The sequence below is a fragment of the Lactuca saligna genome, chromosome 9 (assembly GCF_052625555.1).
Source record: "Lactuca saligna cultivar CGN05327 chromosome 9, ASM5262555v1, whole genome shotgun sequence".
Taxonomy (NCBI): Eukaryota; Viridiplantae; Streptophyta; class Magnoliopsida; order Asterales; family Asteraceae; genus Lactuca; species Lactuca saligna.
In genome coordinates this window covers 193193321-193265409 of record NC_136425.1, presented here as the reverse complement: position 1 = coordinate 193265409, position 72089 = coordinate 193193321, and the positions used below count along the sequence as shown (strand labels likewise).

The 72089-nt window shown below is 33.8% G+C and overlaps 5 protein-coding genes across 7 annotated transcripts in view; 1 reads left to right on the top strand and 4 right to left on the bottom strand.

Annotated features, from left to right (window-relative positions):
- Positions 1-21077: 21077 nt before the first annotated feature.
- On the bottom strand, positions 21078-24655 carry TPR5 (Tetratricopeptide repeat (TPR)-like superfamily protein). 3 transcript variants are annotated; one of them, XM_078976178.1, is made up of 12 exons: positions 24481-24655; positions 23787-23882; positions 23614-23712; positions 23182-23343; positions 22811-22935; positions 22609-22730; positions 22452-22534; positions 22241-22384; positions 21850-22032; positions 21655-21749; positions 21476-21573; positions 21078-21266 (listed from the first exon to the last, which is right to left on the bottom strand). In XM_078976178.1, exons 1-12 carry the CDS (start codon positions 24520-24522, stop codon positions 21169-21171), a joined length of 1347 nt encoding a protein of 448 aa, XP_078832304.1. In that variant the 5' UTR covers positions 24523-24655; the 3' UTR covers positions 21078-21168. The 3 variants fall into 3 exon arrangements, with proteins under 3 accessions (XP_078832304.1, XP_078832305.1, XP_078832303.1); XM_078976179.1 differs by having other exon boundaries at positions 23182-23346; positions 23787-23852; XM_078976177.1 differs by having other exon boundaries at positions 23182-23346; positions 24481-24654.
- A 7383-nt stretch (positions 24656-32038) lies between these two features.
- Positions 32039-35485, bottom strand: LOC145015879 (uncharacterized). The gene is made up of 7 exons (XM_078974351.1): positions 35345-35485; positions 34535-35064; positions 33525-34068; positions 32853-32953; positions 32670-32759; positions 32426-32553; positions 32039-32249 (listed from the first exon to the last, which is right to left on the bottom strand). The coding sequence occupies exons 2-7, from the start codon at positions 35033-35035 to the stop codon at positions 32120-32122; spliced, it is 1494 nt and encodes a 497-aa protein (XP_078830477.1). The 5' UTR covers positions 35036-35064; positions 35345-35485; the 3' UTR covers positions 32039-32119.
- A 17103-nt stretch (positions 35486-52588) lies between these two features.
- Positions 52589-56886, bottom strand: LOC145015322 (Zinc finger C-x8-C-x5-C-x3-H type family protein). Its single transcript, XM_078973777.1, has 9 exons — positions 56440-56886; positions 56120-56275; positions 55901-56035; positions 55668-55826; positions 54299-54391; positions 54073-54189; positions 53827-53901; positions 53531-53733; positions 52589-53389 (listed from the first exon to the last, which is right to left on the bottom strand). Exons 1-9 carry the CDS (start codon positions 56815-56817, stop codon positions 52702-52704), a joined length of 2004 nt encoding a protein of 667 aa, XP_078829903.1. The 5' UTR covers positions 56818-56886; the 3' UTR covers positions 52589-52701.
- Positions 56887-60274: 3388 nt separating this feature from the next.
- LOC145018755 (NAD(P)-binding Rossmann-fold superfamily protein) lies at positions 60275-62064 on the top strand. The gene is made up of 5 exons (XM_078976603.1): positions 60275-60609; positions 60983-61052; positions 61137-61330; positions 61574-61746; positions 61877-62064. The coding sequence occupies exons 1-5, from the start codon at positions 60349-60351 to the stop codon at positions 61944-61946; spliced, it is 768 nt and encodes a 255-aa protein (XP_078832729.1). The 5' UTR covers positions 60275-60348; the 3' UTR covers positions 61947-62064.
- A 3092-nt stretch (positions 62065-65156) lies between these two features.
- The window catches only part of LOC145014244 (dynamin-2B-like), an 11058-nt gene continuing 4125 nt past the window's right edge, over positions 65157-72089 (bottom strand). Inside the window, exons 7-22 of the mRNA XM_078972623.1 lie at positions 71793-72089; positions 70555-70702; positions 69621-69722; positions 69418-69537; positions 69251-69334; positions 69053-69180; positions 68721-68805; positions 68477-68594; positions 68149-68225; positions 67810-67866; positions 66984-67125; positions 66729-66880; positions 66395-66508; positions 66235-66302; positions 65804-65976; positions 65157-65722 (exon numbers count right to left, since the gene is read on the bottom strand). The exon at positions 71793-72089 is cut by the window's right edge and continues 46 nt beyond it. Coding sequence (XP_078828749.1) covers positions 65490-65722; positions 65804-65976; positions 66235-66302; positions 66395-66508; positions 66729-66880; positions 66984-67125; positions 67810-67866; positions 68149-68225; positions 68477-68594; positions 68721-68805; positions 69053-69180; positions 69251-69334; positions 69418-69537; positions 69621-69722; positions 70555-70702; positions 71793-72089 — 2098 coding nt within the window. The 3' untranslated portion in view covers positions 65157-65489. The remainder of the gene's footprint in view (positions 65723-65803; positions 65977-66234; positions 66303-66394; positions 66509-66728; positions 66881-66983; positions 67126-67809; positions 67867-68148; positions 68226-68476; positions 68595-68720; positions 68806-69052; positions 69181-69250; positions 69335-69417; positions 69538-69620; positions 69723-70554; positions 70703-71792) is intronic.

Genomic DNA, 72089 nt, shown 5'->3' with positions numbered 1-72089 from the left:
CATTTGAGGGGAGGCAAATGCTAGGCTCAACTGCTAACTTTATGCATCTCAAGGCCAAAAGGAGTCCAGATCTGAAGTTACAACTTCAGATCTTGGCTTAAACACAAAATCCCTTTCTTAGAATCCATGCACAAGAGGGTTTTGAGTGGAAATGAGCCAAGGAATAGCTTAATACCTTCAGGGAATGCTCCACAGAAGTAGATCTTGAATCCCCACGAGTCCTTTGCTTCCTCTAGCTTGTTTCCACAAGTATTACCTTCACCAAATCCCTTCTGCAAGCTAAAAATCACCAAGAAACACACTCACACTCGAATCAGGGTTTTTGGGAGGTAAATAGATGTAAAGGGGAGGCTAGGGGAGGCTAATGACCCTTTAAATAGGGTGCAAGGCCCCGAAATCTAGGGTTTCATCTGCCAACATCTACTCATCGAGTCCTATAATGAAATCAGCGAGTAGGTCATTAAACTTCGCGGACAAACCCGCTACTACTCAACGAGTAGAGAGACCAACTCGCCGAGTAGGTTCCTAAAAATCCAAACCAAAATATCCTTATTAATACCTGAGGATCAGGGTGTTACAACTCTCCCACACTTGAATTAGGCTTCATCCTCAAAGCCTGCTGGTCCAAACAACTCTGGATAGAAACCTCGCATTTAATCTTCTGATTCCCAGGTCCATTTGGAACCCTTTCGGTGCTGCCATTGCACCTTTACCAACTTCACTTCTTTATTACGGAGCTTCTTCGTCTTCCTATCTAGGATCGTAACTGGTCTCTCGACATAATTCAGGCTCCCATCCAACTGAATATCGTCCAAGGATATAACTGAAGACTCGTCGGCAACACACTTCCGGAGCTGAGACACATGGAAGGTGTTGTGAATCCTAAGCTCCTTTGGGAGCTCTAAACGATATTTCATCTTGCCCACCCGGGATATGATCCTGAATGGACCTATGAACCGAGGCCCTAATTTTCCCCTCTTGCGAAACCAAATAATCCCTTTCCAGGGTGACACCTTCAGTAAGACAAAGTCTCCTTCCTGAAATTCGAGGTCTGATCATCGTCGGTCCGCATAACTCTTCTGACGACTCTGTGCGACTCGCAATCGGTCACGCACCTACTGAATCAGTTTGATGGTCTCGGGTACCACCTCCGTGCTCCCCAAAACTCAATGCCCAACCTCATCCTAGCACATTGGGGTCTTGCACCTCCGTCCATATAACATCGCAAATGGTGCTCGGTCGATACTGGCATGATAACTGTTATTGTACGAAAACTCTTCCAGTGGGAGGTACGTATCCCAACTCCCTACGAAATCTAGCACACAAGCCCGCAGCATATCCTCCAGTGTATGGATCGTCCTCTCACTTTGGTCGTCGGTCTGGGGGTCATATGTCGTACTAAATTACAGCTGGGTACCCAATTCCTCGTGGAACTTCTTCCAAAACCTGGATGTAAACTGAACATCCCTATCTGAAACCACTGATACCGGCACTCTGTGCCTAACCACCACCTTTCGAACATAAATGTCTGCCAACTTCTTTGCAGATATACTCTCGGAGATCGGAATGAAGTGAGCACTCTTCATTAGTCAATCCACGATCACCCATATGGCATCTACTCCCCTCGCTATTCGTGGTAGCTTCGTGATGAAGTCCATAGTGATTTCTTCCCACTTCCATATAGGAATGGGTAATGGCTAAACCTTACCATGAGGTCGTTGGTGCTCGGCCTTGACCTTCCTGCAGGTCAAGCATCGCTCCAAATACCCGGCGATCTCCCGCTTCATACATGGTCACCAATAGCTCAGCCATAAATCCCTATACATTTTTGTCGCACCTGGGTGTATAGAAAATTTGGACTTATGTGCCTTCTCTAACAATCTCTGCCTTACTCCCCCTGACATCGACACCCATACTCGGCCACACTGAGTCAACAAGCCACGACTATCCTTAACAAACAAAGGATATTGCCCTCGAATTCTTACCAATTTCGAGTTCTCTTTCTTCACCCACTCGACCTGAGCCTCTCGAATCATGTCAATCAAAGGTGAACTTACCGTCACCCTCATACAAATACCCCTAATCGGCGACCCCATCGCCTTGCGACTAAATGCATCGGCCACCACATTAGCCTTCCCTTGATGGTATAGGATCTCACAGTGTCCAACCATCTCCTCTATCGCATATTCAGGTTCTGTTGGTCCATCAAATACTTCAGACTCTTGTGATCGTTATACACAACGAATTTCGCCCGATACAAATAGTGCCTCCAAATCTTGATGGCAAACACCACTGTCCCCAACTCCAGGTCATGCATGGGGTGATTTGCCTCGTGAGGCTTCAACTGCCTCGAGGCATATGCGATCACGTGCCCCCTCTGCATCAGTACTGCACCCAACCCTGAAATCGATGCATCACAATATACCAGGAAATCGTCCAATCCCTCGGGCAGTACTAGGATCGGAGCTTGTAACATACATGTTTTGAAATCGTGTTTTGTAATGAATAAAATTGTGAAATACTATGTGAAATTGAGTGTTGAGTTCGAACAGATGGTTTTTACTAGAAATGAAGTAAAACTATGTTTAGAATCGCTCAGAAAATATTGGAAGTCTTATGAGATTCCAATTAAAAGCCAAATAGTGAAATTTAGTGAAAATATAAAAATTTTAAATAAGTAAAATTTTATTATTTGATGTTTTATAGAATCTCGTTAGAAACTTGGAGGCGAAAACCTCGTCGAAATCCGAGTTATAACGAAGAAGTTATGACCAACCGAAGATCCAAAACAAAACCGGCACGGCGCCGAATGACGTAAAAAGTGAGTTTTTGATAAACTACTTTTTAGCCTTAGTTATCTAAATGAAATTCTTAGTATTCGTTAAACCGAGAAATTCGATAAAAAGAACGCCAAAATCTGACTTCGTATGAGGAAGTAATGATTTTTCGAAGTTTCAACTTAGCAGTAGACAGCTAAAAACTCGAATTTTAGATTGAGAGATATTTGACCGGTACATCCAAAATGAGAATCTTAGGTCTCATAATTTGTAGTACAACGGTAAAAATTCTGACGAAAACGGATGTCGGATGAAGAAGTTATGAATTTTTAACGGATTTTCCTGTCCCGGTCTGTTAAAAATAATAATATTAAAATTCAAGTCAAAATTAGCCGACTAAGTCTAAACGAAAGTTGTAGAGCGTAATTTTAGCTACACGTGCATATAAAGAACGTCAAAAACGGAGCTCGTATGCGAAAGTTATGGATTTTAGAAGTTTGGGGCACATTTTCCGAGAAATTCGCATGAATAGTACCAGCCACCGGAGACCTACATCGCAGCCACGTTACCTTCGCACAAAGCAGCAACTTCACCGGAGACGTGGCCAAATCCGAAGTCGGCAAGTGTCACACGCTGATTCGCCGAGGCCGAGGTCCAGCAGGAAGGAGACACATCTCACATCGGTGGCCAGTCCGACGCGAGACACGTCTCGCCTACCCGCCTCGCATCCGAGCCACCAAGCTGCTTCGTCATCGCAGCGTGTCCGAGCCTTGCACCGCCTCTCACTTCATGGCCTTCGCTCCAGTAGCAACGTGGACGCCTCTCAGCCCTCGGATCCGAACCTCTCGCCCTATAAATATAAATAGAGGAGGGTGTGAACCCTCCCGGCTAAAATTAGAAAATTTCCATTTTTCACCCCTAAATCCATATATTCACTATTTTGATTTTTCCCAAAGCCCCGGTATCAATTTTAGCACCCAAAACACGTCCCGAGACCCCCAAGAAGCCCGGAAATTTTATCTTTTCGGTTTTGAAGCCCTACCTTCGTAGAGCCCAGTTTTCAATTAAGCTCCCGGTTTTCAACATAGAAAGAAATATTTAAAGCCGAAGTGTTGTCCAAATTACTATTTTAACCCCCGGTTAACTTAAGGTGAGTTCAATATATAGGAATAATTGTATGTTATGTGTTATATGTGCTATGTGCTTTTCAGTGTTATTATTCTGAGTTATTTTCTCGTGTTATTCGCTATGTTTATAGCAATTGTGATACCTTTGACCATGTGATCAGTGAAAGGACTTAGATTCACATTGGTACTGGTACGTAGCCTCTGGCCATGTAGAGCATGTCTCCATAAGAGAATGACTTCTATGCCATTTGTGCCAAAGCTATATTGATGTATATCAAGAATTGAAAAGTATATCTTTGAATAAAGTCTTTGATTGATATGAACGCTTGTCACATGATCTCACATACATCTTGTTGTTCCTCTTTTCTTTTGCCACATTGAAGTATATATATGGCATAACGTTATATTGTATCTATTTTTGAACTCACTAAGCGTCACCGCTTACCCTATCGATGTTTAACAATTGCAGGTGATAAGTAACTAGTATGTTCACATAGTATTGAAAGATTTAGAATAGTTTGTAATAGTACTTTTGTACTACAGTTTATGTTTGTATAAATTACAATATCCTGGGTAGTTATGTAATATATATAACACTTTGTAATAGAAGGTTTGTATCCAATATTTTGTAATTCCCTTTTATCAATGTAAAATATTGCTTTTATGAATATGCAAATAGCATGTTTTGGAGTAATGATATTGTGAAGTATGAAAGTTTGGGTCTTTCAAAAATACGAAAGTTGGGGTCTTTCAGAGCCTCACATAACCTCTGCCTCAGGGTCTAACTTTTATTAATTGAACAAGACACACAGTGAGCATGAAAATCCAACATAGACTTTGAGGTGAGACCTAGGTGTTTTATAATAGACACAAAGGTTTTTATTGATGGGTGGCCAAGTTTGTGATGCCAGTCTAGAAACGAAGTTTTGATGGTGTGGTTGATTTGAGGAGCGGACGACATGGTAGCATGGTAAACGTCATCAGTGTTGTCCCCCCGCAAGAAATGCGCCCCCGTGCGAAGATCCTTCACAAAAAAAAGTGAGTTGGAAAAATTTACATGAAACTTGGTTAGTCTTACATAATTTAGCAACTGATATAAGGTTCCTTTTTAAATAAGGAACACAAAGAACATTAGGCAAATTTAAGGTTTTGTATGCAGTTTGAATTTGTTTTTGGCCTGTATGAGAGATTTTAAGGCTCTTCCATCACCAAGAACAATCTCATCAGGGCCTCCATATTCAGAAAGATTATGAAGTGTTGCATGATTTGAGGTGACATGGTTGGAAGCACCACTATCAAAGAGCCAAATTGGTGTAGCATTTGTGGAGCCAGATGTAGTAACAATTGCAACAGGACTTGTACCTTGGGAGTTCACCACTGAAATATTATTTTCTTTGAGGAATTTAGAGAGATTTCTGCAGTCCTTTGTGTGGTGACCAGAAATATTGTAGTAATGGCAAAAGGATGTCCGATTTGAACGTGTTCCGCCTTGCTGTGGAGTAGACCATGGAGGACGAGAGTTGCGTTGCTGATTATTTGGTGAGTACCTGTTGGTGCATGGGGCAGTAGCCAGACTAGCAGAAATGTAGGACTGAGATCGATTTTGATTTTTGTAGTTGACTATGGTAAGCACTGGTTCAGGTGTCACTGAGGTATCTTTTAAGGACCGTTCAAAGTCAAGGAGTTTATCAAACAACTTCGGATATGAGATTGGAGTTTCATGAACTTTAAGTGCAGCAACAATTGTTGTGTAATCATCACCGAGTTGCAAGAGGATGTGAACCATCAGATCTTCTTCGGTCACCGGGTTTTGGGCAAGGGCTAGTTCGTCTGCAATTGCTCTCATATCATGTAGATAGTCGGTGATGGATCGATTACCATGTGGGTTTTTAGCGAACTTGGATTTAAGGGAGATAATACGAGATCGTGAGGCACTCACGTAACTTGAGTTGAGTCTTTCCCAGGCTTCTTGGGCTGTGTTAGCAGAAGAGATGATTGGTTGGATGGAGTCAGAGCAACTCCCTAATAGTGCACTGATTATCATCTAGTCTTGTCTGAACCATGGAAGATAATCAGGATTACGGCTTGTTTTCTCTTTGTCGGTTGTGACTTTTGATGGTGGTTGAAGAGTTCCATCAAGATATTTGTAGAGATCAAGTCCAATTAAGGTTGATTGAACTTGCTTCCTCCATACAATGAAGTTGGAGGCAGTAAGTTTAATGGGAAAATGAGCAAGGGTTGTAAGCTGAACAATGGTAGAATTAGGGTTAGACATGGTTGCTGAGGAAGATTATATGGCTGACGATCAGATCTCGTTTGAGAAATTTAGGCTCTGATACCATGTAAAGTTATGTGTTTGCAAATCTTCGTTGATGAAAAATACATACATAAGAGGGCTATTTGTAGCCATTTACAACAGATGGAAAGGAGAAGATTATGGACCTAAACTAGGCAAGATACAACAATAATATATTAACCAAGAATAAATCAATTTCATTAAATTCAAATTATGAATTTGAATATTTTGATTGATCCGTAATAAAGCATACTTATATTTTTTATTTTTCTTAGGAGTGACGATAAGTATTATGAGAAGTTTACTCTAAAATCAATTTTGAAAGTATTGCTCTGAAAGTTAAAAAAACACAGATACGTGAGTAAATTACAAAAATATTGTATACGCTATAAACATAGTAGCACTACGTAATGATAGAGTTTGACTAATTTTTTGCAACCATGGTGGTGCAACTAACCCCTCCTGTAGAAGAAAAAGAAAAGTTTCAAGTAGAGGGCCGACGCGAAATTCCATATAGTATGTGTTGTAAGAGACACATGGGGTTGTCGGTGCCATTATAGCACCATAGCGGAACCGCCCCTGTTCAAGTAAGGAATTTAAGGGGTGTTAATTACACTTACAGAACTGAACTCTTTTTTGAATGACAAATAAATTAATTAAAGACTTGCTAAAGGCTAAAAAAATTATTCTAAACAAGAGGACTACAAAAGCCAATTATACTAGTCGATAACCATTGGCATCTATTTGAAATCCATACAGACGAAAGAAGCTTGACATCATCAAGAAGAGATGCGCTTCGAAGTTTTTTAGTGATCCATCATGATAAACCAAAACATAGTTTGCACCTAATACAACAAAATATTGTTTACAAAAATGACTAAGATTTCACCGGGACTACCATCCTCGAAAACGATCGAATATCGGATAAAGAAGTACAAATGATGTTCCACCAAACATTAATTCATAGTGATCTAGTGAAGGAACAATACATGAAAACATGCTTGATTGCTTGTTGATTTCAGCATATACATTGTTGGTGATTTAAGTGTTATGAAGTCATTTAGTATGATCGAGATTGACTTGAGATAAGCAGATTTCAACTTTAGCTATAATGTGAGCATGAAGATACAGAGTGCACGTTCTGATAAACTAAAATGACTTCGGGAACATAGGGTCCAGGGTAGCACATCTGGTTTGGTCCAAAGAGCAGAGCCTCTTTGTGGCAACATTGCCAAAACCCGAAACAAGATGCATATATATATATATATATATATATATATATATATATATATATATATATATATGTATGTATGTATGTATGTATGTATGTATATATATATATATGTAACATCATGAAATTCAGGTAAAGCTATCTAACCCTTCCATTTTGTAAAGTTGTCCAGATTAGTCCCTTGAGTGAGTTCTTGTAGCAAATGAGTACGCTGGGCGTACTGGGGAGTACGTTGCGCGTACTCATGCGCTTAATTTGGATGCGAACTCGCCTGGGTACGTTGGGCGTACCCAGGGTTACGTTGGGCGTTACGGGTCCAGATGCAAACCCTAAATTTTGGCTTGTGCACTATTTAAAGGATGCTAAGGCTCATTTCTCAGTTTCCATATCATAGAGTGAAACCCTAAGAGAGCCTTCCATCGTCCTTAGCTTGAGTGTGTGTGTTTTGGAGCTAAAAGTGTCTTGGTGTGTTAGTGAAGAAGAAGGAGAGGAGCTTGTGGAGGCTAGGGCGTGAAGTGCAAGTTTGGATCTGAGATCTTCAGAGAAAGGAGCTTCATGTAGAGGTATAAAGTTCAAAACTTTCCTCTTTATTTGGTTTGATGTTGCATGGACCATTTCTAGGGTTCAAAGTCCCAAAGGTGGAGACTTTATGAGTGTACTGTACTCCATGGACCTAGATCTATCCCATTTCAGTGATACTTGTGTTGTAGATCCATAAAAATTCCATCTTGGTCGTTGTTATGAGGTCATGCTTGAGTTATGAGCTTTCTAGAGTTGGGAAATGGAATGTTATGGGTGTTAGTGACTTGTCCAGCCATGCAAAGGCTTAAAGTCACCAACTTTATGGATTAAGAGGCTTAGAAATGGTTAGATCTAGAAGTTGGACGTGGGTCTTAACTGTTTAAGACTTCAAGAGCTTAGAGTCTGAAACTGAGAGTTACGTGGGGCATAATCCCAATACGTGCGTCGTAAGGGGTCACGTACCTCGTTTCTGTGAGGACGTCGGGTACGCCCATCATACATGTTTGGTACGCGCAGCGTAACCCGGAAAGTTGAATTTTGTTGACTTTTAGGGTTTGGTCAACGTTAGGGTCTTTGAGCCATGAGAGGGGTAAAATGGTCTTTTACCCTTCTGTGAGTACTGAGAGAGGGAATAGTCTAGCCTTGAGAGATGTATTGATTTAGAGTGTTTATTTCATATGATTAGGCGGAGGCTAGACCAGATTTTTACAGAGTTCGAGATTACCGAGTTACCTGAGGTGAGTCTTCTCACTATACTTTACCTAGAGTGGTAATTAGAGTTATGTGACAGAGTATTTTGTATGCTTTTGCATGTTGTGATTTCTATGTGATTTATGTTGTGTATGTTATAGAGTTAGGACCAGAAGGTCCACAGGGTTAGGGCTAGAGGGCCCACAGAGTTATGGGACTGGAGGGTCAAACAGAGTTATAGCCTCGAGTGGCTAATATGTGTTGTGTGTGGTATTTTGGGGAACTCGATAAGCATTTATGCTTACAGTGTTGTGTTATGTGTTTCAGGTAGCAGTGAGGATCGCGGGAAGGCGTCGGCTTGATCAGTACACACACGAGGAGTTTTTACATATTATGATCTTGGGATGTGATGTTATAGATTGTTGTGATATAATGATATTTTTATAACAATTATGAATGAAAGTGTGTTTTTAAATTGTGAAAAATTATTTGAAAATTTTGGGTGTTACAAGTTGGTATCAGAACCTTGATTTGAGGGATTTGGGTGCACCTTCGGGCATATCTGAACTCAAACTGGGGATTTGAGAGATTTTCAAAATAAGATTCACAAAATTTTTCTCAAGAGTAAAGAGTTTTTTAAAGAGCAGAGCAGAGCAGTGTGTACGATCAGCCAGCGCCCGAACGGTGATTTCCCAAAATACCCTTACATTATGAGTTATGAGATATGTTATGATATGATATGCATGCTAGAGTAGGCTAGGTATTCTTATTAGGAGATGCTTGAGAGTGAATACATAGCAGCGAGGAGCTTATGAGAGATTTGCTAGAGAGTAGACTATGTATACAGAGAATAGAATACTTGGGACATGGGATCTTAGGAGGAGGACCTGGGGTGAATATTGATGCGGTGTGGATGGTACTTTTAGGCCCGTACTTGTGACATCCCCATTTTCACGGCCAGAAAAGATCGATTTTGTTTATGCTTTATAAAAATCAGAGTTCTTTTAATAAAAATGTTGCGGAATTTGTTCCCAGAAAAACATGATAAATACGTTATTAAAACATTTCCGAAGAAACGTACTTTATTCATTTTAAAACGTTTGGGATGTCATCGTCAATACAGGAACATAAGCATAAACAGAACTTACATTTATTTACACTAGTGATCTACATCTCTTTAAATCTCTCAGTGTAAAGTGACTTCGTATCAACACCTGTAATATAAATAAACTGAGTGGGTCAGGTTGGGAAACCTGGTGAGTACATAGAGTTTTCAACCCACAATAATATAATTATTATATTTAAACAATCAAACAATCAACCCAATTACTCATCCCCATTATCTTCTTTAGTCTTAAGGATCTACCCTAAGAGTCAGCTATTCCTCGTTTATTTATTCCTAAGGATCATCCTAAAGAATCGACACGAAGTCCATCATTACCAAGGCTTATAGAATATATCTGGTGAACACGTAGTCCGAAACATCTTGTAAACACTTAGTTCAAAAATAACTAGTGAACACACTTAGTTAAAAATACCTAGTGAACACACTTAGTTCAAAGATACGTAGTGAACACACTCAGTTCAAAAATACCTAATGAGCACCTAGTTCAAAAATACCTACATGTTACGAACCTGCTATCGTTCCACTGGACCGTCTAGTATCGTCCATAGTCGTCATCTATACTCCACTAGATGACTGGATCACTGACAACACTGATGTCTCCCATCGTGTTATCACAAAACAACTATTTCATCTACCCATGTTTTACCCAACACATTTTGTAGATATAAAATACATATACAGTTTAAATCATTTAAAACATGTATAAAAATCTTTTACCCAGCATAGACAGCAAGTATTCAGACAATATGCACACACAGCACGTAATTTATATTAAAATACTTCATATCTATGTGTAAGATGAAAGGGACCATGCACTCACAACACGTAAATTATATAATAAATACTTCATATCTATGTGTAAGATGAAAGGGACCATGCACTCACAACACGTAAATTATATAATAAATACTTCATATCTATATGTAAGATGAAAGGGACCATGCACTCACCTGAGAAGTTGGTGACTCGGTACTCGGACAACGCTTCGTTTACTTTAAAATAATTTCCTTCGACGAAACCTAGTATTATCACCAATAGATTTTAGTCTATTATTCGCCGAGACTAATTAATAGTCTAGCTATTATTACTATTATATAAGCGTTAAAAAAATACTTATATAACCCATAATAATATCCCAAGTATTTATTATATGTTCTTAATAACGTTAATATAATTAAATAAAAACTATATTAAAAATAGCGTAGGCGTCGCTCACTTACAGCGGGTTTTATAGAAAACCAAGATTTGCTTGGAGCAGCGTTTCCGAGCCGAAAATCTCTTCTTCTCGGAGCCATCGAGCACTCCGGGGCTTCCGCCTCGTGCTAGGGAGGTTCCCTAGGCTTTTCGGGGGATTTCGGGGCTAGAGAGAGGTTCTAGAGAGAGAGTAAAGAGAAGAAAGAATGGGAAATGTGTGAAGAAAATGAGGGTGGGAGAGGTGGTATTTATAGGGTGAAAATGGTTGAACTTGGTGCCACATGTCACCATCTAGTGGCAAGACTTGGGGAAAAAGCAATGGCCAAGATTGTGCCACATCACCCATTTTCGCACAGCACACTTCCGACTTCTAAAATCCATAACTTTCACATACAACCTCCATTTTTGACGTTCTTTATATCCACACGTAGGTAAAAATAATATCTACAACTTTCATTTTGACTCCATCGGCTAATTCTCGACCGATCTTAAATTTAACAGTACGAGGCGTTTAGACTGTTAAATAACCGCGAACAATTCGTAACTCCTTCATACGGACTCCATTTTCGTCTATCTTTTTACCGTTGAGTTCCTATTAATGAGATATTCAACTCTCATTTAGGTCGCATAAGCCAAAAACCGCTCGAACTAAAATTCGAGTTTCGGGCTGTACACTGCTAAGCCGAATCTTAGAAAAATCATAACTTCTTAATACGAAGTCAGATTTGGGCGTTCTTTTTATGGATTTTCTTGGTTTAACATATTCTACAACTTACGTTTAGATCACTAATGCTAAATCTTGCTCTATCGTAAATTCACTTTTTACGCTTCCCGGTGTCGTGCCGGTTCCGTCGCGAAACTTCGACGAGTCATAACTTCTTCGTTATAACTCGGATTTCGGCGTTCTTTATATGTACGGACACCTTGTGACATATAATACAACTTGGTTCAAATTATTTATTCTAAATAATATTTTGTCGAAAAGTCATTTTCGACCCCTATTATCTCTAAATTGACTAGCCCGGATTTACGGGAGTTACAGTACTACCGAAGACACCGGATCAATGCACAGCCCAAGTAAGAATCCTTAGGGTACCAGGGATCAAGTACGAAGGGGATATCGAGTGTGCGTACACTCGATCGAGTCTCTAATATCTTGTGTTGTATTTCAGAGAGACATCATGGTTGGGACACGCCACAAGCCACGGACTAGCGAGGAGGTGTGAGCGATGAGGAGCTCCGCCAGATGATTCATGATGAGGTGGTTGCTGCCATCCGCACTGAGATTCCAGAGATGTTCGGGTCTATCAAGACCACACTGATTGAGACTATTGATGAGCGGTATGCTACTCTTACTGATGTTGTTGTTGCAGCAGCCACTACAGTCGTTGTTGCTGCCAGGGAGTAGGGGTGACGTTGTTGCTGTACCAGGAGTTCAGCAACACGAAGCCACCAGATTTTGATGGGACTTAGGATCCGATAGCCGCGGTGAGATGGATCTCTGACATTAAGGGGTGCTTCTGCACATGTTCATGTCCGGAGCATCTGAGGGGACGGTTTTCTTTGAACCAGCTTCGCTTGGGAGCGAAGGACTGGTGAAAGTTTGTGACAGCACACTTCACTTCTGCAGAGCTCGCTGCGGTGACCTAGGAGAGGTTCACCACTATGTTTCGAGATTAGTACGTTCCCCCGGTGGAAAGGGAACATTTGGCCCAGGAGTTTCTGACCCTCAAGCAAGGTACCGAGTCTGTTACGGTGATCACCAGGATGTTTCATGAGAAGGCGATGTTCTGCCCTGAGCACGTGTCTTCCGAGTAGGCACACATGAGCAGATATTTCAGTATTTTGACGAGAGACATCCTCGAGTCCGTGGGGAACTCGATGTACCAGACCTTTGAAAAGCTTCAAGCAAATGCCCGGAAGAGGAAGATTGAGCTAGAGACTCAGTCCAGGGAGGAGGCGGAGTCTCAGGGGAGGGATCGGCGACTGGCACAGTCCCAGCCGGCTGCCAAGCGGGCTAAGCCCGCCAATTCGAGATCAGGGAACCAGAAGGTCCGCACTTATGGCAAGTGCGGCAAGGGTCATGATGGGGTTTGTAGAGCAGGGTCTTTCTGCAAGTGTGGTAAGGAGGGGCACATGGCCAAGGATTTGTTGGATTAGTGTCTAAGTCCATAACTATTTTGGTATGTACTTGACCCGATGGTGCATGGTTCTTTTAGGTTGCCTTCACCAAAGCAACTTGATAGGATGAATTAAGGAGAGAGATGATTAATAATGATTTATTAATATATTATGGGAATAATATATTAAAGGGGAAATCACATTGTTTAATTAATATTAGTCAAGAATTAATAAGAATTAATTTTGTGGCTAAAAGACATTAATTAAATAAAAGGGATTAGAACTGTCAATTGTGTGATAGTTGAATATTGGGCTAATGGACTCCATAGAGGATGAAGTCGACGAATTCTATGGGGAAACCCATTAGAAATCGTCCAAGGCCTCTAAGGAGGGAGTCCATGGGATGCTTAGGGCCTAAGTAGTCAAATTAGGGTTTCCTTGTTAGATAACCCTAATAGCCTCACTATTTAAGGATCCCTAGGGAACAAAAAACGTTTCAAACTAATTCCTTAGGGTTTCTACATGTTTTTGGGTGCCTCCTCTCTTATCATTCTTCATCCTCTTGCTCTTGGTGTTTGTGAGCCATTAGAGGAGTGACACTTGTGACTCTAAGCTTTCTAAAGCCATTACAAAGGAGGATTTGAGATTTTTATTGCTACATAACAATCAAGGTAAGATCTAAACCCCAATCTTATGTTAATATGATTAATTGTATGCTAGATCAAGGGTTTATAGCTTTGGATATTCAATTGCATGTTCATTAAACAAACTAGATCCAAAAGCTATTAGGGTTTGCATTTACACCATAGGAATGATGTTTTGCTCATAACCCATCAGTGGTATCAGAGCCATGGCAGTTTGTTTGATGTATTTGATGCTATTATGGATTATCCTTGCTTAAAATTCAAAATTTAGGGTTTCTGGATTACCCTTGATTAAAATTCACAATTTAAAAACACACTTTCATTCATAATTGTTATAAAACTATTAGTGTATCACAACAATCCATAACATCACATCCCAAGATCATAATATGTAAAAACTCCTCGTGTGTGTACTGATCAAGCCGACACCTTGCCGCGATCCTCACTAGTACCTGAAACACATAACACAACAATGTAAGCATAAATGCTTAGTGAGTTCCCCAAAATACCACACACAACACATATTAGCCACTCAAGACTATAACTCTTTTTGACCCTCTGGTCAATGTGTCTCAGTGGGACCCTCCAGTCCCATAACTTTGTGGGCCTTCTGGCCCTAACTCTGTGGACCTTCCGGTCCTAACTCTGTAACATACATAGCATAAATCACATAGAAATCACATCATGCAAAAGCATACAAAATACTCTAGCACATAACTCTAATTACCACTCTAGGTAAAGTATAGTGAGAAGACTCACCTCAGGTAACTCGGTAATCTCGAACTCTGTAAAAATCTGGTCTAGCCTCCACCTAATCATATGAAATAAACACTCTAAATCAATACATCTCTCAAGGCTAGACTATTCCCTCTCTCAGTACTCACAAAAGGGTAAAAGACCATTTTACCCCTCTCATGACTCAAAGACCCTAAAGTTGACCAAACCCTAAAAGTCAACAATTCAACTCTCCGGGTTACGCTGCGCGTACCAAACATGTATGATGGGCGTACCCGGCGTCCTCATAGAAACAGGGTACGCAACCCCTTACGACACACGTATTGGGATTATGCCCCACGTAACTCCCAGTTTCAGACTCTAAGCTCTTGAAGTCTTAAACAGTTAAGACCCACGTCTAACTTCTAGATCTGACCATTTCTAAGCCTCTTAATCCATAAAGTTGGTGACTTTAAGCCTTTGCATGGCTGGACAAGTCACTAACACCCATAACATTCCATTTCCCAACTCTAGAAAGCTCATAACTCAAGCATGACCTCATAACAACGACCAAGATGGAATTTTTATGGATCTACAACACAAGTATCACTGAAATGGGATAGATCTAGGTCCATGGAGTACATTACACTCATAAAGTCTCCACCTTTGGGACTTTGAACCCTAGAAATGGTCCACGCAACATCAAACCAAATAAAGAGGAAAGTTTTGAACTTTATACCTCTACATGAAGCTCCTTTCTCTAAAGATCTCAGATCCAAACTTGCACTTCACGCCCTAGCCTCCACAAGCTCCTCTTCTTCTTCTTCACTAACACACCAAGACACTTTTAGCTCCAAAACACACACACTCAAGCTAAGGATGATGGAAGGCTCTCTTAGCGTTTCACTCTCTGATATGGAGACTGAGAAATGAGCCTTAGCATCCTTTAAATAGTGCACAAGCCAAAATTTAGGGTTTGCATCTGGACCCGTAACGCCCAGCGTAACCCTGGGTACACCCAACGTACCCAGGCGAGTCTGCATCCAAACTAAGCGCATGAGTACGCGCAGTGTACTCCCCAGTACGCCCAGCGTACTCATTTGCTACAAGAACTCACTCAAGGGACTAAACTTGACAACTTGACAAATGGAAGGGTTAAATAGCTTTACCTGAATTTCAGGATGTTACATATATATATATATATATATATATATATATATATATATATATATATATATATGTGTGTGTGTGTGTGTGTGTGTGTGTGTCTATATATATATATATATATATATATATATATATATATATATATATATATATATATATATATATATATATATATAGAGAGAGAGAGAGAGAGAGAGAGAGTCAAGATCAAATAAGAAGGAAAATTTTGGTAGGAAGGCAAGAAGTTTTTTTTCTACATATTTTTTTAGCGAACATACAAAATCAATCATTAGATGATTCAAATGTAAGATGATTCACAAGAAAAAAATTCTCAAAAAAACATCTTTATGATTCATTTTTAAGTAAATTAAGAAAAAATTCACTTTTATGACAATATTAGTGAATAACAACGAAATCATTGTATAAATGAATCATCGGTGTGTTTTTTTAGATTTTTTTTGGTGAATCATGTTATTTTCTATTCATCTATTGATTCATTTCTTTTGTTCATCAAAAAAATATATAGAAAAAAACTTCTTACCTTGCTACCAAAAAAAATTTCTTACCGGATCTATATCCTATATATATATATATATATATATATATATATATATATATATATATATATATATATATATATATATATATATATATATATGCATCTTGTTTCGGGTTTTGGCAATGTTGCCACCAAAGAGGTTCTGCTCTTTGGACCAAACCAGATGTGCTACCCTGGACCTATGTTCCCGAAGTCATTTTAGTTTATCAGAACGTGCACTCCGTATCTCCATGCTCGCATTATAGCTAAAGTTGAAATCTGCTTATCTCAAGTCAATCTCGATCATAATAAATGACTTCATAACACTTAAATCACCAACAATGTATATGCTGAAATCAACAAGCAATCAAGCATGTTTTCATGTATTGTTCCTTCACTAGATCACTTTGAATCAATGTTTGGTGGAACATCATTTGTACTTCTTTATCCGATATTCGATCGTTTTCGAGGATGGTAGTCCCGGTGAAATCTTAGTCATTTTTATAAACAATATTTTGTTGTATTAGGTGCAAACTATGTTTTGGTTTATCATGATGGTTCACTCAAAAACTTCGAAGCGCATCTCTTCTTGATGATGTCAAGCTTCTTTCGTCTGTATGGATTTCAAATAGATGCCAATAGTTATCAACTAGTATAATTGGCTTTTGTAGTCCTCTTGTTTAGAATAATTTTTTTAGCCTTTAGCAAGTCTTTAGTTAATTTATTTGTCATTCAAAAAAGAGTTCAGTTCCGTAAGTGTAATTAACACCCCTTAAATTCCTTACTTGAACAGGGGTGGTTCCGCTATGGTGCTATAATGGCACCGACAACCCCATGTGTCTCTTACAACACATACTATATGAAATTCAGCGTCGGCCCTCTACTTGAAACTTTTCTTTTTCTTCTACAAGAGGGGTTAGTTGCACCACCATGGTTGCAAAAAATTAGTCAAACTCTATCATTACGTAGTGCTGCTATGTTTATAGCGTATACAATATTTTTGTAATTTACTCACGTATCTGTGTTTTTTAACTTTCAGAGCAATACTTTCAAAATTGACTTAAGAGTAAACTTCTCATAATACTTATCGTCACTCCTAAGAAAAATCAAAAATATAAGTATGCTTTATTACGGATCAATCAAAATATTCAAATTCATAATTTGAATTTAATGAAATTGATTTATTCTTGGTCAATATATTATTGTTGTATCTTGCCTAGTTTAGGTCCATAATCTTCTCCTTTCCATCTGTTGTAAATGGCTACAAATAGCCCTATGATGTATGTATTTTTCATGAATGAAGATTTGCAAACACATAACTTTACATGCTTTACCTTTTACATTAATAAAATAAGAAAATATTTTATTACAATGAATCCTTTGTTGCCATCATTCATATAATTAAAAATTAGTTTCTTTTAGTTTTAATAAAGTTACTGGCTGGCTCCATTCCGGACTTGGTTCATAGAGTCCGAGTCCATCATCACAAGTGAATTTGATTTGGGCCTTGTTTCTGTCTTTCCTATCAACTGCTTTCTTGATAAGGAATTACAATGGCAAATTTTGTAAAATTGTAGGACTTGGAGAGAAAGTATTATTATTCTGACTTTCCGGATTAAGTCTTCTTTTCCGTATTAATATAAAGAAAACACTTACAAAGTTAAATAACAGCATGTTAAACTTCCAAAGCTTTTAAATTTACCATTAGCCCGTTGGATGCAAGAAATAGCTACGTACGTACTTGTGTTGGTTGTTTACTATTTGTGTTCTACTTTTATCATGACTTTCTGTGTTAAACATCAAAAGTCTTTAGATTAACAACTAGTGAATGGAATAGTTTTTTCTTGAAAAAATGAGTGAAACGCAAGAAATAGCTACCTACTTTAATTGGTTGGTTATTTTATTGTTCTACTTTCATCATGACTTTCTGTATAAAATAAAGAAAATACAATCATATATAGAACGACAACTTGTTAAACATCAAAAGTCTTTACATTTACAACTAGAAAATCGAATCGCTTTTTCTTGAAAAATATGAGTGAAATAGCTATGTATTCTGGTTGGTTGTTTATCATAGTGTTCTACTTTTTTCACTACTTTCTGTACTAAACAAAGAAGGAAAAATGATTTAAAAGCCCAACGAAGTTTCCAAACCGTTTAAAAAACCCTAATCATGTTTTGTCTGTTCAAAAAAACCCAACAAACTTAACATTTTATCTAAAAAGCCCAACTAAGTTACACTTTCTCAAAAGTAAAATAAGAGAAACAGATGACGTAGCTTATTACCGTATAAGAAAAATGACTTGTTAGACCAACGAAGTTTCCAAAACGTTTAAAAAACTCCAATCATCTTTTGGTTGTTCAAAAAAAACCCAACGAACTTAAATAAAACAAAATTGAAATTTTCTGAACGATTTGAAACTTTGTTGGACTTTTTAAACAAAAGGTTAAGTTCGTTGGGTTTTTTTGAACAGACAAAACATGATTGGGGTTTTTTGAATGGTTTGGAAACTTTGTTGGCCTTTTAGGTCATTTTCCCAACAAAGAAAATACAATCATATAAAGCTTACTAGATTAAACAGAAGCTTGTTGAACATCAAAAGTCTTTAAATTTTCAAGTAGCAAATCAAATCGGTTTGCTGTTAAAATGAGTTGAAACTTAAAAGCAAGAAATACCTATTTACTTTCATTAGTTTGTTTATTATATATAGTGTTCTACTTAAGTACATTATGAGTTTCCGTATTATGTCTTCTTTTTCATTGATTTTTTTGTTATAATGTTTTATCCCTTTTTACTTTAAAAAAATGACAAGAAAAAGAACCAAAGTAGATGATCAGATCTGTCAAGAACTCATCTCATGTAAGCAACCAATACGAAGGCTGTGCTTTTATTATTTACAATTTTCAATTCAGGAAAAGTGTCTAAACGACTCAAACCAACAAAAATATTGCTTATTAGAAGTCAGCATTTAGAATGCTATATGCGGATAGAATAATGGAGTAGTTAGTCTTCTGAAACGACCACTGAGATCTCACCTTTATCAAGCATGTGGTAGAAGGATTTGGTCCTTCTGGTCAGGTCCTTATGGTACGTGTATTTCCATGCAGCACCACAAATGTAACCCAACACCATGCCAATACCTATTTCCTTGATTATCATTTTTGCAGTCCCAGGTGGAGCTCCAGCCATTTTTTATATAACCAACAATATCTGCACACACAACATCAAGATTTTATTTATCACAAATAACTCAACAAAAGCTAATCAATTTGTGATTAGATTAAATGACTTGATGTATCTTGAACAATGTACATCGAAACAAACATTTTGTTACATCATCATCTACAAATATTATATATGCAGATTAATTGTACAAGCACAATCTCAGGTTCTTGGATAACACTATAACTGCTCATCAGATGCGACATAGCAAAAACACAGATATTGATGAGAGAGTTGGTCCGAATATGGATTAATTAATCCTACTTTAGAAGTGATAAAATTGATGTTTGATTTTGAGAGTTTGGGAAGAAAACTCTCATCAGAATTTCAAGTGCTTTTGCATATCTTTTAGACAATGATGTTATCAGTTTCGTGTATTGCTAATTAAATGATTGATACGATACAAATCCAATATTTATCATTAAAGGAAACTATAGATAAATATGGTACGCATATATACTAACAAAAAGATTCAAATAAAATTATAGGAAATAAGAAATCTTACCTGTTAGAACAAGAGGCGGGAGGAATGCAAAGGTAGATTAAGGAAGCGTAGGTTAATTGAACGAAAAAACAGAAATACAATACGATCAAAATAGATAGAACAAAAAGCAAATGATCGAAATTAACAAGTTGATATGGGGCAAGGGAGCACCTTTGATGATGACCTGGTAGGGTAACAGAGAGTGTATGTAGGATTAGATTGAGGAAGACGGTTGGTTTAGTTGGCGGGTCTTATGCAAAAACAAAAAAGCAGTTGGGAGAATTACTTAAATGCTCCCTTCAACTTTATCAAAACTTCACTTATTATATACTTTCATTATGTATTTTTTGGTGTAAAAACAACGAATATTTAATTATTGTATTTTCACAATATATATATATATATATATATATATATATATATATATATATATATATATATATATATATATATATATATATATACTAATTTTCAAATTAATGATCAAGTACATATATAATTTTCAAATTAATGAACTTATTAACTAACCAATTAATTACGTGGTTACCCTTTGTAGATTCCAATAAGATTATAAGTTTATATAACTACATAAGTGTTTGTTACTCAAAATATGAAAATGATCATTTTTAAATAAAACAAAGTTAAGGCGTAGTTATAAAATCGACTTATTAATTGACAAAATGGTAAACACGGTGAGGCTTAAAACAAAGTAGAACACGTAAGCACATTGTTTGTCATGCTAGAAAATTCACATGAGGCTTAATTTTATGAAAGCGTAGACTCAAAATAACAAACTTTACAAAACAATAATGAAGTTGTAGTTACGTATGATTTTAAAATCAATGTTTAAGTAGGAATAATATTCTAGATTTATATGCATGGTGGAACTAATTCAAAAGGTGCAGAAACGCAATTTTGAAGATAATGTTTTGAACACATGATATTCAAAATCAATCGTCTAGTATTTCTCCAATAACAGTATAACTGGATTACGACTTGGATTTGTTTTTCTCAAACATCCAAATATACAATTTATATGTCCAATGAAATTAAACATTTTTTTATTACTGGGCCACAAATTAATAATTCATCAAATTGTCGTAGCTTGTACTTGTAGGCTTGTTAATGGTATCATATTTGGACTTGATGTTGATTATTGTCCTTGATAGAAAGGTTTAAATGAAAGCATTCTATATTAACTAAAAACAAAGAAATCTTCAAAGTAAAATAGAAGAATTAACTTACTAAACATGATATCAAAAAATAAAAACCATCAATGTACATTAGAATTCAACATTAATTAACTTATAGCAATTATTGTTTAATAAGACAGTATCTCGGGCGTAGCTGTTGAAGGATCTCAAGTACAACTTCCTTGTTACAAAATACTTCATCCCAAATTCTTTCAAGATCTATCCACCACAAACAAAGTCATTATTACTAGAATATATCAAAATGACCAAAAAGGGCACAGGACACCCTGGCCTTATATATATAATGCTAAAATATTAAAATATTCGATTGATGGGTAGTATAATAAAAAACTTGTATATATTTGTTTTCTTAATTCCATCAATTGTAAATTTATATAAAGATACTGATTGTGCAAAAAAAAGCATACCAGATTTGTCTGCCGGTGAAAGACACATGATGATCATATTAAATCTCGGGACCTTTGGCAGATTTTCTAAATATTTGATAGCTAGATCAACTTCATCACTGTCACAAAGTATAAATTAAATAAATAAATAAAATATAAATTTATCTTTTATTAGTAACACAAATAAATCAGTTACTTGCCTGAAAAAGGTGGCAATGCACCGAATGATATCAATTAAGAGTGGCGCTGACATGGCATTTTTAAATATCATCGGTAATGCAACAGGATCTGTGGCCTACATGGACAAATAAAAAATAAAAAAAGAGTTTTTTCTATTATGACATTATACTTTTGATTTTTTTTTTTTTTTTTTTTTTGAAAAATAGATTTTATACCTGTAAGAGGCGAAACTGATGGGCACGATCACCAGAGAATCCCCGCCATGAAACCTCAAACTGATAGGCGGAAGTCGGGGGCAAAATGGTCTTTGCAGCTTCAGTCGTGGCAAGAGAAGCTGCTCTAGCAGCAAGCTGTTGCACTGATTCTTTTATAATTTTCTTCCCAATATTATGGTTTATCTGACAATGACATGGTTTATAAAACAACATCACAATTTGGATTTTTTTGCCATTTGAAAATTATAAATATTTCATGAAAGCCACTTAAGAATTGTAAATATTTCACCTTTTAATGGGCTTTTTCTTTAAAAATATCTAAAATATAAGGGCTTTTCCAACATTTCTCTAAAAAAAAACTCAGAATAATATGCATCTTATTCCACATTACCTCAATGTTCTCTGTTTTAGTTGAAGATACTCTTGTTGTTTCAGAAATTTTCGGGGTATATTGTTGACCATTGTTTGACTTTTCGTCTTTTTGCAACCCTTCTGTTGATGCTTTCACTGTTGCAGATACCTTCTTAAGAAGCTCCTAAAAATTTAAACAAAACATATTTAGGGTTTAGGGTTTAAGGAGGGGATTTAATATTATTACATACCTTATCATACAAAGATTTTGCATCTGCATACTGCTTTTTAATCTCTTGATTATTTGGCTCCAATCTCAAAGCAAAATCTGCATCTGTAGTTAGCAAAAATCAATATAACTGGACATTTGAAAGGTTATATATGTAAAATTTTTGAAAATATATATACCTTCTTTTGAATCTTTATATTTACCAAGTTCTTTTCTAGCAGTTGAACGCCTTGAATAAGCTTTAATATACCGATCATCTAGATTTAAGGCTTCTGTACAATCCACCTCAGCTTCCTGGAATCTAATGAAATTGAAAATTAAAGAGACAAAAATAAAAATAGTATATTAAAAAAAAAGTGAACAAAAAAAAAAAAAAGTTGCCTTTTGAGTTTAATGTAAGCCATTGCTCTGTTTGCATAAGCTACTGCAGTTGGTGATAATGCAAGACTTCTAGAATAGCAGTCTATTGCTTCTTTATATTTTCTTTGCTTGAAATACTCATTACCCTGTAAAAAGGAATAAGAATAAATTAAATTTTACAAAAACCACCCCTAGACTATTCTGCTAGTTGCGGTTTCAGTCCTTTGATTATCATTTTGTAACGGGTCCAAAAACAAGTAGTCTCACTCTCACATATATGTTTGTGAGAGTGATAATTGCTACATTTTCCACTCAAGATAAAAGGACTGGAACTGAAGTTGTCAAATAGTTCAGGGACTAATAATGTAAATTTCTAAAACCACAATCCATACCAATTCTTTCTCTGAATTAGCATCTATGGAACTGTCATCTTTTATAAAGCCACTTGATATACTGCTAACATCTTTATATTTTTTAAGGTAATCTTCTCCTCTTGTAGTACTTGGATTATTCACAGATGTTGATTTACCCGTTTGTCTTTTGTCCACTCCAATCTTCTGAGATGTAAATCAAGTCAGTATGAGATGATCAAATAGAGCTTAATAGCAATATACTTTCAGTTATTTGTTTATTAAACGCAATAACTGGGTAGAATTTTCAAAGTACAATGTTCTAATAGGAAGAAAATGAAAAGCACATGCTATAAATAAAAATTTGTTGCTATTGCTTGCATTTAATTTAACCCTGTTCAAATACATCATTTAATCCTAAAACATGTAAACTAGTTGCATACATGTTTTACAATGATTATTTAATCCACTTACCTTTAAACTTCCACTTCCAGGCTCTTTTGATTCACGTGATCTTCCATTAGTTCCAAGATTGGATGAATTACCAAAAGCATTTTTCAGATTTAAAGGTTCCTAGTAATAGATCAAAAAACAAGGTGAATGAAAAATCAACAAAGAGATGCAATTATGAAAGTGTGCTAAGTTACCATCTTTTCCACATCAGATTGTGATTTCAGCTTCTTGTCTTTATCCTTGAGTGAAAGTTCCCAATCCTGCAAGTTATTCAAAAATCCCTCGAAATCCTGATAGAACAACCAAGCTATTCAAATTACAAACATTATAGATGTTGAAGAACTGTGTGACTGCGGGATTCTAAACAACCTGACAACAGTATACAAGTAACTAAGATTCAAAGCTTGTGGAGACTTCAAATAGCCAAACTAAACAAGAAGCATTGGGAAGTGTACAAAAAGTATCAAATGTAAGTCCTCCGTGTGTGTATGCGTGTGTTCTATTAGGTATAAAGCTCAGTGGAAGTTTTAGACTATCTGTCTATGAAATATGAGCCTAATATATCCCGCATTCTAACGCGTCATATCTTATCGTTTGAACTGAAGGAAAGTTACCATCAATCCGACAGAATAAGGATCAAAATGGACTAAAGAAAAACAAGAAAAGTTGAGCATTGTTTCAACTCAAAGCTGACTTTTTCCAGTTAACCGCTCCATAGCCACGTAAGAGTGTCACAAAAACGCAATAAAATCCTCTCTTACAGGTGAATCGCACGGAAGTTCGAAGTTTACGAATAATCGATAACATAAAGCTGAAAATTTTCAATTCAGTGCACACTGCAAGTAGAGCGGACGAAGAAGAAAGAAAATGGAAACAGAAACTGATTACCAGGGGATTATCTCGATCGTGCTTGCTTGGAACCCTAGCCATGGCTTGGCGAGAGAGAGAAAGAGAGTCTGATCAGTATAGCTGGGTGCTTTCTTCTCGATGTTTCTGGCGTCAAGTTGTCTTCGGGTGTCAAAGAAAGGGGTTTAAGTTTACAGGAGAAGAATGTGTATTTTCATCCCTCTTCTTTCATTGTACACACTTTCATCCCTTTTATTTGGTTTCTTACACATCCATTTTCACATCCCTTTTATGTAGGGCTTGCGTTTTTTTGCAATCAGAACCCGAAAAGAAACTTGGTGGAACCGATCAGTTGTATTCCATATTTTTTGGTTTTTGGTTATTTCGATTATGGTTTGGTTTCATACACATTTTTAGATAGCACGCTTTCTAATAGAACTAAACCGGAACCGATTAGTGGTATTCGGTTTGATTCTTGGTTCTCATTTCACTTCTTACTCGATCTTCGGTTATTTTGGTTTTGGTCTGCCGGTTACATCCCTATTTTAGAGCATCTAGCTTTTCTGATATGTTTTTTGGTGTTAAGCATATCGCCATATATATAAACCAAAAGGTTTAACAAAAATTCAACTAATGAGTCGTTTGATAGTTTCTAACTAGGTTAGAACTGACTGGGTTAGAGAAATTGACTGAGTAAACTTGAAACTTGTTGTTAGATTTTGCATCGGACTAATAGTACAAAATAACTATATTACCCTCTGACAACATTTTTCTATGATTGTTATTAAAAATTGTCCTATAAATATTATACCAAGTCACACACATTTATCTTGTAATGCAATCAAATAGTAAACCGAATGAGAGGCAAATGGCTTTAAAACAAATTGAACCTTTAAGCAGTATTTCGATTTTTTAATCTTCCGCTCTAATAAATGAATGTTTTTTACCACATGTCACATCTCATTCAATTTTTCAAATGTTATTTTGTGGTTATTTTGAATTACTTTCTTTTCCACATTTCATTTTATGGGTTTTTCTATTTTAATAAATTTTACATAATATTTTAATGTAATAATTACAACAAATATAGTAATAAATGAATATTAATTTTATTAATAGACTTACCTTCTTATTTCAAAATTCTCAAATTAAAGCTAATTAGTTTATTTTTGTTTATTTATTTAAATTTAAAAGATAAAAAAAATCAATTTTAATAATTCATTGTTTTTCTTATTTTCTTATAAATTTAAAGTTCTTAAATATTTAGATATTTATATATAATTTTTTTTTTAATTAACTCATATAATACATGTGTCTTACACCTAATCAAACTAACAAATGCAAATTTTGATACCAAAAATTCCCACAACGCAAGTATGTAATTTCTAAATCAGAGTTTTGAGCTTAAAACATTTACATTCTTTGATATGAGGTCAAAGTTATGAATATCTCTCATCTTTCAGCCAAACTACAATGTGAGTTCAACTCCATCTCTTTCTCTATATCATAACTTTGTTCTTGAAACAATAACTACATTCTCATTTTAGTATTGTGACAACCCAATTTTTCAGGTTTAAAATTTTCATTTTTTGATTAAGTGATTCACAAAACATTTGTAACAAAATATCATCCGATCATATCATTTAATAAAACATGTCTCGTATCTGAAAATCGAATCGTAAAAACATAAAAAGGTCAGAGTACAAATCCCAAAATAACTCCTAGTGCGGAAAACAAAGAGTGTGTGTATGATGTGCCGCTACCGCGCCAGCTCCTTCCCCTTCGCCAAAGAGGTACTTGAAACCAAAACTGAAAACTGTAAGCACAAAGCTTAGTGAGTTCCCCCATCGTACCACATATCATGCAATACTGCCGGGAAATTCTCGGGTGCCCGACCTACCTGGGACGGCAACCTATGCGGCCATTCTGGGGTGTCGTCCTACCCATGTCAAGCCATTATGGGGTGCTGACCTACCCGTCGGTCCTAACAACCGAACTTGAAGACTGTTCCCCTCCTACTACCGCTATCACATATATCATATTTTGCCAGCATATAAACATATCAGCACATATTATCAGACATGTATGGGTTGTCTGACCTACCCTTCGGTCCTAACAACCAAACTCTACTACTATCACATATAACATATCGTGCCAGTATATAACATATCAAGTAGTAGCAAACCTAGATGATATGACAAAGACAATTATCTAATCATACAACTCCTACTGGTGGGACGGCATTGTGGTCGTAGACCCACCGCTACTGGAAGGTAACTCACCTCGTAGTAGCTACTGATCTGCGAGGGAATCCTCTGACTGCTGTCGCTGCTGCTCAGAAAATCCTCCGGCTATAGTTCCCAAAAAAAACTTAGTTAAACACTACTAACTGTTCTTAGGGTAAAATGACCATTTTACCCCTGACCAAGTCAAAGTCAAAGTTAACTTCTAGTTGACCTGACTCGCCGAGTTGGCTCGCCAACTCGCCGAGTCCCTATCCTTCCATTTGTCCTTTTACTCGTCTCTACTCGTCGAGTTAGGCGATGACTCGACGAGTTTTCCTTCTAAATGAACATCGACTGGATCCTCATCCGACTCGCCGAGTTGTATGAACAACTCGTCGGGTTCATCTTCAACTGATACATAGGTCCTGTCCTTGACTCACCGAGTTGTATGAACAACTCGTCGAGTTCATCTTCATCCTTAAGAAGATTGCCTTGGACTCGCTGAGTCTGCTCATGCACTCACCGAGTCCTATGAACTTCTAGAACAATGGCTTAGTCCAGAACAGTGGGTCACTCCCCGGGACTCCCTAGAACCTTTCCACACTCAACTGGGTCCTTATGACCCTCAACTGATATGGGACAAAAACCTTGGACTCGTCGAGTTGGTCACATCCACTCATTAAATCTTCAATTTCTGACGTACAACCCTTGATCAAAAGGTAGATCTATGCTTATACAATCGATCTAGCACGTAAAGTTACAAACTTTACGTGCATGCATGGGACTTTGAGCTCAAAAGGTCCTAAGCCAATCTCTTACAATGCATGGGGCCTTCTTTGAGTGCAAAAGCCACTCCTTTCTGTCTTGTAACCCCTCTAAGGACCTAGATCTGAAACATCAACTCCTAACCATGCTTGCAATCATGGTTGGTGACCAAAATGGCTTAGAAAAGCCCTAAAACTCCACAAAATGGGATCTATCAAAAGAACAAACAATGTATAGACTTTATACCTTCTGAAGACTGCAAATAATGCTCAAAATCGGATCCTTCTAGCCTCCTCTTGATCCTTCAAGCTTTTCCTTCCTTCCTTGGGACGTAAAAACACCAAAATCACACCAAATGCCTTAGATTGCTTCAATAACAGCTAGGGTTTGCTATGGGGGTCTTCTGGGAGCAAATGGGATGAAGGAGGTCGAGTTAAGGTGTTTAAATAGGGTGCAAACCCTCGGGTTAGGGTTTTTGTCCAGACAGGGCCTACTCGTCGAGTCCACAGCTTAAACCCCGCATCTCATCCTGCTTATACTCGGCGAGTTGGTACTTTAACTCGCCGAGTCCAAGGCCAAAATGCAAAAATATAAATAAAAGAATACATACCAAGAACCAGGTGCTACAAGTATGATCCCTCATTTCACACGCCGACTTTACATTCAATTTCAACCATCAAATTATAACTGGAACAAAATGCTATACCCTAAGCACTTCCATCTAAAATGGGGCAAAACCAGCTTTAATCTTTAAAAAAATAATTTGTTCCCTGTTCAAGATCATTAAAAAACACAAGCATAATAGGCTAGTCACTAAACAAAATCATGAAGAAAAATCAGAAATAAGAAATCAAAATCAAATAAACTGATAAATCAAATATAGGATATTTACAATTTTAACGGGGATGGCTTGATGCACTACATTCGATATTTCAAGGCATCAAAGATGGGGTATTTTTCAGACTAAGGCGATGGCAACTCCGGCGAAGACAAAACCTGAAGAGGGGGAAACAGGGGAGGAGTGGCGGAGCAAGCCGATCGAGAGGAAAGCGTCAAAGCCTCAAAGGGCACGAAGGGAAAAATAAAGAAAATGACCCGGTCAGCTATGTTTTTTCCTTGGACCCAACCAGGGATAAACGAACCGAGTAAGGGCCTCAATGCTTTTATCAAACATTCTGATTGTGGACCGAGTCAGTAAAACCTTCTCACTGGACCAGTTAGAACAAATCAAGCAGCCCTTAAGATAAAATAAAATAATGACAGCAAGAATTGTTTCATTTGTCTAGATGGCCACATCTAAATATCACAAAGCTTATCTATGGTCGTATTGGTATCGGTTTTGTAGAGTAAATGAATAAAGTAATATTAAAAGCAGTGGTGAGTCTAGAATGTATATCCACATAGTTCACTATTTAAGTGAAATCGATAAAAATTGGAAATTATTCAAAAAATACTAGTTGTGGGTATGGATCGGGTTGTATAATCAATTTTTTTAAGTTATTACAACTGTATCCAACAAAAAGGCTGAGGGGGAAAAAGTGGGGAGTGGGTGACTACTAGATGTTGTGGCGGAGGGGCTAACAAGGGGAAGCTGTCAGTGGTGGCAAGTGGCAAATGACAACCGACACACATGATCGGTTGATCGTCAATTGTGATGTAGTGCATCCGATAGTAATCGATGATTGTGTAGCGGGAATTGAGGTTTTATGAAGGAAACAACATTGAGACTGAATACTGATTAAAGATTATTGTTCCTTTTTACTTTTTTTTTTTTAATTTAACTTGTAGTGGGCTATTCATATTGTATTATACCTTAAACAATTTGACTTATTAAAATATAGAATATGAGTTGCATTTTGTTTTTTTCTTATCAAAGATATTAGGTGGTTCATTACATTTATCGAAAATAGGTCACAAATGTAACGATACATAACTTGTTATATATATGAAAAAAAAAATAGGTGGGTCGTATATGTAAATTCGCCTCTGATTAAAAGTAAAAAGAATAGAACTATCTATTAAATTTGTAAATTTACAAGCAATATGGAAAGCTTAATCGATGTAAATTTATGTAAATAAATAAGGATTCTTTATTTTGAGATTAGTTTTAATGAAAAATGAAAAATATCTAATTATTGAAAATAAATTAGAATTTACATTCTCATCCAAAAAGAATGATAAAAAGAATGATAAACGGTGGAGCAATGACTTCCTTGATACGTTCATATATATCTATATTTTTAATAAATATATCTTCTTAAGCTAAAAAGAGTGATAGCATTCCTAGCATCTTTGCTACGGTTTTATTCCATAAATAATCTCCACATCACCTTCACCATAATTGAATACCTAACCTCTCATACCTCGACCTTCAGGTTTTCGTCTTCATTTGATGTTTCTAAAAAATTGCAGTTAATTTTTTTTATTGGTTTTCTTTTGGCTATGAAGATCTCTAATTATGTGCATGTTCTATTACTGGTTTAAGGTAAATCACTTTTCCAAATTCAAGGAAAAGGTATACATGACACTTCTCATATAAGAAACGGTGATCAGCGGTCTCTATCCATTTTTCTATCTTTGATATAATTAAAATTGGAGTTGTGTTTTCCATATGCCTACCAACTGTTTGTTAAAATGTCTTAAATCCAACACTAAAATTTTCATTTTTTATTACATTTGTGATTGGTAGGAATGAATAAGATTTTCAAAAGAGTTGGATCCATGGAGGCGTAGAAGAATAGATGGAAAGAAATGGCTATGTTCGAAGGATCGTAGGGTCTGACCATAAGTACTATAAATGTCCAACCCACAAAACTATATTACATTCAAGAAGGGTTGTAAACATGAATCATAGTAACAATACTAACAATCTCATCGAATCATTGTCATACCAACAACGATGTCATTTTTATCAATAAATCTATCAAATGGGTCTTTGATTTAATTCAAAATCTACCAATTTAATTTTCATTCGTGTAGGTTCTTGCTTTTAATAAACTCGTCATTTTGGATAGGTAATTTCTTTAAATTTCAACTTTTGTTTGTGTTCATGGATGTTGTTTGTTGTTTTAATCTACTTAACGTGTAAGCACGCAAGTTGGATTGCCTGTGCTAGATTACGGTTAAATATAAACTTCCATTTTCTTTTATTCTTCGTTTTCTAATTATGTATTGATTTCAACACTTTTATAATTTACTTCTTTTTCATTAGACTTATTGGTGTTAATAGATTTATTGTTTTTGAACAACTTTGAAGAAACCCTTGACCTTAGTGCGAGTGTCTTCTATGAGACCGCCACATTATCTCTTATTTTGTTTTGATATTAACAAATTGGTCCATAGAATTGAAATTTAAGCACAACCGATTAGAATTATCAACTAGTGAGCTTTAGTTCCTGTTTTAATTTCATGCTCTTAATATTTTTTTTCCATTTATATTAACAACTATGAGTTCTTTGTTCATTATTTGTGTTCTTGTTTTGATCAATTTGTAAAACATTAATTTTGCGCAAAAATGCAAGTTTACTCGCAAAAGGAACATTTAGATAACATTTGTTGATATTAATGTTAAATAACTTTTATATTCTTGAATTTTAGAAGAGTTGCTCATTTGTTCAATAAAGATAACATCTTATTAGTTTGGGTTGTTCAAATAACATTTGTATTAAGAGTTTGATCACTCAACTTTATCTATGAATTACTATGACATTTTTGGTCCATGATACATAATGCGATCCTAGTGTACATGAATTGGACAAGTGATAATCATTATTATTTATATAAACTAAGAACTCGTCACAATATTGCTTTCACAAAGATATACTTAATGTGTCAAATCATCACGAACCTAACTCAATTACTAATTGATTGGTTTGAAATTTTTAACCCGTAGCATGTTTGACGCAGAACGTTTGAGAGCTTCTAGCTACTAACGTTTGACAAAACACTTTGTTTTGAGCAGAAAGTCTCATTTAACACTAGAAGCTTTTAACTTTTAGTTTAAATAAAATACTACAAATTCAAATGCTACTTCACATAATATTTAACAAAAAACTATCTGCTACAAGTTACCCGCTACCAGCTAGTTTTGTCAAAAACACCCTAAATAAGTCAAAGATGTTTAACACATTTAATTAAATCGACTGAATCATAACTGAAATTTTCAATTTTGTTTCAAACATGTTTAAGAATGTTATTCAATTTTATTTAATATTTATGAAATATTAATATCTAATAATTAATATTTAATTATTTTATCTTTATTTGCGGTTGTATTTTTTTTTTTTCAAACTCAGACCATCATTGAATGTTTTTCCTTTTTTTTAATGGGGATGCAACTTCAACCCATTTAATAAATAGATTGGGCTAGGTTGAGAATTCTTAGTTAAACACTTGGGTTAGGTTGAGATTTTCAACCCAGTCAACCTGAAAATAACCCAACCTAACTCATTGCCACAATTGGCCTACTGATCAATGTTGCAAAAATCACTAAACGATACTAGGTCAAGTCCACGGTGGCCTGTAGACTAGTAGGGGTAAACACGAACCCAAATTGTAAAACAGTTGAATTTTTTTTTTTTAAAAAAAAAGTGACTAATATCATAAGAAAATAGGCAAATATGACTAATGGTCATATATGAATGATTATTCCACAAAAAGTTTTCTATTGAACTTGTTTGAAATATTAGTAATCAATAAACAGCCCCTTGTACTGCCTTGTAGCATTGGAGACTGCACAACGGGAGTTTTGACCTTGAATCTCTGTACTTAAATGGCTTTGAACAAGATGGGCCCGCACACTTTTCCCGTGGAGGAGGGTAACTGCAATAATTCAACTTACAAAATTATAGCAACCTACTTCTATTCCTTTATTTGATTAATAGTTAAAAGAAGGTTTTCCCTTTAACTTTTTCCTTCAAAATGTTTCACCATTTCTCAAATATATTTTAAAACCCACACAGCAGAAGTTAATGGGAAATAAAAAGGAAATAATATACCTGCAAGGCCTGGATTCAAAAATATTTGGCAATCCAATATCATCAGAAAATGTGACTACTGTTCCAGTGGGACGAATCATCAATCTAACAGTGTTGGATGGGAGTGTTGCAGAATTTGAAGTTCTCTCCTACACCAATATAACTCCAATCAGAAAAAAGAAAAAAAAAATTTGCTTTACAGTTGGTAGATTTTTTTAAGTTATAATATGTAGACAGGTATAAGATAGTAATGGTAGGCAGCAACCTGGGCTAACTCCTCTTGCCTCTGCTTCTGTTTCATTTCTCGCTTCTTTCTGCTAGAATCTTGACCCAATATTTTCCTAATGGCCTCAGCCTGTTTTAATTATAAATAAATCAAAGAGAAACAAAATATGATGAGAAACAATAAGCAAATTAATTTAAAAATAAAAATAAAGAAAAGACAAACCTCTGACTCACGTGCTGCCTTTGCAGCCTGTATTTTCCTACGCTGAGCAGCCTCAGCTTTTTTAAGTTGATGTTCTACTTCAGATAGTTTTTCTTTTTGTTCTATAACAATAATATAAATAAATAAATAAATAAGCATTAATAACCGAATATCCCATGAAATAAAACTTGTTACATTGTTCTGTGTTTAGTGTGCATTCTATTGGGACCAGGACTCGTGTCAATTAGACAAAAAGTGATATTTTTTCTCTCACTCAAAAAGTGGCTTGTTCTTGATCTTTCACTTTGCAAAAGACATAAATGCCCTTCTCATCCTCAAAATGTTTGTCCAATCCAAATCCAGTCTTGTCCCGTGTTGTTACACGGGACAGAAGCGGACAAGAAGAGGACAGGACAGGCTATCCAAGGCTATTTTCCATAAAGTGGATAAGAAGGGCATTTACGTCTTTTGCAAAGACGAAAGATCGAACAGGCGTCCTTGTCTCCCCTTTTTGAGTGGGAGAAAAAATTACAACCTTTGTCCAATTGACATCAGTCCCAGTCCAATACATACCAATAAGGGCATTCACGTCATTTTGGATGGGATAAAAATTTGCTATTGACATTGGTCTCAGTTTAAAAAAAAAAAAAAAAAAAAAAAAAAAAAAAAAAAAGAAAGAGAATCTATGCTTACTTCTAGGTGGTGCAGGCGGTAAACCATTGGGGAACTCAACCACACTGGCGGCAAAGTCGCCGGAGACATCTCTGCCAGATTGAAGGGCTTTCCGGCGAGTGGTGACAGTCATTTCTCTACCAGAGTCTTCACCAGCAGATGCACGTTCTTCCCCTGTGTAATCAGTATCTTCAGATTTCAACTTTTTCTTTTCTTTTTCTACTTTTGATGACCCAAGACTTTCCATTTTAAGAACACTTGAAATCTTTCTATGCTTCTTGCTTCCACCTTCATCTTCTTCATTGACTTTTGTGGATTTTAGTTTCATCTTTGCAAGGTAACGCAACTCAGCATCATCATCATCTTCATCATTGGTATCATCTAATACACGCTTTTTGGACACACGTTTTGTGTTGTTGACTGAATTGTGGTTTTTAGATATGCTTTCTTCTGTTGAGGGGCGTTTTAATGAAGAGGTTTTTCCAACAGAGAAACCACTTCTAGAGAAATCCTTCCATGGAATCCCTCGTAACCCACTACCTGTATCTTGAGGATTTGGATTTTCCTGTTTTCATAAAATAATCCAAGTTAATGTGTTAGGATAAGATAGTGTGTGTTGAAAAGAGAACTTGTGGACTAAATGTCTAAATATTCCCAATTTATCCGATTCTTGAAGAGTGAGGTTTCATGGAATGAATTGATAATATATAAGTAGCAGTGATATAGGAACAGGGAAAGATTGAATTGAAGTCCATAAGCTTATCGAAGTAAAGTCGAATTCCATCTTGGAATTCAATTCCATAATCATTTGTAACCAAATGTGGGATTGGAATGGAATTGAATTCCAACACCAACCAAATCCCATGAAATATGGTTAGCCAAACATGTCCTTAGGATTCTAGAAAACAGAAACACACACACGAACACATAGACACATACATATATACACATATAAATGAAACATTGAACAGGAATATGTGATAATTCTATAGTTAAGACACATGAATATATAAGAAGCTGTAGCATAATACCTGAGAATTCTGTTTCTGCTTTGGGCGATGTGGAGGCTTCAAACTAGAAGGCTTTGCATGTATAGTTCGTATGACACCCCCAACTTTAAGCTTTACTTTCTTCACTACATTATCAACTCCCTTTGCATCTGAATCCACATCCAATGATCCGGAATTATGACCATCATCAAACTTTGTTTCTTTATAGTTTGATGCAAAAACTTCACTAGTATCCACACCAGTGTCCTTATCATCACTACTTGTCTGCGTTTCAAGTTCAGAATTGGTGTATGAAGCCCTTGAATTGCACTGGTTCAGATTAAGTATCTTCCTGTGATAACTAGTGTCGTGACCACCACTATCATCGCTTGGTCGTTTGCTTCCATTGTTTGAAGGTGGAGAAGATGACAACGGTGAGTTGTTATTCTCTGGTTGAATATCATTCCGAGGGCGTCGATCACTCCTTTTCTTCCTCATGGTTTGATTCATATCATTGAAGCTAAAACCTCCAGAACTTTCCATGGTAATAGCAAACGCTTAACGGATTCCAACTGCAGGCACACCCCAAAGTTACACGAGCAATATTAATTCATGAGCAAAAGGTGTGAAAGATATCAATAATCATACGGCTAATAGCATTACGCCTGGCCTTTTTCACTCATCAATCGTTACTCGGACAAAGGAGTTTGGTAAATTAAGAAGATACACACAAAAATTGCACAGTAATTCGTACGATTTGGGAAAAAAGATAAGATCGAAAAAAGCCCAATTCTAATAGATTCTATAAAATCAACAAGAGTGCAGCAGACATCGTGGAGCTTGATTGATTACCTTGAAAGCAGAAGACAACGGACGTCGAACGAGAGAGATAGGGTTACAGTTAGGGTTAGGGTTAGAAGGGTCTTAGAGAAAAGTTGGGCATCTGCGAAATAAGGAGTATAACTAGTAGCATCGACATAACCCGTCATCTCTTCCAATTATACGATTATACCGCCATTACCACCACCATCTCATGGATCATGGATGCCTCCGTTAACGGTGATTTTACCCATTAAGGGGTGTTTTGCAATTATATATTTTAATTTGTGTTTATGATATCTTTGTTTGTTTTTTTTTATAAAAGGAAGACAACAAAATACAATTATATTTGTTGGGTTTAATTTTGAAATATCATATATATTTTTTATAATTTTTTAAAATTTCATATTTATCCAAATCTTATTTTTTTAATATTTTCAAACATTTTATAATCTTATTTTGTAACTTAAAATCATTATAATTGTAAAAAAAAATTAAATGAAAAATATTATCCCTGCTTCTTATAATTTTTGGAAAGCCTTGAATCAGATCAAATCCACAACTGCTTATGTCACCTATCTTCAGCCATGGAAAGACCATTGTCCACATGTTTACTTGCGACCGCCATCTCCGGTGACCCCATACGTCATCGATCAATTGAACTCCACATGTTAGTGTCGTTCGCTATTTCTACTAATTCAAGATTTTAGTTTCTCGAATCAATTCGAAACTGATGACTCTTAATCTGGTGTTAGTGATGCATTAGGATAACTGAAATTGGAGTAAGTTACACGAATGATCCTTATGGTGTAGAGTAATTTGCATGTTTGGTTCCTAACTTATTTTTTTAACTCGAAAGGTCCCTATTATTTGTTTTTGTTACGTGTTTGGTCCATGTCTTACCTAAAAATACTATTTTGTCCTGGAGTTTTTAATTTATTTAAATAAACACACCCCCAAACCCATCACCTTCACCTTATTTTATCCACTCCATCATTTTTCCTTATTTAAATAATAGTCTTTTTAGGTTAGACAGTGACGAAACAAGTAACAAAAACAAATAGTAGAGACCAAGTGCGTAACAAAAACAAACAGTATAGACTTTTCGAGTTAAAAAAATAAATTAAGAACTAAACACGCAAATTACCCCTAACCATAGGAACCATTCCTGTAATTTACTCTTGAATTTGATTATGCCAAAACTCAAAGGAAAATTACACAAGTTCTCTCCGTTGGAGGTCACATTGTCATGGTGAAAAGTTGATTACTTCCTCACAATCCATTTCCTTTAGAAAAACATTTTAAAAAAAAAAAGTTTGATTAACATAGAACTAAATGGAACTTTGAAGAAGTCATCATTGTATTAGATTTGATGTCATTTCATAGAACTAAATGAAACTTTGAAGTCATTTCTTGTTCGGAAAATTTCTTTTCCATAGTAAGGAAAAAATGGAAACATTTATGTTTAAAATAGTTGACAATAGAAAGATAAAAGAGGTAAAACTACTAGTTGTTTCATGTCAAATAGATCATGCAAGGCTACAGGGATGACTATCGTACCAAATCCATGCATTTGGAAAATCGCATTATCAAATCACCGAACATTAAAAAAATACCATTAAATCTACCAACAGTTGTAGAAACAATAACTTTAGTTCTTGATTCACAAACATCAACAGTTCTACGATCCTCTCTGAAAATCCAAACTGGAAAATTTGTTTCAATTTGCTAAATAACAAGAATATCATGCGACCTTTGAATAAGTAACTGATTAAAATTGTATTGTTTTTCTTTGACCTTTGTTACACCCAATTTTAATTCTTTTAATGCATCGCCAACGCCTGACTAAAAATCATCAATCTCGAATGAATGTGAGAAACTAAGATCTTGAGTCCGTAAAAATAATGAGCGACACTAAGGGTCTGTTTGATAACCCTTCTAACTGGGTCTAAAGTTAAGACCCGGTACTCAATCCCCAATCATCTTGTTTGTTTTGCCTTTTGCATCATTGGACTCGGTCCCTAATTTTATGTTGATTCGGTCCTCCAAGAAAACAAAGCTGACTCGGTCCTTTGTTCCCAACATTCGCTTCTTCCTTCAATCTGAAACAACGAGAATACTATTCACCATCGCTCCTTCCCTCGCTCGTGCATTCTCTGTCGCTCACCGCTCAAAGGGGAAACGGCCAAGCCTCTACCCTCCGCTACCTTCCCAACACCAGCAGCTTGCTCCGCAAGTCCTCCGCCATCGCTGGATTTTCAACCTCTGCATCTCGAAGGTAAGTTGCATTCATTTTTTTCTTCCGTTTTCTGAAATTAGATGCACAATGAAATCATATCTGAAATTAGGAGCTTGCTCCACTTGTATGATCTGAAATCGGACATGAAATCATATATAATCAGACATGAAATCAAGCTTTTTCTGTTTTTTTTCGTTTGCTGAAATTGGACATGTATTTGAAGTATTGTTGAATGGTGAATGGTGTGTATCCTATCAACAATGTTGGTTGAGGTTTGATTTTCATTTATCATCTAATTATACATTGTTGATTCCTTATCCCTAATAATTGAGTTTTGTTTGAATGAATCATATCTAAAGTCAGAATTTTCTCTTGCATGTTAATATTTCAACTGCATTAAGGACTTTATGTAAATGATCCAACTTAAAAATTGATTAATTGTTGCTTCTGAGTTGCTTATCCATGTGAAACAAATGGTTGTTGTATGACAATGGGTGTTTTTTTTACTTAATAACTAAAATAATCAATAAACAATTGTTTTTTACTTATTAAGTTAATGAACAATTGTTGTTCCCCATCAAGGGGTAATATGGTAATTTTTCATCATTCACCATAGTCGGTCAAATATATAATCAAACAGTATTATTTCAGTCAGATATGGACTCATTTAGAAGTTCTAACTCAATCAGCACTAACCCGGTCAGCACTAACTCAGTTAGCAACTATCAAACGACCCCTAAATTGTGGACTTCAGTTTGATCGGTGAATATGGGACCGTAAGAGTCATCGTAGATGGTGAACACAAGTAAACCGACCAATAACGAGCTTTACAAAGCTTCAAGATAGGCAACGTTAAGCGTGTGTTTGTTTGATCTTATTCAAGGCTTTCCAAGAGTTAAAAAAACAAGCGTAATGTTGTCTGTTTAATTCTTTTTAACAGTTATAATGATTTTAAGTTATAAAAAACCATTAATAAGTGTTTGAAAATATATAAAAAAATGGATCTGAACAAATATGATATTTTGAAATATTATAAAGAGTATATATGATATTTAGATATTTAGTTGAGAAAATACGATATTTAATCATTTAATAATGGTATATACATAATTCCTCCTTTGTAAAGTATGTGTATAGACCATTGGGTATGGCTCAGTGTTATAACAATGCAAAATTATCACCTTACATGTCACATTATTTGGAAGTATTTTTTTCCAATATTTTTACCGAACGAGTGCTCCATGATTTTAAATTCATTACCAGAATATTGAAAAGATCCCTTACTAATTTGATCCTCATGAAATCGTTTACCACCAAAACGAGGAGGTTTTGAAAAACTCGAACTATTCCTTCCAAGCTCCTTGTTTTGAACTTGATCCGTGAGAATGACAAAAACTCTCTTGCCCTCATTAACCTTTGTATCCCCCCCCCCCCTCCCTTCACCTTTCTCGTTGGAACTTCGGTGATCCCTACCACTTCTCCGACAGAGTTACACCTTCCCCCCACCAACTTTAAAAACAACAATGTACCACTTCACCACATGATATCTCGTCGGTGATGATCTGAGACTACTTTCTTTGTTCTAATTTTGAGTTTTCTTGCCATGGAAGATGCATAGAAACCTTGATTTCTCTATAATCATCTACCGTGCAAGGTTCTAAAAAAGTTCGTTATGGTGTCATGGCTCCAAAAATTGATCTTGACGCACCGTTTTTTTCAAAATACCGCATTAGGTCATATATATATATATATATATATATATATATATATATATATATATATATATATATATATATATATATATATATATATATATATATATATATACACATATTGAATTATTAATTATATACAAAATTGATTACTTAACTCACAACTTACAAACGACTTGGTTCATCATGACTTGTAAAAGTTTGATGATTAACGTTACCACCAAGTCATGTCTAACTTTATTTAGAACCTTGAATGTGATTGACACCCGTATTATTATTGTTTTTCTTTTTTTCAACTCAAATATAGCCTAACATAACGAGAAAATTGTTAGCACAAAGTAGGGGCGAAGCCAACAATTTTTTTAGGGTGTTCCTCATAAATTATCAAACATCCCCAATCTGCAAACATATATAAATTATCAAACATTCACAAACTGCAAACATATATAGATTATAAATTTACTAAGTTCGTCGACGAGTTTTCATTTTATCAAACATATTGTTGATATCTTGATTAGCAACATCCGCAAAAACCTCTTTTTCCATATAAGCAACCAAGTTATTGTTACAAAATATAAGAAATATGTATATTAAAAGGGAAAATGGTTGTTAGTGTCTCCTTTTATTATTGCAACAAAATAAACAAATGGGTGGGTCTGTTAAATCTCTATCTCACAATCTTAGCAAACTAAATAATAGTAAGGTGTGGGGCACTAGGGCTGCTACATCCTTACCAACATATGGCTTAGAAGTTAGAATAATACAAAATATAATACAGTAAACAATAACCTGATTGCTTTGCTCAAATATCAATTGCTCTTGATATCACACTTCCACTGCCAACTGCCAGGTTCAATTAAGAGAATTAGAAATTAGAAGACGACGATATTGAATCCCTTCTGATTCGGCGTTGATTTGAGTGGAAGGAATTTTGGGTTTCCGACTTCTTCAATTGGTTTGAAAAATGTGGGCTTGGGCTAGTAGAAAAACAAATTATTTTTTTGAGAAGACATAATTGCAAAAATGGTCCGTATGGTTTGTCATTTTCTGTGGGTAAGATCCAAAAAAAAGTTTATTAGCAAAAAAGTCCTTATTTGATGGTTTTGTTGCGGTTTTGGTCCCAACCTCGTTAAGTTTAACATGGTTGTTAACTTTTTCCAAATGACAGATTTACCTCTGGGACCATTTCTGCAGTTTTATATTTTTACCAAACTACAATAACCAATTATGCAATTTTTCTTTTTTATTTTGTTGAATTATTATTTATTATTGTTTTAATAACTTTTTCTTTTTAACTATTTTCTTATTGTATTATTTTTTTTATTGGATTATTATATATTAATACATATTATTTTTATTATATTATATTTATATATTAATAAATATTACTTTTTTATTATTAATTACTTTTTTTTGAATTTCTTCTTTATTGCATTAATTCTTTTTTATTTGATTATTATATATTAATAAATATTATTTTTAACATATAATATTTAGCTATTATGAAGTGTTACTTTTTTTTATTATTAAATTCATTTAATTAATTTTTTTAAATTTCTTTATTTCGTTAATTCTTTTGATTGGATTATTATATATTAATAAATATTAATTTTAATATATTATATTTATATATTAATAAATATTACTTTTATTATTTTTTAATTGATTTTTTTTAATTTCTTCCTTATTGTATTATTTTTTATTGGATTATTATATATTAACAAATATTATTTTTAGCATATAATATTTATCTATTAGTAAGTGTTACTTTATTGGATTATTAATTTCATTTAATTATTATTTTTTAATTTTTTTATTGCATTAGTTCTTTTTATTGGATTTAATTTAAATTTATTATTTTTATTTATAAAATAATATTTAATTAATTGTTTTTATTTTATTTTAAATTCTTTCTTTATCGTTTTAAATAAAAATAACAAACACTCCGGGTTAGCTCCTCCATTTGTTGCATTTTAACACCTTGCGTCGTCAAATCATCTCGCTAGAAACCATCGATCATTGACTTCAGTCGGCCATTCTCGACGAAAACTACACTAGTTAATTACACACACAATGTGAAATAAAACCCTGAAAGCATATTTCTTCCAGCTAACCAGTCATTATAGATACCACCATCGATGACGACAATGTTAGATCGAGGGTTTTCAAACCACCATAACCACTACAAGTGGTGACAAAGTTGTAGAACTCCTTATTCGCTACTCATTCGGCCGATCGGAGAGTAGCAAATACTCATATTTGGTAGTTCATGTAGAAATATTTTTAGGGAAATTATATATATCAATATTATAATATTTGTTAATATATAATAATCTAATAAAAAAGAATTAATGCAATAAAGAAGAAATTAAAACGATTTATTTATAGGTTTGAAAACCCTTGATCTAACATTGTCATCATCGATGTTGGTATCTGTAATGACTGGTTGGCTGGAGGAAGTATGCTTTATGAGTTTTATTTCACATTGTGTGTGTAGTCAACCAGTGTAGTTTTCGTCGAGAATGGCCGACTGTAGTCAATGATCGATGATTTACAGCGAGATGATTCGACGACGCAAGGTGGTAAAATGCAACGAATGGAGGAGCTGACCTGGAGTGTTTGGTATTTTGTTTAAAACAATAAATAAAGAATTTAAAATAAAATAAAAACAATTAAATAAATATTATTTATTATAAATAAAAATAATAAATTTAAATTAATAATCCAATAAAAAGAACTAATGCAATAAAAAAGTTAAAAAAATAATAATTAAATGAAATTAATAATCCAATAAAATAACACTTACTAATAGATAAATATTATATACTAAAAATAATATTTGTTAATATATAATAATCCAATAAAAAAGAATTAATACAATAAAGAAGAAATTTAAAAAAAATGAATTAAAAAAAAATAATAAAAGTAATATTTATTAATATATAAATATAATATATTAAAAATAATATTTATTATCATATAATAATCCAATCAAAAGAATTAACGAAATAAAAGAATTAAAAAAAATTAATTAAATGAATTTAATAATCCAAAAAAATAACACTTACTAATAGCTAAATATTATATGTTAAAAATAATATTTATTAATATATAATAATATAATAAAAAAGAATTAATGCAATAAAGAAGAAATTCAAAAACAATAATTAAAAAATGTAATAATAAAAAAGTAATATTTATTAATATATAAATATAATATAATAAAAATAATATGTATTAATATATAGTAATCCAATAAAAAATAATACAATAACAAAAAAAGTTAAAAAGAAAAAAGTAATTAAAATAATTAATATATAATAATTCAACAAAATGAAAAAGAAAAATTGCATAATTGATCATTGTAGTTTGGTAAAAAGATAAAACTGCAGAAATGATCTCAGGGTAAATCCGTCATTTGCCAAAAGTTAACTACAATGTTGTTAAACTTAATGAGGTTGAGACCAAAACCGCAACAAAACCATCAAATAATGATTTTTTTTGCTAATAAACTTCATTTTGAATCTTACCCATAGAAAATAACAAATCACACGATATTTTTGCAATTTTGTCTATTTGTTGTGACATCACTACAAAGCGGAAGTTTTCCTTTTTCGAAAGTCAAAAGATGTGTAAAAAAGAATAAGAGGATAAACACACACTTAAATAACCTTGGCTGGGGGCTTTAGCTTCTAACATGAGAGCATTATCTTACCAAATATTATTTACATGATTAAATAAAAATAGTTTAAATAACATGTCACTATCATATATAATTATCATTTTATGGTTAAAAAGTATTAGAAACAAATGATATGAAAATAATTATCAAGGATAATATAGTAATTTAAATATCAAAGTATATGTTCAAATTTTACCAAATATTATATAAAAACCAGTCTAATTTTATTCGGTCATGTTACATCTAATGTTCTAATTTTACCAAACATTATATAAGAACGAATCTAATTTTATTACATCTAATGTTTTCCATTACTATGCTCCAAACGCTACCTTGTATAACTATATATTTATCTTTTCCTTGTTACAATATTTTATTTTTTATTAATAACCCGCATCGTAAAAATCTAGCCAATAATAAGAATACGGTTTTAATATCTCTTTTATAAAATATATGTGTAGTTGTAATTCAAAATTTAGTTTATTTGGATAACAAAACTACTATCAAACTGTAACTTTTTATAAAATAAATAAATAAATAAAATTTAATAAAAAATACATTATACCCTATTTTTCATTTCATTTTTACAATGATTAAACACATATACTTTAAATTAATAAATTAAGATGGTGGGTATGTACGTTTGTTGATGTGTTTACCACAACCTCACTCACCAAAAATGTTGTCTAACTCATATTTCTCATTCTCGATCTCACTTTACCACCAGTTTTATCATATATCAGGATCGGAGAAAATAGAATAAAGAGAGAAGAAAGAAGAACGGAAGAAGGGAGATATAAAGGGGAGAGAGAAAGAACTCGACAAGAAATAGCCGAGCTCGACTCTACCATGATGGGAACCGCAAACCAAGGGTGATGTTCTTGTACTTGATGTGGCGAACCGTATGGGCTACTGCACTTCAGCACCAATGCGGCACTTCGTCATCCCCCCAACAATGCCATTGTATTGTGCCATGTGTAGCAAGCCTGCAACTGGTTACCCAACCGGGTAACCTGCTAGAAGGGCAAAATCGTAAATTTTTATCCAAATTTGCGGTTTTAATAACACATCAAGGATAAAATTGAATATTTTTTGAAAACTTAATGAGTTTTATGACATTAGACAGAGAATTAACCTCTCTAACTATTTACTTGAGAGGCACATTTTCAACAGAACTACAAAATATACCTTGTCTTTTACTATATATAATCTTTAAATAGATATATAAAGTATGAACGCAATAATTGGTTCACCCATTTCACAAAAGATTATTTTTAAAGTAGGCTCCCATTACATCCACTTCAGCAACGGCCATACGACTAGAAAAGAAAAAAGGTTGTCAAAATTTGAATTTATAACCTGCTCAACGGACAAACTTCAATCAATCCAATCTCTCCAAATTCATCTCTACCATGAAAGTCATGAAAACCCTAAAAACCCTCAAGTTCTGGTCCAAAAAGAAGAAAAAGAAAAAGATCACCAATCTCCACCACCAATCTCCGCCACCATGCTGCTGCTGCCACCACCCAGTTCAGCCTTCAGCTCCGCCCTTACCCACCTGGATAGATTACGAGGAGCAGACCTACAATCAACATCTCTTGGAATATGAGGTAAACTTCTCTGAATTTTCAGGATTGCCAGTTTCATATCAAGCTCACATTGATCCACAAGAAGATAGCATCGGCAATGTTCCACCTGAACCTGTGAATCCACCATTGTCATCAGAATCTAGTGGTGGTGGAATCGGTTGTTCTTATCAGCAGTATTTGATTGAGAATCCGGTTAATGGAGTTCCTGTGTTGCAATCGAGAAAAACAGAGAGATCTGCTGGTGGCGTTGGATGTGTGTTTAATATTGGTGCACATCTGTTCAGGTGCTTCTTCCCATGTTTTCGGATTAGAGATGTCTAAATTATGCATTTATTCATAGAGGTGGGTGGTTACATAAGCTTTTTTGGATCACTATTTCAAAAAAATAAGTCTTTTATTATTATTATTATTATTATTATTATTATTATTATTATTATTATTATTATTATAAAGGTTGTGTTATAGATGTATATGCATACAAGTATAAAACCAAAAAAAATTAAATTAAAAAAAATTCAAGACAGACTCAAACTCTCAACTATTGGCTTGGGCTATAAACCATTAGTAGTCTTATCTATCTTTAATTTGTTTGTTATAAATAAAATACTTGTGTGGAATGGCATTTTTTGCTTTGACATTGCTATTCATTAGATGTGCACTCGTGTTTAATATATATTTAATAACACAGTATAAAAAAAACCAAAATCGAACACATACTCAAAACCTATATATGCGTTTTAAAAATCAACCACTTTGTTTTAAAATATTTTAGAAAAACTTTAAGGTTCCATTCAGTTTTTGTTTTAAATCCGATGATTATTGAGCAGTTTGTTGGCGAAAGATTGCATTAAGAGTGTGTTTGACAAAACTAGTTGGTAGCGGATAGCGATTAGCGAGTAGCTGATAGCGGGTAGTTTTTGATCTAACAAACAAGTAATGGATTTTGTAAATCAAGTAACTTGAATGATCTCCCTAATTTAGATGGCCAATATGAATCAAAATTAAAATCCAACTTTTAATTAATATGAAACCAAATTCACCACATAGACTACAAATTCAACTACATAAAAAGAAAATTGAAACGACGAAATCGGATCTATTAACTAAAATACAATAAATAAATATATTAACTAGTTGATGATTGAATTAGCATCAAAAAACTGATTTAGACTTGTGATCATGGATTGTTATGTGTGATGCTTTTTTTACAATTCCTAGTTTGGCCGCGGTTGTCAACAAACTTCGACAACCTGTTTCGCCAAACGCTCAATTAAAACAACCTCTTTAACCAAGTTGCAAACTTATCTGACTAAAACAAGTGCTTCAGTTAGAAGTGACTCATACAAAATTATCAAACGAACAATTTATAATTAGGTGAAAGTCATATTAAAGCACAAAAGAAACAACAAACACAATGACGTAAGCTCGCGAAATTTACATTGTACCAACATGATTTCATAATAAAAGTTAAAACTCTAACTGGGTTGCTAAAGCCCAACTAAAATTGTAACAAAGAAAGTAATAAAAATCATAAATCATACGGATAAGAGTGTATTAAATACAAATAACAATCTCACACAATGATCTAAATAGTTAAACTAATTCACACATCAAACCCCGGAAACTATGTAATCACCAAAAATAATGAACTTCCACACCAAAATAAAATTGTTTGATGCCAAGAACCAAAAAGAAGCTTCCGGTCGTCGATCCTCCTTGCTGCTATCGTGTGTCAAGATTAACCCCTAAAAAATACGTGAGTCATCCTCTTTATTTCTAAAAGGTCAGAAGTCCCCCATTACCAATTTGGGCTTCAATACCATGTAAATCAAAATTATGGTGTAAATCAAAATTATGGACTTAAGGGGTTGCCATATTGCTTTGTAGGTTTAAACGGTTCTTTTGGGCTGGTTTTAACGGCTAAATTGGCCTGCCAAAACAGATTTTGGGCTTAACTTAATCCACAGTAGGCTGCCAATTTATGATTTTGGGCAGAATTATTGCGGACGTTCCCCAAAGGTGCAACACACGTGGTCCAAATCCGATCTCCACTGTTCATATTAAAGAACTACGAGTTAGCGAGACATCTGTAAAACTTAAGCTCGATCGAACCACGTTTACTACTCGATTCGATCTCTTTACGAAGACAACACATTGCTGCCAAATTTCCAAAAAATATTTAAATCGTTTCGTTTTATTGATTTTTTGTGGATGTTATTACGAGACTTCAAAAGTGCTTGCAAGATCTTCCATGTAACCTCTATTCGTCCTCGAAGATGTCATTGTCCACTTATATAAGTCTACACAAACTAAGCTTAAACGAGTAAAATTGCTCCAAACAAACAATGTAATAAAACGTATGAAATGCATGCTAAATATACACATGTCATGAAAATAATTCAAAAAATATACTAAAATGATACATGAAATCAACCTAACAAATCTCCCCAAACTTAAACTTTTCTTGTCCTAAAAAAAATAACAAGTCGAGAATGAACCGTAAAGAATAAATAAACAAATGAAACTAATAATTAAATGTTTCAAAACTATGTATGGAAAACAAAACATGATCCAAATCCACAACCTTATCCATATCAAACAGTTAAGAATATGCAAATACACCACATGCATTGAACCAACTTAGCCTTGCTACAAATATATACATTACAAAAAATTAAGACTTAATTATTCATTATCACAACCCAACAAAATCAAAAGTTAACGACACTTCGAGGTCACCGATATTAAATTAGCAATTTGAACAGCATATGGTCTTACTTTCGTGAAAACATATATGATGAAAATATGCCCAATCATCTTCATTTTACAAATCATAACAATGAACGAGTCTAGCTATTTGTTGATCAACAGCAATCTTTTTCTAAAAACTCTTTTCTAAAAAGCTTTTATGATTTACCCAGATTGGTTACTTGTTTCACACCACTTACACCAGCTCAAGTCAATAACAATCAGTCTCAATGTCATAAGTTCAAGTTTAAGTCCAAGGGTGTAACACCTGATTCAAGGTACTTTTCATTTTTGATCCTTGGTGTGTAAATAGTTTGCAATTGGTCTCTAGGGGGCATTATTGCCATTTTAGGAAAAGTGAGAGTACACTGGGCGTCTCGTATGTTGCACCCAGTTGGACAAACCCTACATTTTAGGGTTTAGACCCTATTTAAGCAACATTATGACCCATGATCCCCTCATTTCTCATCCTCCATTACCCTTTGAGCCTCATTTTGGAACCCTAACCCCTTTAGAGAATATTTAACCCTCTTTGTGTGTGTTTAAGTGTGTGTTAGTGAGCTTTGAGGAAGAAGGGTTTCGAAGAAGGAGCTTTGACCAAGGGAGATCTTGTAGATCCATATTCTACTAATCATTTCCAGCTTCAATGAGGTATAAAGCTTGGACCTTGTTCATTGTATGCTTAGATCTAGTCTTTATGTGTTTTGGTCACTTTTGGTCCCCATGAATGAGATCTAGTGTGAATGATTCAACTCCAGAAGTTAGGAATTGCTTCTCTTAATGTTTTTGAGGTTCCTAATACATAATGTTGGCATGTTTATGGTTGAGGATCAACCATGCAAGTGTTTATGTCCATTTAGAGTCATATATATATATATATATATATATATATATATATATATATATATAGGTGTGTATCTATATTTTTTTATAAAATTATGTTTGTATACATTTCTTTTATAAAAACATGTTTGAATAATTTTTTATATAATACGTTTTTGTATACATTTTATATATAAACGTGTTTGAATACAAATGAATTTATTATAAAATAGTTGCTTATATATATATATATATATATATATATATATATATATATGTGTGTGTGTGTGTGTGTGTGTTTGTGTGTGTGTATGTGTATGTATTTACAAAAGAAATGTATATGTTTACTATGAGATAGATGTTTGTATACATTTTTTTGTAAAATACATGTATGTATACATTTTTTTATGAAAACTAAGTTGTATATATTTATGTATTTAATAAATACCTATTTTTATAAATAAGTATTTCGTATACAAAAAAGTTTTTTTTAAAAACAAGTTTTTATATAGAAAATATAAGATTTTTTATATGAAAATATGTTTTTTTCTATACATATGATTTTATAAAGAAAAAACATATTTGAAACAAAATTTTGAGAAAAAAAGTTGTAAAAAAAAACTAAAATTATGATGAATTTATAACAAAATTCTAAAATTGGACCAAAATGGTTGATTTTGGACCAAATTTGTAATAAAGTTTAAATATGAGCCAAAAGTGTATATTTTGGACTAATTTTGTAATAAATTTTGTAATCTAAGCCAAAAATTACATTTTTGAATGTTGGATGACATGTTGACCGGATAAAAGAGTTAAATTGAATACGATTATCGGTTTTTAAGACTTAATTGAATAATATATATATATATATATATATATATATATATATATATATATATATATATATATATATATATATATAATGACTAAATTGATTATGAGATCATTATATAAGCATTTTATTGAAATTTTCCCATTTACTTATGTATATTATTAGTGTTTACTTAGGTTGAATAGCTTGATTTATGTTACATTTGAAGAGTTTTGAACTTGGTAATTGTATCTATATTATTGTGGTGCGTTTGGTATAGAGAAATTGAATTGCTGCGGAGAATGGAAATACACAGAAAGAGAATTAAGCCAGAGAAAGAGAATTGACTCTCCTGTTTGGTAGATCTGAGAATCTACTAGAGAAATATTTTTGAGAATCATTTCTCATGTTTGGTTGTATTAATCAATGAAATGGAAATGAGTTTTTTTATCTTGTTTATTCATTTTCAAACAACATTTTTTTATAAAAATGCATTATTAATCAAAATATGTATCTTTTATGTTTTTAATTTTTTTATTATAATATTAATTGTTACTAAATAATTTATTTTCTAATCAATTAATATTATTTTTTATACATATTCTGTTGGAAAACATATTTCTAATATAAAAGAATAACTTACAAATAGATTTAAAAAAAATATGCAAATCATACTATTCAAAAACTATGTCCAATGTAAGATATATGCAAAAACTATAACTCAATATTCCTAACAACTAAAAAACATAACTATATCTAATACAGAATGTGCAAAGAGTCGACTTCAATATTCGAAAAAAACTAAAAAAAAAAACATTAATTAAAATAACATAATCATGATATTGAGCCATCCCCAATAATTTCCATGTAACAAATCTTTTCTTCTTCTGTCATCTTAAAAAACGTCCGAGCACGAAATTGATCTTTGCTAAACATGTCAATCGCCTTAATTCGTTGTTTGACATTGATATTTGGCATGTGTTGTATATATTCGATAACTTTATCTATCTTATCACGTGCTTCCTTATTTTCTTACCTTCCTATATTGAATATTGTTTGATTAAGTTTTTCACCAACCTCCTTGAAAGTCTCTTTTATTTCTTTCACTGCTTCCTTATAAGAGCTTTCTGTGTCATCCGTTGGAGGCCTTTTGCGTTTACTATTGACACGAGCAATTTGTTGTGTCTCTTCAACAATCTCTTCCAACCCTTCCACATCAACATGTGAGTTTCTTTGTGTCTCTTCAGTCACATCTTCACCAAGATTAGTAGCTCCATGATCAGTAGCTCTATCCTTCCCAAATATTTTACATAAGTTATCAAATTGAGGAAATGGTTTATCGCGAAAACATGCAGCACCTTTATGACTACATGAATGGCACAAAATTAATTGGTTACTATTCATTCACAATATATTTTAATGGTGCTAAAAATACTACAAACTTCATCATTGTAGTACCTTTATGTATTCAGCCCAAACTTCAGCATCGGCAGTAACACAACATTTATCCGTATCCCAGCCGAATCCAGTGTTGTGTTTGTTCTATATACCATGTCATGCACGATGTTGAAATGGTTTTTCCATGTCTTCATCCTCGATTTAATATGAGACTCTGCTTTCAAACCCGAGTTAGGAAGGCTTACATCTAGTAATTGTTGCACTGCCTTCAAATACTCGGGTTTGAATCCGTTGTCGGCACCACCATACTTTCCGGATACATGTAACTCCAACAATGACTCAATTAACTTTGCATCCTCTTCAGTAGTCTATGTGTGTTTGTTTCGCCCTGCCATGTCTACAAAAAAATTTACATAATAAATGCTTGAAATATCATACAACAATCTTAACAGCTCTTGTTTGTGGCTGTATAACTCAACCAAAACTTAACCAATTAAGCCGTTTTTCGATTCTAAAACATAGACAAGACAGAGAAGTACAGTTTGAAAAAAAAATCACATCATTCCAAGCTTTTATAAAGCTTTTATGATGGTTCAAAGTTGGACAAAATTTATAAAAAGTGCTGAAATATTATGCAGCAATCATAACAGCTCCTGTTTGTGGCTGTATAAGTCAATCAAAACTTAACCAATTAAGTTGTTTTCCAATTCTAAAACATAGACAATACATAATAGTAAAGCTTGAAAAAAAAATCGCATCATTCCGAGCTTGTATAAAGCTTTTATGATTGTTCAAATTGGAGAAAAAAACCTTAAATTTAAAAAAAATAAAAAATAAAAAAAATAAATAAATAAAATTGCTTTTGTTCTTTCAACTCAAGCATAAGCAATGAATAAATAGCAATTGATCATCATTGAACACTTATCTACATGATTCAACCACCAAGATCGATTTCAACATAGGAAGATTCAAACATGCAAAAATAAGTAATTCATAGCAAAATTAACATATTTTTGAATTGGAAATCAAAAACAAAATGCATAGCAAATTAGCACATAATCGACCAGCAAAGAGAATCAGAAAGAAACATGAAGTCATACCTTCAACTGGAAGATGATCGATGATGCCAAAATCGACCAATGCTGCTACAAAGAAAACTGAAATCGTGAATCCCAAGTTTCGAACAACACAGAGGAGTAAGGCATATGTAGGGCAAACGAGAAATTTCTTGTGATCGTGGGCCGATTCCATGATATCCGGTACCAATTGTTTGAAAAAACTCGGAAATTGAACGTGATGTGGATCAAATGGGGGGCACTATGAAATATGAATTCTCCGCTCTTTTTTTTTATTCTCGACCCACGCCTAACTTCTTTTTCTCCCATTTTCTCTTTTAAAAATAGAGAATTATTTTGATGGAAAAAGAATTGGTTTATTTCTCAATTCCTTGTTTTTTATTTAATAACCAAACAAGGGAAAAGTAATTAATTCTTTTTCTCTGTTTTTATTTTCCTATACCAAACACCCCCTTGATGTTTACTTAGGTTGAATAGTTTGGTTCCATTTACAATTGAAGAGTTTTGAACTTGGTAATTGTGTTTGTATTATTGGTGTTTACTTAGGTTGAATAGCTTGATTCCTGTTACGATTGAAGAGTGTTGAACTTGGTCATTGTGTCTTGATTTGTTATAATAAAGTTGGACGACTAAAGTGTAGTTGTGAGTTTAGAAAGAGCCTTAGTTGTAAAGAAGTTTGAGGATACGGAGTGAAGTTACCAGAAACCTTGAGGGCTCATCATGTACGTGCTCAAGTATAGTCAGGAGATGTATCGGTCAGAATCCATTTCAATTAAAAGTACAATGCTCCCATGATTGCATGATGAAGCCCTACGTCGTACACATTTTTTTTTTTAAATCGTGAAACCATGTAATTAAATAGTAACCGGGTCACATTTAGCTTTTTTTGAAAAGATTTTACCACTTAAGTGTTTTGCATCATTTATATGAAAAAAATATATATGTTATAACTTGTTGACATTAATATTTGATTTGGCAATGACAGGGCAAATGAGTAACCAATGACCACTTATATCTTAAATAGTTTATGTAAACGCTTGTTAGGATTAATAATTTGGAACCCGATTCTAAGTGGTTCTTGAATGAGAATAATTTGGAATCTATCTAAGAACACATAGAAGTAAACGTTTCAAGCCGTGTATTCCTTTTCTGTGCTAATACGTATAAAGCAAGTTCTCTAAGGCAAACACTTTATGCTGATTTCAAGGTTAAAGGCATCCCCATTTTATTCCACAACTTTTGTTCCAACAGCATCAGTCTCAAATCCAGTACATACCAAACACAGTTATATCGTATCATTTCTTAGCCGCTTCTCAAATTCTCTTCCTCTTCTCCCTCATCTTATCATCACAATCACAACTTCTCCGGTTCTCTCCATGACTACTTGTACCATCACCTTCCGAATTTTTCAATTCATCCAGAGAACCTTCAGGCTCCCAACGGTCACCCATCTCAATTTTCTCTGAGAGACACCCACCACCACCATCACGTGTCCTACTCCTCTCATTCCGCCGTCGCTCCACCTCGCCGGATTCTCCGTCAATCTCACCGGAGCCACCATCACGACCACGCCTTCTCGACCTCCGACGATCGGTTTTCCGTTCTTTACGTCTTTTTAACTCGGCATCATCCGATTCTTCATCGTTAGATGATTCCGAGACATTTTTCGCACGTCGTGACCTACTTTTCATGTTTAAATGTCGTTTTTTGGTGTAAAAGTCTTCTTCTTCATCGGAACTACTACTACTTCTACTACCATGAGTTCTTCTCTTGCTTTTACGATAATTACTCTCTTTGCTCCTACTATGCCTTGAGTGAGTTTGTGAACCTTCATCATGTCTCCTCAACCGATCTCCATCAGAATCGGAATCCTCGTGCTCATAATTTTTATCACGTTCACGTTTTCTGCTCTTTCGAACATGATTTTCATCATGGTGTTTTCTATTTGAATTTCCATTGTGTTGATTTTTTTCCATAGACCGATGCCTTTTTTCGCGATAACTGCAAACAAAAAACAAACATCAAAACCGAAACTAAGTCTGTTAGAATCCACAAACGAGATATGGTTGTGGGCCCCGGTTTTCTCAAATATTTTTTAAACACTATTTATCGAGGAAGTAGTTAACAAGGAAAAAGGCAAACCTGTCTCTATCTGATGTAAATATGCGATGTCGGTCCCTGGGAGTTGGTTGATGCCAGGTGTCATCTTCTGGATAACCAAATAAAGCAACCATCTTTGTGACCCAAAATCTTGGAGGTGGTTTATCACAATCAGCCCATTCATAGTCTCCACCAGGGTTTGTGAAACAATGTAAAAAATTACAAGCAGACCCTCGAGAACATGTCTGGTAAGTAATAATATGAAGAAAAAATGTTAACAAAAAGTAGTGATTGGTATGCTGAACAAAAGACATCAACATATTGATTAATAGAGATACCTTAAGCCTTGATTTCATGTACTCCCCACATATGGCAACCTTCCATCTTGTTAGGCTAACAAACTCACATTTAACCTATCAAAAAATCATCAATTCCAAATCAAGTAAGCAGTTGTTAAAGCAAATAAGAACTAAAACTCTAGGGCTCCACATTAGTTACATGATACACAACTGGACAAGTTTTTGTAGGTCTATTTCCAAAACTAAATGTATGAAAAAACTAAAAAGAAAAGAAAAAAAAAAAACCTGTTTGCTTGCAAAATAACGACCATGTACAGAATTGTAAGCCATCACAGCTGAATCCAACGACTTATATTGGATGTATACATTTCCTCTCAAATGAAAAGAACCATTTCTGCACACCTGATCACAAATAATATTTCTCACTACAGCAGACCATTTTCAACAAAAAGAAAAAGAAAAAAGAAAATCTGAAAACTATTAATATGTCATGTGGTGTTTTCAACCAGACCTTAAAGTTTATTATTTCCCCAAACTTCAAAAACTCTGTATGCACATCCTCATAAAACTCTTCATAACTGCGCTCTACCTCTTCCTCTGTATACTGTAGAGGTCAGAAAATCAATAAACTCAATTATTCAAAATGATTAAATGTAAATAAAAAAAAATGCATACAAATTCACGTATAGATAAATATGCATACATACATATATGTGCATGTGTACAAGATATATATGATTCATATGTGTGTGCAGGCATATGCATATTTAAAAAAATGAATATGCATGTGTGAATATGTATATACAGGTGTGTATAATTTCTATGCACAGAGGTATATCTATCTAATATATTGGTATATGCCTAAAATGTATCCATGTGTGTATACAGATAAAGACATATACATGCACGTATTCTATATGTATGTTTGTATACATATGTAAAAGACTTATATGCTATCTAAATTTGTGTATCTATATGCATATGTGTGAACTTTAATGGCACACATGTTTTAGCCTAATCATACTGGATTCTAACAATCATAAGTTATTTCTTTCTAAAATGCCCTCATTCTCATCAGTTAACTCGATTTTACAATAAAATTCCATATAACTGAGAAAATACAGTTGAAAACCTTAGGCACAGGAACTAAGTAGAGTCAAGCATGACAGATAGGAAATTGACTTCATCAAACAAACTAACTGTTTTAAAACTAAGAAACCATAATTGTCCTTTTGGCTACAAATCTTTCTAATTGATTTTCTTAGGAAACTTGTAAGTTGTTACCTGAAAGCTATTGAAAGGATACATATACTAAAAAAAGATGGCAATGTTGAAGTCATTTGTTAGCTCAAGCTTGTAGAGTACAAAATCTTCAATTGCATGACAAGTATGACACCTAAAGGAGTTAAGGAGCTAGAATCCAAAGGTGCAAACAACTACACAAAATGATTTTTTCTCAAACCCCTAGAGACACTAGTTGTCAGAATATCTAAATAGTTATTATATAAGCAATTACTTGTATAATAACGTTATTACAATTAAGATATTACCATGGAAAACGTATTAAAGACAAGAAAGTTTGAGAGATTGTAGGATACAAATTGCTAATAACGTTTATCTCCAATCCTCAAAAAGCCAAATTCATGAACTTCCGGTGTGGATCTTGGGAAAGATTCTGATTACATAGAGTCAAGAACAACAAGAAGAGCGGATAAAATTAAACCATAGCTTTTTTTTTTTTTTTCTAGAGGATTTCTACACCACATAATCACCCACAAGTTAGTTTTATTGGTCAATGGTTAAATGAAATCCAAATTAATAAAGCATTATCAAAATACTCATCAGGATACACGAAACACAGGCTGAACCCAACAACAGACCTCAAGTCCCTCATCTTGTTCCCAAGCAAGCCCAGGTCCATTGTACATGTTCTTGATAAGCAATGTGGTTGATTTATCAGGGTAATAATGAACCCTATTGCAACGCATGCCAAATCTACATGCTCCAGTTTTAATATGAAATGGACAATGAGCTTTATCCTGCAATATTAACAAATAAAAACGAGTTGAGTACACTATAAAAAGGTAACAAAAAGAGGTAACCAAAGACTGACCTGTTCTGTTCCAAAGTTTGGGACTTGCTGTGCAACAGTGTCCAGCAACTCTGTTGAAGCAATGGGTGCATTCTTAAAAGCAGCATAAGCTTCAGATTGTGGAGGAAGTGGATTTGATGTAGGTCTATCGGGATCCTGCAAAATGGAATGAGATATGACTTAAAAGAAGTTGTGATTGTGTGCTGTGAGAAACACAGAAAAACCTATTAGCTTGTGTACCTCTTTTTGGGTAGATTCATTGGCCTCTTTCTTTTTCACTTTGACTTTGTTCTTCTTCACTATTATTTCGTTTCCTTGCCATATGATTTCAGGAGGCCCTTCCTCTATGTATTCCCATTCATCATCATCTTCATTCGAGACCTCCTCTGTTCCTTCCTGCAAAATAATGTAGGGCTTTTAACAGTTGCTCAATTCAATTGGCAAGTAAATACCAGAATTCAATTCGAAACCTTCAAATCAATTCGTTAGTTTCTAACCTAAATTGGGTAGAATCAATAGATTCAAAAAAGAAGAGAGTTTAGGTAGTGTAAGAGACGAACCTGTTTTAGCTTTGATTCTCTTTCAACAGCATTCCTTCGCTCTTCTTCTTCTTCCTCTTCCTTCTTCTTTTGTAACTCTTCGAGAAAAATCCGCTCTCTCTCCTCAAACTCCTTTCTTTCCTTCTCTAATCTCTCTTTCTCCCTCTCTTCTTCCAGTTCAATCTTTCGTTTCACTTCGGGATCATTGAGCCGAGCTTCCTCCTCGGTGCGAGCTTTCTCCGCTAGCTCCTTCCTTATTTGCTTCCTCTTGTCTTTCTTCAACGCCTTCCGCTTCTCCTTACGGCTAACAGCTTTCGGGGATGGATTCCTCTCCTCCATATTATCCGGCGTTCCTACTTCTTGATCGTCTGTTTGGCCGGTGCTGACCGGTTCCGTCATCTTCCGAGTGTTTTTGGTTATCAATAGGGTTAACTTTTTTATTTTACCCTCGCCGGAGAGAATGGGATAATATGACGTTTATTATTCAGATTTAAAGTTTTTTTTTTTTTTTTCGATCGGATTTTTATTAATATTATTTTATAAAATGTATCTTTATAAACATTATTATATATATATATATATATATATATATATATATATATATATATATATATATATATATATATATATATATATATATATATTAGGAAAGATTTTAACAGTGACATATTTTTTGTCAATTTTGGTCCTCGCACTTATAACATTGATCATTCACCTTTATGGTTTTTTCAAATATTATATATATATATATATATATATATATATATATATATATATATATATATATATATATAAAAGTTATGAAAGATTTTAACACTAAAGTGGCACCTTTTTGTCAATGTCCTCCAATTCATAACAATGATTCTTCACCTTTATGTTTTTGTTCACAAACAATTTTTTTATTTTGGATTGAATTTTTCATAACCCTCCCATTTTATTACATATTATTAGTATTTAATCTTTTGCTTGAAATAGTCCCTTATCATTATTATTATTATTGTTAGACAAAATTATACGATTGATCTCTGTGGTTTACCATATTTAACATTCTCTTTTTGATTTTAATTTAATGTTTTATTTATTAGAAAATACTCACCAATACCATAAACCCACCCACCATCTGTCATCAACACCACCACCATCGCCATAATTACATAAATGGTCCATATAGTTTACCCATGGTGACAAATTCAGTCCCTACCACCTGAAAAGACCAAATTACCCTCACACTAACGGATAAAAAACAACCATCTATATTTTTCATATTGGTTTTCCGACCGCTGTCATACATGACAATAAAGTTCAGTTTGTAAGACCATTTCTCTATTTTCCTCATTTATTGCAATAAATAATTATTTAGATTTTTTTACTTATGTAATTAAATGACATTGTTTATCTTCCTTTACAAAATGTTACTTTACTTTACAAAGCAATACATTCTTTCATGTATTATATTAGTTAATTTAAAAATAAAAAATTAAATATAAATATCAAAATATTTGAGAATTTTGATTTATAAGAACATAAAAAAATAATAAATTATTATAATGAAAATGTTTTTTCTCTTTTAAGTTTAAATAAAAAAACTAATGATATTTAATTTTAGAAATTTTAAAATTAAAATGTAAATATATTAATGAAATTAGTATCAATTTATTATTATATTTATTGCAATAATTATATTAAAATATTATATGAAATTTATAAAATAGAAAAAACTTATAAAATGATATGTGGAAAAAAAATTAATTCAAAATAACCATAAAATGATATTTGCAAATTGAATGAAAGTATGAAAAGTAGCAAAAAAACATTCATTTATTAGAAATGATTTGGGTAAATTACACGGTCTTTATGATTTGAATTTGTGGTATTTTATGTATTTAGTCTCCAACTTCTTTTTTTTTTTTAACTCGGACAATCTTGTATATTTGTTATGATTTTGGTCCTTCTTTGACTTAAAACGTACAAAATACATTTAATGATTTCTTTTCGATAAATTACAAAAATAATCATTTTTCCTAATATCTTTATAGAAATAGCCAAAAAAAAACTAAATATTACAAAAATAGCAACTAAAATCGCAGATAGGTTAGGGTCATCTATAATTTGTCTTATCATTTGTGAAAGTGCAATTTGTTAAAGCGGTGTCGTGTATAAATGAGTTGTACATTCGCAGATGTATATGTCCATATGTGATTTTATCTTTTTTAGAGTACAAATACCTTATTTTTTTAGAACACTAATTTTTCTTGATTTATGTTGTGGAAAATTCTATTAGAGGGACTATGTGATAGAAATGTGATAATAATAATATGATTTGTGTTAAAAAATGATTTCTAATGCATCTTGAACTTGTAAATTTGTATTTGTGAGGTTGTACATTCGGTTTTCATACATTATATTTGTAGCCAACTGATTTTTGATGCAAGTATTATATAAATATGTTAGACAATTGTGATATAAATATGATTTGTGTTATAAAACTAATTTCTATTCAGGTTGTACCTTTATATTGTACTTAAACAATTATGAGTTTCTTTATTGTACTCGTAAGTCGAAAACACTATTGTCGGGCCACTTGATTGTGTTTGTAAGATAGTAGTTGTCTTTGTGATATTTGCTGACATGTTTGTAGGTGCATGTTATCTTTGTGACACTTGATTTTATAACTATATGCTTAGCTGTATGGGGGTGACATAAACCCGCATCGATTGAAAGATACTGAAGGAGTTGAAAGGGACTCATGGATGAAATAGACCCCGTTACAATTTTAGGTCGATATGTATGTATGGTATGCGATATTTTGGGAAACTCACTGAGTTTTGTGCTTACGGTTTCACGTTTATGGTTTCAGGTACTTTTAGTACGATATGGAAGGGTCCGGTGTGATTGCATAGCATCCCTCAACATTTTGCACATCGATTATTTACAGTTTTTACTATGATGTTTAAATGATATAATCACTTTGGTTTGTTTTGAAACAACTAATTTGTATGGTTAAGTACTTTTCAAATGAAATTTTTTCTTTCAATTTTTTGGATGTTACAGTTTCTAATAGGTGGTTTTTGATTGTTTGTATTGTTGGAAGACATCTTGAAAGTTTTTGAAAAAAATATAATGAGATATAAAGAAATTTGAAACTGGTTTGGTAAAAAAGAAAGATAGGCTATATATAGAAAAAAAAAATATTTAAAAAAAATAAAAATAAAAATTTGAATTAAATTTTAACTGTTCAAACGGTTAAATCCTTAATCACCGATCAGAAAACACAATAATTTACCATCGAGGTGCAGCTAAACTGCACCCAAGTCCGCACAAGAACAATGTTTCCTACCACGGTGGCAAAGGATGCAGCCAAATCAAGCCTTACCACTCCCAAGTCCTAAGTCCCACCTTTTGAATCCATAGAAATTTTCTCTACTATGCAATATCCACATCAAAATTTATTTATTTTAAATAAAAACAAAATCCCTATTATAAAAAATAAATAGTTTTAATCTTTATTTCTCAAGTGTCTCTTTAATACAATTTTTTATTAAAATTATGTAATGTGTCATATAGATATATTAGACAATTCATTTCAAAATTTAATTATATGTTAAATTTGAATTTATAATAACTTTAAAATTTTGATATATCTTCTAATTAATAATTTATTTAAAATAATTGATTAATAATTATAAATTTTTATTATAAAATTTTAATTAATTTTATAGTCACGATTTGTACAGATTATAAACTACTAAAGATGATAGAAAAGTAATGCTATATTCTTTAAAGAGTTTTGTAGTATAATATAAAATAAAATAAAAATTAATTTTAAACATAATCGATTTTACTATTCGCATGAAAAATCAATATTTTATTGTACACCAGATAACGAACACCTCTAGTTGTAAGAAAACCAGTCGGTGTGGAAAATCGGGGATGACGGCGGCGTTGAACGCTGTAATGAACGGCGGATTAACAGGTGGTGGTGCAGTCGCGGCCCAAAAGACAGTGCTGATAACAGGCGTCAGCAGAGGTCTAGGCAAAGCCCTAGCCGTAGAAATCGCGAAGAGAGGCCATTCCGTCATTGGCTGCTCTCGTTCTCAAGAGAAACTCGATTCTCTCCAATCGGAGCTCTGTTCTGGACCTTCTTCTTCTTCCTCCTCCTCTGAAAAACACCTATTCTTGAACGCTGATGTGGTTCGTCTTCTCTGTTACATACAACTCATACGAATTTGCATTTTCACTGTGCTCATGGACACTGATTAGTGTCTAAGGTCCAGAAGTTCCTCTTTTTACGCTCCAAATTAAACCTAGGAATTCTTCATGAGGAATTAGGACAGATGCTGAGAAATCAATGTTCATTTCCAGAGTTCAGTAAGGATGCATGTAACGCTGAGGGGAAAATCTAGGGTTTACACTGGATTTTCACTTTGGGATAAATAAATCTCACAAATTGGACTCAAATTTAGAGAAGCAACTGGAAAAAAACGATATCAACTATGCTTAAATTTCTGTAAGTTCAAATCACTTGGTCGGATGTTGATGATTATCTTTCTCTGTTTCTTTTCAGTGCTCAAATAGCGGAGTTCAAGAGCTTGCACGAGTTGTGATGGAGAAGAAAGGTGTACCTGATATAATTGGTAATGAAAAATTGAAATCTTCAACCGCCATTGTTCCAATTGAATTCTGATTACCATCTTTAGCTAACAGAAGCGTATTTGCAGTAAATAATGCAGGCACCATTAACAAAAACAACAGACTATGGGAGGTTCCAGAAGAGGAATTCAATGCTGTGATAGATACTAATCTGAAAGGAATAGCAAATATGTTACGCCACTTCATTCCTCTTATGATTGAGAAAAAACAAGGGATTCTTGTTAATATGTCGTCTGGTTGGGGAAGATCAGCTGCAGCACAGGTAAAATGTTGTATACATAAAGTCTGTTTCTTTTCCAGACTGAATAAACCATATGAATCAGACTAAATGACCATTTTATCCTTGAATTCCAAAAGCAAGATTCACAATATTCATCAATAAATTTTAACATGAGAGGAGTTTGTAGGAAAAGAGTTAGTGTCTCAATACATTAAGTCGTTTTTTTTTTTTTTTTTTTTTTTTTTTTTAAATAATGATAAGGGCATTTACATCTTTTTGCAACAGGTGGCCCCTTATTGTGCTTCAAAATGGGCGGTTGAAGGGTTGACCAAGTCAGTGGCAAAAGAGCTGCCAGCTGGCATGGCAATTGTTGCACTTAATCCAGGGGTAATAAACACTGAGATGCTTCAATCTTGCTTTGGTAGTTCATCTGGCATGTATCAGGCACCTGATTCATGGTAAGTTTTTATTTATTTTTTGGAAAATTACAGTATGTTGCTATATCTTGCATTCGTGTGAAAAAAAAATGTTTTTTTTTTTTTTAATTATGTGATTGATTGTATTTGTGTTGTAATTTGTTGATGACAGGGCTCCAAAGGCAGCTGATATGATATTAAATCTTACAGTGGCTGACAATGGTGCTTCTCTTTCAGTATAAATATATGTCAACTTTATAAATTAATATAGATAAGCATAGCTGTTTTACTTTTATTAAGAATCAGATTATTAATTTTTTTAACTTTGGTTTAAGATCCTTCTAATTTAGCTCTTCTCTATATCCAGTTTTTGTTTTTTCTCTTCAATTTTCTTTATGTTTTTTATTTTATTTTAATGAGATCATCTTCAATGGTAGTTTTTTACTTTTTTTTTAAAGCTTTTTACTATTTGAAAAAGCTTACCATTGTAGAAGAAGACTAAACACTTATTTTCCCTTATGTTTTATTTGTCTTTTAGGCTCTGTCACATTTGATATTTACATTTACTAACTCTTTATTTTATACACCAACTTAATTAACTGATTGATTTAATAAACAAAATAAAAAATTTGCAGTTGCATCATCTTTTATCGTTTTTTCATTAATAATAATGTCATGTAAGGTTTTTTTTTCTCCGAAAATACTACATATGTTGGTAACATTATAAGTTGTATGAGTGGATTTCATAGAACATTTAAGATGGATAAAAAGATAAATTGATTAACTTTTGAGGAAAGCTTTTTAAAAGATTCACCATTGAAAAGGTTGTGGTTTTTGCCAAATAAAAATATAAAAATTAATAATATGACAAAACTAAAAAAGCTTTTGTTTAATCGCTGAGATGGCATTATATTTCTAAGATGTAAATGGGTTTATATGCTTTCATAAACAAAATAATCATTTTGTCCAGCTTTTTGTATTTTCTATCAACTTCGTGTATTATTTTACTAATAATCATAATGATACTATAGATAAATTAAGACTGAAAAATTGGCGCAAAAGAGTCTTTTTGCATACCCTTACCACTTTACCAGATCTCAAATATGGAACAGAATACATTAACTTAATAAAGGTCCACCATTGGATATAAGATTTTTGGCACTATAGCACAAACAAGTTTGATGAATTTATATATTTAGTTACTTAAGTATTTTTTGTGCTCAATTGATCATTAACGTTGGAAATACCAACTAATTAAGGGTTTGTGGGAAATTATATCCGGTTTACGAGTGAGTGATATGCTGACGTGGCTTGACATATCTAGGTTCATTTTTAGCATTGCACCAAAATAAAGTTTTGCAAATTTACACATTTAGTCACTCAAGTAAGTAACCGGCTGTTGTTGTATCAGGACATATAATTGTGTAATTGATAGATAAAATTCAACTTTAATGGTCTGTTAGACACAAAAAAATACTTTAGTGACTAAATGTATAAATTCGTCAAACTTTGTTATGTTACGGTGCGAAAAACCCTTGGACATATGCTTGAGTTTTAATATTATTATTAGAAAAAGAACAGTTTTAATTTAGATGAAGATTATAACTTATAAGGGTGGAGGGAACTACCATTGGACACACATGTCATTTACAAGTCATACTAGCTTTTATGTTTTTTTTTTTTACTTCCATCTTTTGTTGTACCATATGTCGGGGAGTGGTGTTCTCAATGGTACCAGTGATACCTCATTTAACTTTCGCATCTTCTCGTACGACTCTCTCTACTCTTAAAAGAGTGTCATGCCAGTTTGGACTGGCTCGAAGGCGGTATAGCTGCTACATGACACCGAAAAACTGTTGGAGGAGCGGCTTCTCCAACCTCATGAGCCCTCTCTCTCTCTCTCTCTCTCTCTCTCAACCTTTGACCAACGGTTATTTTTATTTTTATTTTATTTTTTACCAACTTTATCATGCCACTTCAAAAACTACATCTTCTCTCCACTTTCATTCTATGTTTATTCCAATCCAACTTTTTATATTCCATTTTAAAAGGATTCTAGTTGTGAAAATCCAAAAAAAAATGGTTCCAACCAAGACACAATCGTCGAAATGAAACGTCCATTTCCGCCTAAATAACAAATTATCTCCAATACCCACTATATCAACAACAATATCGTCAACTTATCATGCAACATTTTAGTACAACAAATTTTGGTTATCTCAAGATCATCCCGGTTTTAATCCATTACTATAATATCCACATTCAATTACTGAAACCTAATTCCAATATTTCACTCCTGAAGCATCGCAATTCCGTGATGCTCAAAAAATGACGAATCCAAAAAATCAAGAGACGAATCATCACCCATCCCTCAAACCGAAAATGATGAATCAAGTGAATAACCCCAGCCCTCAAGAAGTTATACCCAACATCAAAAGTCTAAAAAATGGTCCATAAAAGGAAGAAGCAGCATTGACAAAGGCTTAGATCGATGTTTTAGAAGGACAAGAAGTGGATATCACCAAAGATCATAATCTTTTTGGGAGTGAGTTCTGGAAAACTTCAAACAACAACAGGGGTCGGATCATTCTAGACATCAAGTGAACTCCAAATGGAAAGATCTGAAGGTGAAGGCTAACAATTTCAACTGCATCTACAACCAAAAGTTGAATAGGCGTAGACAGAAGAGCAAAGTTGGATATTTGAAATTCGATACAATGTGAGTATCGCAAACTCTTTAAGCATAAAGTTTTTTCCACACGAGGGGAGTTGGATATTTTAAAATTACTCATGAAATGGTTAACCGTTGAATTAATATGTGAGAATGCCCCTCCTCCATCCAAACAGACCAAAATGGAAGAAAACGGCACCCACATCCTCAGGCTCCCAAAATAACAGAACTGGCCATTGAAATCGTTGGCCTCGCCTATACAAACAATGAAGAATCGGAGGACAAAAACCATACTGAGCTGATAAATTGCATATTACAGAATCTACCAAGCAAAAGAAAATGGCACTATTACAGTACGATTCGACGTGGTTCAAGGAAAAACAAGAGCAAAAGAAAGCTGATAAGGAAAATATGTGGTTCTTTCTTCAACCACATGACCATTTGACTCAAGTGGTCAGGAGTGGAACGATTTGTGGTTGGCAGTTGTAGAATTTCATTTTATCATGGGTTGAGATGATGGAAGTGAGACTGTGAGAGGAAAGAAAAAAAGAAACACGACGCCTAAAAGCTTTGGAACCAAATTTTATTTTTATACTCTTTATCTTTGGAGTGAAAAAGAATATATAGTAGTTCATCTCCAATCCCACTCTAAATTCTACATTACACACTAAAAATAAAAAAATACGTTAAGCCTGGTGTAATTAAAATTCAAGCATAACAAACATTTCTCAACATTAAAAATAAACAAATAAATAATAATAATTCCAAAAGAACAGCTACGTGACAGTGACAGAATCCGATATCGGTTTCTCAAAATTATGAGCATTACATGTATGAGGCCAGGCCTGTCTTACGTTTATGTTTATGTATACAAAAACAAAAACAAAAACAAACGAAAAACAAACACACACACACACACATGACACCTCAATCCAGAAACTAATACATGATAAACCAAAGTGCAAAACAATCTTCCTTGTGCTGTCTGTCTGTCAGTCAGTCATATATCTACAAAACACGTGTACCAACTCTACAAAACATACCAATACCAAAACAACAATTGCCTCCAAATTCAATTTCAATTTCATTTTTTTTTTTAACTAATATTCAAAAGCTAAAACCTATAACCGGAGCTGGAGCTGGAGCCGGAGCCAGGTGGCGCTGGTGGCAACCGGTTCGGGGTGCGGCGGCTCCCAGAGTCAACATCACCGTTCTGGCTTGGGTCACTGTTCCTGCGACTGTGACCATTGGACCCGAACCTGGACGGATCAGTGGGCCCATTGGCAGCAGAATCAAAAGCAGATCTCCAGTCATCACCTGTCGATGGCCCACTGGTTCTTGGACTCTCTGAATAAATCATGTTCAAAAAATATTACTACACAAATAAAATTAATAATAAGTCTATACATATATCTGTTTGGTTATTACCTGCAGGACTACCGTTTGACATGTTGGAGGCTGCAGCAGCTCGGTTGTCATGAATGCTGAGTTGTCTGGTGAGTTTGGAGAGGAGAGAGGATTGCTTTTGAATTTTGTCCCTTTTGCGCTTCACGTTTCCATCTTCTTGAAGAAGCTCTTCTATCCTTGGTGTAGTCTGCGAGCTATTATTAAACCAACAAAAATTTCAATCATCTTTTTATTCTTTTATACACATGTCAATGTCATACCTTTTTGGGTGGGACAGAAAATTGCAACTTTTGTCCCCCCATCCCACATGTCCTACCTTTTTGGAAGGGACAAAAAATTCTACTTTTTAACTCACTAACAATCTATCTGTCCACCATTTTGGGCGGGCTAATATTTGTCCCCCCATCCCACATGACTCAAATGGTGGTGGTCAAACACACTCAGGAGCTAACCTTATGGAACTGTAGAGCTTATTGAGCATGTCTTCTTTGGCTTTTTCTACTTGGCAAAGAACAACTGCCTGCAAAAAAAAAAAAAAAAAGTGAAGTTATTGGGAGACAAACGAGAGAGACTATGGAAGCAGATGTAGAGGATGATTGATTGATTGATTACCTTTGGGACATTTGCTGCAAGGCTGTTCAAAACAGCTTCAACATAACCACGTACTTCCTGAGCCATCCAACGAAGTTCTTCCTCTGGATCTGCTGGTTTTCTCACCATTGAATCCTAAAATTTAACAGCTACTCAGTTAAATAAATAAATAAATAGCAATCTTCTGTTTTATTACAGCATTGTAGTTCCAATTTTTTTCTCACTAAGACATTGTACTTTGCAAAATCTACCCAGTTATGATGCTATAATTGGTAGATTTTTCATAAGTACAAATGAAAGAACGATGCATTAATAAACAAATACATTGCTATTTGTTGATAAAATTCTAACTCACAAGAGAACCCTCTGATTGACTATGGCGAATGGGAGGGCCATCAGCTCTCATAATCACTTGACCACCTTTGGCTCCAACAACAACTCTTAATTTGTTTAACCACTCAACTTTTTCTGCAACATTCTCAGCCTTTAACACGACAGCACTGTGAGCTGTGATGTGGAATCATTTAAGCTTGACGTTAGCATAAGTAAAATCCTTTTTTTTTTTTTTTAAATAAACCAAAAAAAAATAATAAATTGTGGAATGGATCACCTTTTAAAACAGTCTTGTATGCAACCTTGCTTGTTATCTTGAATGCTAGGCTGGGTGCCTTTTCTTCCACCACCTTTGATTTTTTATCCTTCTTGGATGGGGCTGGGGGTTCTTCCTCTTCCATTTCTTCTATATTGCATTCCTGAAATATCACAGGTTGAATGAGGGCATTTTCAGAATTTAACATAATGTGAAATTCAACCGTGTTATATTTGCTCATAAGCCATTAATTAACAAGCCACAGTTATCTGTTAAATAATCCAGAGAGACAGTTCTATAGATCGAGGGTTAAATGGAAGAAATAACAACATACTTTCATGGATTTGTTTATTATTTATAGAATCTTACTTTGCATATCTTCCTATTACATCGTTGTATTGTGAAAATCTACCCAAGAATATCAAAGTTATTTAAATACAAAACAATTTTTGTTTTTTTTAAGTGTGAAGTCTTGGTAAGAAAAAAAAAGTTTCAAGTATAAATAGGTAAGCATTTTAAACTAGAATGCCTTAATAAGAAAACAAATGAAAGTAGAATGCATAATGGATAGAAATGGAAGTAGAATGCTATCACACGCAAATAAAAATGAAAGTGCATTGCTATTTCTTGATAGCCGAAAATCTAAGCAAGTTTTGAAATATAATTATATAACAAGCAAAAAAATTAAGAGTTAAAGTGAATATTATGTTCGAAACCACTGATTCAAATTTCAAAGTGTTTTCATATTTGATGTTTGTGTTTTGGTACGGACTCAATGTGGAATAAAGATTATAAAACTATTTAAAATATAAATATTAATTCTCGGATTATGAATGCTAATACATACCTCCAAAGTAATCACCCCACGGAAATTTCTCTCTTCTTGTTTTTTAGTGTATCCAAGCTGCAAAAAAAAAAGGTCTAAGGATTAAACCATATCCAATAGAAAGCATCTTGAAACCAATTACAAATCATAGTTTGTTTAAAGTATAAAATATATATATAAGTAACATCCCAAAACAAGAATTTATAATTGAAAGCAGTGCACGTCCTTCATATTTTCAAAAAATCCCAGTCGAATATTAGAGAAATTGTAAAATTTCAACAGGTGATTTAACAATTAAAAAGAACATATAATCTTTGGTACACTAAATTTCTATTAAAATTCCCATATCATATTACTAACCTTCCCAGTTTTCTCATTTAAAACAAACCACTTTCTACTCCATCCATTGGATTTTGAACTTTTCTTCAACAAATATCCTGTCCACAAAGAGCACAAAAGTTACAGATATAACAGTGACGTGTCCAATAACTTTTCAGAGAAAACCAAAGGCACACATCCCTAGAAAAAGAAAAAATATTAGATTTTAACATCTTTATCTCAATTTCATTACGATTAAACAAAAAAGCACACCCAAACATTATTAGGGTAGATATTATTTGTCATATTCATATATAAAAAAATGGAATAAACTGAAGCTATGGTTAAAGTAGCTTCAAATACAACAAACCTGCTGTTATCTCCCCCTCAGGTCCTGCAGTCTTTAAGGCGGGCCCCTCTTGTGCATCCTTGTCTTGCTTGCCATCCTTCATTGATTTTAAGTTGCCTCCTGTTTGAGGACTACTTGCCTAAATAAAACATCAAAAATAGACAGATCCAGTAAGCACACAAAAAACCCACAGTAGAAAAAGATGTCCACATGTGAATTGCCAGAAAAAACATTTTGTGAAAATTAAGGACCCAAAAATGCTTACCCTATTTAGTAAGGACTGTTCAGCATCCACAGCCTTCTTGGAAGATCTGTTCTTGATCTCTTCTTCTCGTCGCTGTCTATCCATCCTGTTAAGAAATTATATTCAACATAAGATATCATTTTCATTCACGCCATTGTTGAGTATAATCTAAAGTATACTGTTAATAAAATAATCCTTCGCACAAAACATAAAAGTGAGAGTACAATGCTGTAATTGAGTGTCATTTTCAAGATACAATGTCTTAATAAAACAAAATGAAAATACAAGGTTGTAACGGAAAGTCATAGAAGTAAGATGCTATAATACAAAAAATAAAAAGATTATGAGCATACCTTCTCTGAACCAAACGAATGAAATGCTGAGGTGGAACAAAAACCCTCTCCATGTCAACAAGTGCAACCACCATCTTCTTTGCATCATTCTTAAAACCCTCCAAAGCAGTAGTAGCAATTGCAATAACCTAATTAAACAATAGATAAATAAGTTATATTTAAAAAGGCAAATGCCAAAACTAAGAAAATTCTAATCACCTCTCTCTTAAAAGGAGGATATCTTCCAAGCCCAGGTGTGGCATTTGCTGATGCAGAAACTATATCCACAAGCACGCGATGAACCTGTAATCATTGAAACAGATTACATAATGGCATAAAATCATGTAATTATGGGAAAAAGAAAAAAGGGTAAAAAATGTTATTACCTCATCAACACAAAGACGTGAGGGCTCTTTGGCAAGCTCTAATACTATTTTTATTAAAGATCGCAGTCCTTTTTCAGGAGATATAAGATAAGGTTGATAACCATCTGCCTCCAACACAATCTGATACAACCAATTCCGTTGTCATCATAGAGGAATAAGAGATAAATTTATGAATTAAAATTTTAACAAACTACATTTCATACCCTCTTCACATTATTTATATCAAAATGTTTGTCTAGAGGAAGTTGCTTGATCCTGTTAGGAAAGTTACCCTCAAAACTTGCCACCACTTTCCAACCGCTACCCTGAAAATTTTTATATACACACTATTTAGCTGATTTTTAAAATTTACTTTTATATTCTTACTATATCTAAAATTACGATTCACAAATGAATAGTATACTTTTTGTCTTTCAAACTTTGGCCACAACATTTATGTATATCGACAGGCTTGGTCCTTGTGTAGAAAATAAATTATAAAAACTGTCACTGTAATTTACAGAAAAGGTACATGTGCAGATTTTATCACAGAAGCAGTCCATGTGTCTACAAAAATTACAAGATGATCCCTGCTAATAGAAAATTTACAGACTATGATTGCGGGGGTAATATCACCCTAGTTATATGTAAATACAATGTAAAATTTTAACTCTGGCCCATACATTATTTAAATTGTAATTAAAATATATTTATTTACGAAAAGTAAATATAATAAATGCATATTAAAACCAAAACATGGTATACATATATTAAAATCGTTTAGTTATTTTCAAAAAATGTTAAATTGCTATTTAATTAAATTAATGAAAATTCCCAAAAGATGTGTCACTAAAAAGTTGCATGAACAAAATGGGTTATATTGCAAATTTTCATTCAACTCCACAGACTAAGGAATGAAAATTTGCTCTTTCAAAAAAATAAGGAATGAAAATTAACAAAATGGAAGGAATCCAATTCTTTCAAGAATTGTTCATTCCATTCTGCTAGGCAAAACAAACAAAGTTTCTTAATTACAATCGAATGAACCATTCCAATCCTTGCTCGATTCCTTCATATCAAACACTACCCAAGTTTTGATTTGAATAATTTAATTTAAGTATACTCCAAGATCTTGATTATAAATAAATTATTTATTACCTCTCCAGTCATAATGTGTTGAAGAAACTTGTCTTCAAATTCACGACAAAGTTCCAAAGCCAAAGCCCTTGTACCTTCAGAACTACTAACCATTGATTCTCCAAGCCTTACCAATTCATCTTGCACAATTTGAGATTTACTCTGAAGCCTGCACGTGTTTTAAGAAAGAAATTCACTTAAAGGCCTAATACAAAAACACAAAGCTCGGTATCTAAGTTACAAAAGAAACTGTTGCTAATTATCATGTTCGTATCAAATTATCAAAAGCAACAAGAAAGAAAGATATCAATGTAATATCTAGAAACAAAGCTAGAGTTTTGTAAGATGGAGTGCTGAAAGTTTGGAAGGAATGGAATGGTTCATTCCATTGAAAGTTGAAACCAAGAAAAAAAAAAAAAAAAAAAAAAGTTGTTTGTACTGTCTGATTGAATGAAATGGACCATTCTTGAAAGAATGTAATTCCTTTCATTCCATAATGGGCTAGGATGAAAAACTTCAATACAACCATTTTTATTTATGTAATTTTAGTGACATCCTTTTCTTTAAAGTTTTAAGATTTTAGTTGCATTACGTATTCTTTTCTTTAAAGAATGTAATTCCTTTCATTCCATAATTGTTTTTTTATTTTTATTTATGTAATTTTAGTGACTATCAATTGTATCTACATACAACTAAACGATCATATTTGAGAGAAAACTCATTCCATTCCTATTGATCAAACAAAAAAGATCATGGAATGTAATGATTCATCCCAATTCCTTGCTTATTCCATTATCCCATTCATCTGTCATTCCATTCCAAACCCACATGATCCCTTGGTAGAAACCAGTAATTAGAAAATACATATAAATCTTTGTCTATTATTTTGGTAGCATACTACTCGATAAGACGATGAGCCAATTTTCTTTTGGAGTTGCATGTTAAATAGTACACACATTGCATTTAATTTCTTGATCTAATAGAGAACCGACAGAACTGAAATAGAAAACAGAGAAAATTATAAAAATGGTCCCTGTGTTTTCTGATTTTTACCATTTATAGTCCAAAGTTGCATACTTTTTTCAATTTTGGTCCTTATTTCAAGGTTTCATATCGATTTTTGTCCGTGGAGCCTTGAACTAGAATCAAAATCGATACGAAACCTTGAAATAAGAACCAAAACAGAAAAAGACTTCAATTTTGGACTACACAGGGTAAAAACAAGATAAGATGGGGATCCTTTCTAAAAAATATCATACCCTGTTAGAAGATTTGGAAGCCTGATCTTCATACGGCTACGGATTTGATGAGCTAATGTCTCAACCAAAGCTAATCTACCAAGCTTGCTCTGAGGGGCTCCAGTCAATATGGATTTCAAACTTTCACTTTCAGCCCTCCAAGCAGTTTCTAATGAGTTATCAGAACCCACACTTCCGGATTGTGCTGAAGCAATGGAAACTGATTGACCAATGAGAGCAACCCATGGGATATCAGCTGCACTTCTTGGCCCTTGACCCAATAAAAGTGCTTGAGCTGCAGCAAGAACTTTGGGATCT

Excerpts from the sequence above, each read along its gene's own strand:
- TPR5 (XM_078976177.1), bottom strand. The coding sequence starts at position 24,522 with ATGGCTAGGGTTCCAAGCAAGCACGATCGAGATAATCCCCTG. Across the intron at positions 23,713-23,786 it reads AATCTGATGTGGAAAAGATG|GAACCTTTAAATCTGAAAAA; the intron begins GTAACTTAGCAC and ends ATCTATTACTAG. Across the intron at positions 23,347-23,613 it reads CTGGAAGTGGAAGTTTAAAG|AAGATTGGAGTGGACAAAAG; the intron begins GTAAGTGGATTA and ends TTTACATCTCAG.
- LOC145015879 (XM_078974351.1), bottom strand. The coding sequence starts at position 35,035 with ATGGAAAGTTCTGGAGGTTTTAGCTTCAATGATATGAATCAAACCATG. Across the intron at positions 32,954-33,524 it reads ACCGCCTGCACCACCTAGAA|AACAAAAAGAAAAACTATCT; the intron begins GTAAGCATAGAT and ends TTATTGTTATAG. Across the intron at positions 32,760-32,852 it reads AGGCAGCACGTGAGTCAGAG|GCTGAGGCCATTAGGAAAAT; the intron begins GTTTGTCTTTTC and ends TAATTAAAACAG.
- LOC145015322 (XM_078973777.1), bottom strand. The coding sequence starts at position 56,817 with ATGACGGAACCGGTCAGCACCGGCCAAACAGACGATCAAGAAGTAGGA. Across the intron at positions 54,190-54,298 it reads GGGAAATAATAAACTTTAAG|GTGTGCAGAAATGGTTCTTT; the intron begins GTCTGGTTGAAA and ends ATTTGTGATCAG. Across the intron at positions 53,390-53,530 it reads TTTACATCAGATAGAGACAG|TTATCGCGAAAAAAGGCATC; the intron begins GTTTGCCTTTTT and ends TTTTGTTTGCAG.
- LOC145018755 (XM_078976603.1), top strand. The coding sequence starts at position 60,349 with ATGACGGCGGCGTTGAACGCTGTAATGAACGGCGGATTAACAGGTGGT. Across the intron at positions 60,610-60,982 it reads TATTCTTGAACGCTGATGTG|TGCTCAAATAGCGGAGTTCA; the intron begins GTTCGTCTTCTC and ends GTTTCTTTTCAG. Across the intron at positions 61,331-61,573 it reads GAAGATCAGCTGCAGCACAG|GTGGCCCCTTATTGTGCTTC; the intron begins GTAAAATGTTGT and ends TTTTTGCAACAG.